At 39.8% G+C, this 72089-nt stretch overlaps 1 protein-coding gene and 1 non-coding gene across 4 annotated transcripts; both read left to right on the forward strand.

Moving 5' to 3' along the window:
* Positions 1-29861: 29861 nt before the first annotated feature.
* Positions 29862-29968, forward strand: LOC141635535 (small nucleolar RNA R71). Its single transcript, XR_012540216.1, has one exon. It is a non-coding gene; the product is annotated as a small nucleolar RNA R71 (small nucleolar RNA).
* A 6243-nt stretch (positions 29969-36211) lies between these two features.
* LOC141626385 (NAC domain-containing protein 14-like) lies at positions 36212-41260 on the forward strand. Of its 3 annotated transcripts, none has more exons than XM_074440233.1 (6): positions 36212-36581; positions 37430-37530; positions 37850-38000; positions 38694-39038; positions 39119-39517; positions 40177-41260. In XM_074440233.1, exons 1-6 carry the CDS (start codon positions 36510-36512, stop codon positions 41053-41055), a joined length of 1947 nt encoding a protein of 648 aa, XP_074296334.1. In that variant the 5' UTR covers positions 36212-36509; the 3' UTR covers positions 41056-41260. The 3 variants fall into 3 exon arrangements, with proteins under 3 accessions (XP_074296334.1, XP_074296336.1, XP_074296335.1); XM_074440235.1 differs by having other exon boundaries at positions 36214-36581; positions 37912-38000; XM_074440234.1 differs by lacking the exon at positions 36212-36581 and adding an exon at positions 36754-37224.
* The last annotated feature ends 30829 nt before the right edge of the window (positions 41261-72089 follow it).

A 72089-nucleotide genomic window follows, 5' to 3' on the forward strand; every position in this document is an offset into this window, starting at 1 on the left:
ATTTACGATTGGTAGGTCGTAAATACGCGTCGGATTGTGACTTAAGAAGTCTAGTCGAGAATTTTAAGGGAGAAAAGAGGGGACGGACACTCGCGTAACTTCTCAAATGGGGGCATTTGAGGGGTATTGATGTGACCATTATTTGAGCATATTTAGTCCCCTAATTGAGCCTATTTTGCATACTATTATAACTTTTCATAGCCATTTTATCCGTCAAAACCTTCCTATTTACTTCCCTAATGCATTTCGTATGTTTTGTAGGAAAGAAGACAATTAGGCGGAATGTCCCGTCCTTCGTGCATATTTGGAAGCTATTTGACGATGTTTGATGGACTAGTATGAAGGGGAAGCGAGAACTAAAGACCAGTCCTACAAGAATAAAAAGAAAGTGAAGAAAAAGGATTCTGTCACAAAATCGGAGCGGCCTCACTGGCAAGACGCCCGTCCAGAACGACAATCCGAGCGTCCAAGCAACAAAGACGCTCGGATTCCTCCACTACAATCCGAGTGGATTTACAGAAAGACGCCCATGCACCCCCTCAATAATCCGAGCGTCTTCCCTTCCTGGACGGACGGACCGCAACGTCTTCAGCCGAGATGCTCATCCCTCCAAAAAGACTAGCATTTCCCTGCTTAAAACTCAAAAATGTAATTACTAATTTAACCTTTGTTAACCTAATGAAGCTCTACTATATATACCCCACTTGTAAATAATCATGGTATGGAGTTTTAGATTAGGCTAAGCCTCTACATTAGAAATCCCTCTTAGATTCAATTAGGAGTAGATTAGAATAGATTGCTCTTTAATCTTTCCACAAATCTCACATTAATCTCTCCTTAATTATTGTTCAAGCTTGTTACTTTTGGGTAATTGAAGATTATTGGGTTTATTGGGATATTGACAACCTTCCATCAATCATCAAGTTCTTCTATTATTCTTTGCATTATTATTTTAGAATCTCCATAGGTATAATTCTCTTAATCCTGATTTTAACTATTGTTAATCTTTCTTACTTGTTCATCATGTTTGACTTTGTTAGTATGATTGACAACCTTATTAACATGTTAAATTTGATCATGAGTGAGTAGTTACTTAGCTAAGATTAATGGGTAATTAGGGGAAACCAACATGGGGGATGATTCATGCTTAATCTAATATGTTCACATAATTTATTTGCTTGCTTGTTGTGATGTCAACTTTATGCACATGTTATGTTTGATGAAATGCTAAGCCTATGAATCCTTGCATTTACAACCATCTCTTATATATTCAACTTGACTTGTAAGATATAAACCAACTCGAGTCTTGTTAGACCATGCATAGAAGTTGATTAAGAGGAAAGTAAGTCTACTTGTAGGTGTTGTACAATCTAATCGATTCGGCTCTGGGACCCAACTCTTCCTATGAACCGTAAGACATAAACCAACTCGGTTCCTTTACAACATTAATTGCTTGCAATTTTGTAAACATGTTTGTATGATCAACACCATGAATCCCCTATGACCCCATGACATCCTAGTGCTTTTAGTCATTTGTTTACATCTTTGCTTTATTGCTTGCTTTACTTTATTGCTTTTATTAGTCTAGAACACAACTACAAACCCCATCAATTGTGACACTAGCATAAATTGAGATAGATAGACTTAGAACCCAAAGCACACCGTCCCATGGATCGACCTCGACTTAACCACTAACTAGTTGTTTGTTGAGTATTATAAATGTTTTTGATTGGATGTGACCCGACGAAATCACGCTCACATCAGGTATTTATAGGAAAATGAGTGGTTGTGTGAGTTTTAAGCGACGTGGCCACCTGGGCTGCTCAAAGAGGCGCGAGCCACGTCGCGGGTCTTCGAGTTGTCCTGTCACTTTCACACAAATGCAATCACGATTTGTTCTATCCTAGGATTTGTAGTCACATGTTTGGTACTTGACCATTCATGAATCTGGGAAATCTTAGTATAGAAGGCTTTGAATGTTTTATTTTTGGTGGTTGACTCGGTTTGACTCGTTGTTGGAGTCGGGATTTGAATTTTTGAGTCGGTTTTTGGTCCGGTGTCGGTTTTGACTCTAGTTAGTGTCATTGCGACCCAGTCGTCGTGCATTAAACACTCCAAGTACTTTTGAAAAGTTTTGAAATGTTTTATTTTCGAAATCGTTTTAAGTTTTCCGACGTAAAGTTGTACACAAATTGTCGATCAAACGCCGCGATTCCAAAGCATGTTATAGTCCGATAATCATCGGGTGTTTGTTGGAGTCTTAGCAGATACTGGGTATCTACACCAGTGTTCCCCGTTGGTGCCACAACTCTTGGTGCCTCTCACTCCCCGTGAAAGTCGAGCAGGCGCTCCGCGGTCGATTTGGCCGAAGACATAGCTTTGGGATTCTGCCTCATGACCTCATGTTGTGCCCACCTCTTCAACCCGTCAATGAATTCAAATGTCCTATCCGTCTCGGACATTTCGGTAATCTCGAGCATGCACGCTGAAAATTCCCTCACATATTCTCGGATTGATTTGGTGTGCTTGATTTCCTTCAACTTCTTCCGAGCAACAAACTCCGTGTTCTCGGGGTAGAAGTGATCCTTCAAGATCCTCTTGAAATCGGCCCACGATGTCACCGTAATCGTGCCCGCCTCGATTTCCTTGTACCTAACCCTCCACCACATCTTGGCATCGTCAGCTAGATACATGCTTGTCGTGACAACTTCCGCGTCTTCGTCGAGCCCACTTACTCGGAAGTATTGCTCCATATCGAAGATAAAGTTATCGATCACTTTCGAATCCTTCGCCCCATCGTAGGTACGAGGTGGAGGTGCCTTCACCTTATGGCCCCCCAGAGATTTCCTGTCATTGGCCACCGCTTTCACGAGCGTGGCGCAAGTGTTCTCTAACATCTTGACCTTTCGGTGGAGATGATTGATCTCTTCCTCCCGATCATCGGGGATCACATCACTGATCGCTTGGATGCGGGTGTTCATCCCATCCACCTTTGTCTCGAGTTCACAAACCGTCTTTTGCAACTCCTCGAGGCTCGCGGCCATCCGCATAACGACGCCCTTGAGTTTGGGAAGCTTGACGTCGATTGATTCCTCTAAGGAATCCACTCGATCCTCAATTGTTTCGCCCATTTTCTCGATCTCGATAAACAAATACGGCGTGCAGAAACCTGTCCGAAGACCGGGCTCTGATACCAAATGTCACGGTCCGGTACTTTTGCCGGATCGTGGCGCGCATCCTTGCCCGTCTCAAGGCAATATGCAAGCGACAAGGATCTTCGTACTAGTGAAGGATCGCTCACTAGCACGATACTCGGGTCTCGGCAACACTCGACATGATTGCAACGAGAGCGTCAAGCACTAGGCATTCGTAATCGGTCTCGGGTCTGTGAGTCGGGATCCTAGTGTCGAACCCACAAGCACGGCTTGTTAGAAAAGTGAAGGCAAATAGTCGTTCACAACAAAGCAACAACAAGCAATAAGAAGGCACAAGATAGGAAGCAGATTTTCATTCACTAGTACTCCCTAAAGAGGGAAATTTGATATTTACATCCTGGTAGCAGGAAATATTGAAAGTGTAGAATAGCGATATACCTATTTATGGAACGAAAACCTATGCTAACTATGCTAAACTAGGAAAGTATTTACTAAAAATATACAAGGGAAATGAAATTACATAAGTGTGAATAAATCTAAGGGTTCGAAGTGTGTGGATCATCACACTAAGGTATCCCTCCTCTTCCGCCTCTAGGCCCAGGTAGCCGGCAAACTCGTCTAGGGTCAAGTCATGATCCTCATTCATAAGATGGAACGAAACAATCTTCTTTTTTCACGTCATACACAAGGGAGCTTAAGAACTCCAGGGTCAGATGAGTGTAGGACTTCTTGCGTAGGTGGTAGAGTCCCTCCATTCCCAAAATCTCAAAGATATGAACTATATCCTCTTTAACCCCCAAAGTGTAACACCCCCATACTCCAAGTGCCTTACCAGGACCACTCAGGTATAAGGATGCCACCATCTCGGTTACCCGAGGCATGATATTCATAAGACAATAACGAAACAACTTTAAATGATATAACTTTAGTGAAAAGTACAACTGAAGCCAAATCCCAAAATACGGGTACAAGTCCTCAAACCAACTGTATAATCAACTAAAAGTAAAGTTTATAAAACTACGAAGCTACAGCGGAAGAGTTCTATCGTCAGACGGTGGCACATCCCAGCTATCCCAGTACTCAACTCAAACCTGCTCAATTACTGCTCACCATCCCCGAATGGATCACCGCATGTTTTACAAAACAACAACCGGGGTCATTACTAATCACACAACTTATATATATATCAACAGTAAGACAAACAGACAGCTTACACCATCACACACACACACAATCACACCAGTCCCATCAATCTCAATCACCGACTGTCCACTGGACCAGCCCTGCCAGTGGGGGACCGCAGCCGTACCCACCTAATCCCCGCTCCTCATATTGAGCGATAACCCTGTCCATTAATGTGCACATCCCCTTCCATGGCGGGTTCCACGAAGGGCGAAACTAAGACGTGAAGTCACTCCCGCAAGTGACTCCACTCAGCCGAGAACGCATATCGAGAACCATAGACAAACAATCACAATCACAACCGTCATAATACAATTACGATATTAATTAAACAATAAATCTCAACACATCAACAATCATCTCATTATGGGACTAATACTGAGTAGGAAATCCTACCTGAAAAGCACAACAATCAGACGGTCTCTACAGCTGTATCAAAAAGCCTCTTCTACAAAACCTCCTCCTATCATACAAACATATAACACTACCAAATCACAATCTACACAAAACCCCCAAATCCCCATATTAGGGTTTAAACAACTTAAAGGAGATACTATACAAATGGTACATAGGTCTTACCCTCGACGCAAGGATTTCAACGGTATAACGAACGGTGAAATCCGACCTTCCAAACTCCGGGATTTGCTAACAATGCGATTAAAGTGAAGAACGTAATTTGCTTTCTCTCTTGATAGTAATTTAGGTTTTGAAAAGTGTTTAAGAACAATGACGGAAAAGCTTAAATACTTTAATCGCATAATTAACAAAACCCGAGAACTAACTCCCCGTATACCGGCTACTCGATCGAGTAGCTAAGGTACTCGATCGATTGCCCCCTTACTCGATCGAGTATCCTAGTTACTCGATCGAGTACCCAACAGGTCAGAAACTATTTTAAAACGCAACTCACCCTTACTCGACAGAGTAAGGCCTACTCGATAGAGTACCCAGAGACTCATAAATACGGGGTATTACAGTCTTTCCTCCTTAAAAAGAACTTCGTCCCCGAAGTTCAACCCATACTCAAAAACAAACATACTAACTCGATCAAGACACAACAACGTGACTAAGAACTCTAAACAAAACTCCAACCCAAACATGAACTCGTAACACCAACTCCGCTAACTATTCCTACCTCCACAACATGGCTCACGATATCGTATCAACTCCATTATATCTCTCTCAACACTAACTCCATACACTACCAACTAGCTCCGTAATATATCATCCAGAGCCAATCCAATATCAAAATACCCATAACATCAAACGGAATGTTACATTCTACCACCCTTAAAAGGAACTTCATCCTCGAAGTTTACTCAGACTCATAACATCATCCTCAAATTGTCAACACTATATAAAATATTCTCACACTCCGAAGCATCACACTACTACAAGCACGGCCATGGCCTTTTATAAGTATCATCCACAAAACAAATCCCTCCTTTACGCTACGCTAACACTCTACTTCCAATTATATTACAACATACACCACCATGAAACTCTCTTTTATCGCATCCTACTCCTCTTAACACAAATGTTATGTCCTCGTAACTCACTAATACTAAATCCTAGCTATATCGTCTCATTATCCTCATCACCACCGTATGTCAAAGATAACCACCTATAATCTAAACACTCACCATGCATATATCCAAGGCTCTCTTACTTAAACATTCCTCATACCTCAGCTCGTTCGGCACACCACCTAACCTATACCATAAAACTTGTAGCAAAAACATCATACTAATTCCCCATTATTACTGCAAAACAACATACCTCTCTATGTAAAGTACCTATCTCCCAAAAGCATAACTCACGATCCACACTCGTTACGTACACTCACACTAGATCCTCAAGTTCTTTCCTTCATTACCGCAAAACTCATACACAACTTAACATGACACTAATACCCAACACCCTACACTCACTGTCCCAAAAACTGATTATGAACCACGTGCAGCTTCTAGATTAGTATAACACATGTTCCACTAATCACTTACCATGACTATGTCTAACGCCTCATCTTAAAACAAGGTCCAAAAGTACCGTAACAACTTCTGACAACTGTGTCCCATCAACAGAATGTCACTATAACATGACAACAACGAAAACATATACAACTCTCTTTCATATCATACTCTACCCTCATTCCAAAACTTAACTGGTAAGAAACATCGATAACAAAATAACTGTCTATCTGTACAAACTGAAACTCACAGGAAGCAACATCAAACAAAACAACAATTTATGTATGACTGGTATGTACTTTCGAAACTCGAATCATAATCATCCCGCCTACTCCACCACAACCGGTGACGGCATCACAACACCGCCACCAACAGCCACACCGCAGTGCGAAAATACCCGCATCACAACACTAAATATCGTGCCCGGATCACCACCCGAGGCACCACAACCACATCGATAGTCATCACAATTTACACAATCCCATAAGTACTGACTCAACATAACTTCTCGAACAAGAAAAACTTACTCAAATCCACTTTACTAAATCACAAAGCAACATATTTTATGAATTAAACAGATAATAACCTCGTGAATATCATCCCCTTACCATATCACAGATTGACATGTATCATGAATAAATACAAGTATAGCCAGTCATGCCAGATCACTCAAATTATTACCTTTTTGAATATCATTCAATTAGATCAGCGTACTCAACATGCATTACAAAACATTCAAATAACAACTTTATGATAATCACACCATACCACGTCTTGTGAGGTCAAAACCTCACACAAACATTTATATATCACGGACGTAATCACATCCAAACGGTCAATCCCGATCACGTAAGTTACCACTCAACAAAGGTTACCTGTCGCCCGAGCTTAACTCGCATGCCCCTCATCACATTCTTCCATTCGCATAACCAAGACACCTTCGCCACAAATAACTATACAGCTAACACTCACTATGAGAAACCGCCTCCTAAGACTATATCTTATACTTCCTCACAACCATACCTATCAATTCAATCTCTACAAAATCAGCCTCTGTAGAATTGCCATCTTTCCTATTTATCATTAACCTTAACCACTAGCGACAACACCTCCACACAACTACCGTTCGTACATCAAACTTCTTACACTCATCTCTAAACATCACCGTTTCTTCCCTATCTTTGGTTATCATCCCCAATAACGAGCATCAAATCCATCAACAAAATTACCTCAACATTATTTCCAATACTATCCTTAATTGTATCATCATCTAACTCTCCACCAAAATCTCATATCCTGCAGATATTCTACCAACTTCTTACTTTCCTTAATTCTTCAAAACTCAAGACTAATCTTGTTGTTCCGAAGCTCCTGTATAATCATTAATTCAATTCCTCATGATATTATCATGCATCTTGACGATTCCTTACTTTTATATCACATAACTCCGGTGAATATTTTCTTAGTTTTACTCCCCTCATGCTTTTCTTTTTACACTCGACTAAAGCAATTGACCATTCAACTCCTTATTACTTCTTCCTAACTTTTTAGTGCTCCGATCACCTTCTCATTGCTCCAAAATTCCAATCCCATTATTTCTTATCGATATTATCTCACTCTTCCTTACCATGGGTCCCCTCTCATCACTCCACTCACTCACACTTGTCGTTAATTTGTCCATAAAAATCAACATTTAAAGTTCAAACAATTACATCTCTAGAAATCATTTTTTTTTACCGTTAATTGTCCAAGGAAATCACACATTAGTTTCGTCTCTCGATAACACAAATTTCCAAACTCAGTCACTATCTGCAAATCCACGTCGCGACATGTCTCCATTAAGTTCACTATATACCACTCTTCTCAATTCCTCTAAAACGACCTTTCATTACATATATTCTTACTCAACACTATTTCTAACCATCTCCTTCCATAATTCGTTATACATCTCAGGTTGCTACTATCCACATCCTTTCTTTCAATCTTTTCATTCTCACGTTCCTTAAACTTACATCACTCTTTGCCCACATTTACTTACTCTTACATTACTCAACACACAATCATATCACTCATCCCGTCTCACAAAACATGCTCTATGCCTCAATTAAGCCATACCAATCTCCCTTTTCTTTTTCCACTATCTATCACAACACATAGAACTCATGTCCTCCCACCGAACTCCTACTCACCACAGGTGCCACTCACTACACCATAAGATTGGGTAACTTACGCATCAGGATCAACATACATGTAAAACAATGCATAAAGAAGTAAAATAACATCTTTGAATTAAACATAATATGCAACGAAGTCAAATGATAAGCATATGACCCAAAACAGGGGTCACTAGATCGAGTATAGGCCACTCGATCGAGTAAGTGACTTACTCGATCGAGTAGGTGAAGATCAGAAGCACGAAAAACAAATTACCAGGGCCACTCGATCGAGTAACTGACGTACTCGATCGAGTTCCCCCCTACTCGATCGAGTACCAAGGCTACTCGATCGAGTACCTACGCATTTCTCAAGATCGCCTGAGTTTTTAGTAAACAGTCATAACTCACTCATTTCTTGGTCGTTTTGGGCGTGTGACCTATCGTTAGAATCGTAAAAGAAAAAGCTATCACCTCCAATTGGAATCACATCAAAATCATTTATGAATCTCAAGTTATAACAGTTTAAAGACAACTTTGCTGTAATCAGACGACATAACTATTTGATTTTTACTTCCAAACAGCTTAAACAACAACCAAGCAAACAAAACCAGTCCAAAACTCATAAAACCAGTATTCATAATCATATGTTACTATTTTCAAAAGTCAAGCAATAACATTCATCATGCACATAGATTATTTAACTTGTCAATCACGATTTACCCACATGCTTTTATTTTATAACTTTACGTACACAATAACATAATATACGACATAAAATCCCCTATTCACATGTTACTAACATTGCAACATTATACAATCCATTGCCCACATAAACATGCTCCACACACATGAATTTCATATTCTTATGCAATTACTTACTTAATCTCTTCCAACCAATTCATCCATTACAGCTACACACTTCTTACAACATATACACATGAACAATCGTGGACAAGTACATAAACTTATCATACAACTCTATGCAAACAAAATATACGTATACAACACAACATTCTATTCACATGTTATTATTATGTCACATTATGAATCATCCATCCTGCAACATCATAATTCATCACATATCATCACATATGAACTACTTCCTTTTTCTACCACATCATTCATCATTCTCATATACTTTTCCTACGATTCAAAACAACATTGTAAACCAACTATCATGCTTTCAATCAATAGCTTACGAAATCACATCATCACCATCTTTTCTACACATTCCCTATTCTCCACATACATACATCCACTGATTCATGCCACACATCACCGTATAAGTACACAATTCACAAGATAAACACATAGCGATCCCGACTCATATCCCATGGTGACCGGTTCAAAATTGTAGGGCGAGTTCGCGACTTTAGGACGTCTCCCAAGCCTTTGCATTAGCTCCTACAACCTTTACCCCGGGTTCATTTTAATTGACTCCCTATATTCATTAAATTCATTGGTTACAGGTTTCAGGATCGTCTCTCTGATACCATTAGTAACACCCCCATACTCCAAGTGCCTTACCAGGACCACTCAGGTATAAGGATGCCACCATCTCGGTTACCCGAGGCATGATATTCATAAGACAATAACGAAACAACTTTAAATGATATAACTTTAGTGAAAAGTACAACTGAAACCAAATCCCAAAATACGGGTACAAGTCCTCAAACAAACTGTATAATCAACTAAAAGTAAAGTTTATAAAACTACGAAGCTACAGCGGAAGATTTCTATCGTCAGACGGTGGCACATCCCAGCTATCCCAAAGACTCAACTCAAACTCGCTCAATTCATCGCTCACCATCCCCGAATGGATCACCGCAGGTTTTACAAAACAACAACCGGGGTCAGTACTAATCACACAACTTATATATATATATATATCAACAATAAGACAAACAGACAGCTTACACCGTCACACACACACACAATCACACCAGTCCCATCAATCTCAATCACCGACTGTCCACTAGACCAGCCCTGCCAGTGGGGGACCGCAGCCGTACCCACCTAATCCCCGCTCCTCATATTAAGCGATAACCCTGTACATTAATGTGCACATCCCCTTCCATGGTGGGTTCCACGAAGGGCGAAACTAGGGCGTGAAGTCACTCCCGCAAGTGACTCCACTCAGCCGAGAACGCATCTCGAGAACCATAGACAAACAATCATAATCACAACCGTCACAATACAATTACGATATTAATCAAACAATAAATCTCAACACATCAACAATCATCTCATTATGGGACTAATACTGAGTAGGAAATCCTACCTGGAAAGCACAACAATCAGACGGTCTCTACAGCTGTATCAAAAAGCCTCTTCTACAAAACCTCCTCCTATCATACAAACATATAACACTACCAAATCACAATCTACACAAAACCCCCAAATCCCCATATTAGGGTTTAAAAAACTTAAAGGAAATACTATACAAATGGTACATAGGTCTTACCCTCGACGCAAGGATTTCAACGGTATAACGAACGGTGAAATCCGACCTTCCAAACTCCGGGATTTGCTAACAATGCGATTAAAGTGAAGAACGTAATTTGCTTTCTCTCTTGACAGTAATTTAGGTTTTGAAATGTGTTTAAGAACAATGACGGAAAGGCTTAAATACTTTAATCGCATAATTAACAAAACCCGAGAACTAACTCCCCGTAAAACGGCTACTCGATCGAGTAGCTAAGGTACTCGGTCGAGTGCCCCCTTACTCGATCGAGTATCCTAGTTACTCGATCGAGTACCCAACAGGTCAGAAACTATTTTAAAACGCAACTCACCCTTACTCGACAGAATAAGGCCTACTCGATAGAGTACCCAGAGACTCATAAATACGGAGTATTACACAAAGTCTCTAAGATGTCGGGGTCCACACACCGTGTCGGTCTCATGGTCCGACTCATCAGAGCTACAAAGGCATTACGCTGCTTGAAGTCAGAGAAGATTACCGATGGATATTCTTCCACCGGAGGAATGACGGGTTCTTGGCTAGATTGACCTGTCTCCAATTGAACATTGGTACGAGTTCGCTTCTTAGCTGGAGCTTTTGCTTTCGGCATGCTGCAAAAAGATGAATTTTAACAAAGATATTTCCAAAAAATTTGCCATAGTACGGACTGTTTTTCAATCATACACTTTTAAGACAAAGTTTTAAGACGGATTTTTCTTGAAAACACAAATCATACTATCCAAGAAAAGCATTTTTATCATCAAATAATCCTTTAAGGAGCATCCTAATACAATCTAAGGGACCAAAAATCAAACTTAGAACAAACCCTAGAAACATTTTGCAACATAAGATGAGCAATTTCAAGCATAGAAATCTTTTGGGGGAAAGCATAGGCGATTCTTAAAACTAATTAGAACCCAAATATCAAAATAGAAACATCAAATTCGGATTATAAGGGCTAGGGATTCGAAGTTTTGAATAATTGCTATCATAAATTGATAATAAGTTGAAGAAATAGATTGGATGCTTTACCTTGATTGAGGTTTTTCAACAAGCAAGAATGAAATCCACAAGCAATTACCCAAAAGAATCACCCAACTGTTTTGAGAGAGAAAGAGTTTTGAAGATTTATGAGGAAAAGAGAGATTTATGAGGCAGAGATAAGAGAATAAGAGAAGTTATAGGGTATTCAAATTGAACCGAGTTGAGTCACGATAAATTGGTGCTCAGTCGAGTATCGGGTTTACTGGGCCGAGTATGGACTACTCGGTCCAGTATTTGGTCTGCTCGGTCGAGTATCCAGAGATCTGTAGCACGCATAATCTGTCATTCTGGGTACTCGATCGAGTGCCTCTTTACTCGGCCGAGTGTGGCCTACTCGGTCGAGTATGAACTCTACTCGGTCGAGTTCAACAGAACAGGAATGAAGTTTCAAATTATCAAACCTGCAAAACAAATAACGACGTTCGCAGTTCTACATAATCGAGCTCGTCACCGTTAGACCCTAATTCTATCACAACAAGGCACATCACAAATCATAAACGTTATTAAGTTATTTACGAGTAATTCCTGTTTCTTGCACAAAACCGTAGTAAACAATTCAAGTCATCACGAATGCATACTACTAATCTTAACTACACAATAGATACGTTTAAGCTATGAACTTACGTTGACACATTTTATCATGCAATTCTACACACATTCGGTACTTCATTACTCCTAGGGAGACCACCTACAAAAGCATTTCAGACACAAGGTCTACCTACGAAGTTTCCTGGTCACATATTACCTAGCTCAATTAATGTCACCCTTTTATCATTCATCCGACAACTCACAAACTTAACCATTCACAAGTACTACACCCATAGTATTAAGCACATATTATCGCACCATCTGCTGCAAACATGTACATGTGACACACACATTTAACACAGATTACTCATATCATCTACCCTTCCATGGTGGCTGGCTTAAGCATGACTGGGGCCGGGATTTTGAGATGAGGGCACATTTTCACCCAAAACCGACATAAGGGGCTCCCAACACACATACACCAGGTTCATTTTAATTTGACACCCTATGTTCATTTGCTTCATTGGTTCAGGTTCCCAAATCGTTGCTCTGATACCACTTTGTAACACCTCCGTACACCAGGGTGCCTTATCAAGGACCACCCAGTTTATGAAGGTGTTACCATCTCGGTTGCCCGAGGTAGTAGATCAAATAAAAAAATGAAAGAACATTTATTAAAATAGTTTAAGTCTTTACAACAGAAAACAACGTAGTAAGATACAACGTGATAACTATGATAACTACTAGGCATATATGGCAATGACATCTACTCCGGTAGCGTGGTGACTCGATTCCCTTCCAAGCACGCAAGCAACAAGACCAACTTTACCTACTAAACCAACTACTCACCATCCCCGAATGGATCACCACAGTTTTAAAAACACAGCACGGGGTCAGTTTACTGCAAAACAAAATAAGACAAGTACAATAAGGTAAACTGCTGATCATCACACCTCCAACTTCTGATCTCACATAGTAACTGACTACACACTAAAGTGTGTAGCCCTACCAGATTACCTATCATAACAGGTAATCCACACCGCTAGTGGGGGACCGCAGCCAATCCCCACCTAATCCCTGCTCATCAACGAGCGATAACCCCCCTCCTGTGGCGGGTTCCACAGAGGGCGAAATTAGGGCGTAAAGCCACTCCCGCAAGTGACTCCACTCAGACGAGGAAGCGCCTCGCGAACATCGTCAACAACCATCACATCACCAACATCAACTCCAACACACCAACAAAGATCAGCACATAAAAAATCGTACAACAATACAAACAAATACTTATAATGATTAAACAGTAAACCGAGTAGGGAAACCCTACCTTATCGCTAATCTATGAAAATGCATCCAACAAATAGCCATGCAAGACTCCAAGAACAATCCTACATACAGTAATCACGTCCTATTACAAAACTACCTCAAAGACCTACTGAAAGACAACAACGAAACGGCGACTTACCTTGAGACATGGACCGAAGTCGATAACGATGACATCCTTACTAGCACATTTCACATATAAACCAATCCCCATCCTTGGTTAGTGTCTAGGCTAGGTGGGAGTGTAAAGAGAAGTGGGTGATATATGAGAGAGATATATATTAGGGTTAGAGAGAAAGGGAACCGTCGAAAATGAAATTAGACTTACGAACTTGCGTTTTATAATAACGCGTCAACAGCGGCTATACTCGGTCAAGTACTCTCATACTCGGCCGAGTAAGCCCTACTCGGTCGAGTGTTAACACCACTCGGCCGAGTAGCCCCTGATAGGTCGAGTAAATAATCACACAGCTCATTTATCCTTTCGCCTATCCCCTCCCATGATCTTCTGTGGTCAAACGGTCGGTCAAAGGGTCCTTAAACAGGGCGGTTATTATACGTTGACTACCTTGTTGAATGACCTTAGATACATGTTAGACCCTTGGAACCTTTCACACAAGCGACCTTGCGTCATAGTAACCGTTGGGAAGTGGTAACTCGATCTAGTGTAGGCTACTCGATCGAGTAGTCTAGTGACTTGATCGCGTAGAGGTCACTCGATCGAATAACTCCCATACTTGATCGAGTATGGCGAGTTCAGCGTAAGTATATAAGTTGTGAGTCTTAAACCCAAATCAATTTTCTTTTCTTTTCTCCCTAAACCTAATTGACGATACACCTTCACCCTCACCAACCTTTAACCTTTTGAGATCCTTTACACTTGGAGATACCATGGGGATGGAGACTTGAGTCGGGTAGCAGTCTTGTCGCCGGAATGCCGAGCATAGGTACGTCATCATCATCATACTTAGGTTTCGTTGTGGGTATGGTTGTTAGTAATAGTGTTTTCTCTACTGGTTGTGGTAGGTAAGGATGGAGGTTGTCTTGTCTTCGTATGGATGTATGTGGTGTTGCTGCTGATTGCTAAAGGTAGGTTTTCCTACTCAGTACGGTTGATTAGTAGTCATGTAAGATGCGTGGTGTTTCTGTTTGTGATTGGTTGTGATTGTCAGTGGTTCGCGAGGTGCGCCCTTGGCTGAGTGGAGTCACTCGCGGGAGTGACTTCACGCCATTGATTCGCCCCTTGTTGTTACCGTCACAAAGGGGGATGTGCACATTAATGTACATGGGTTATTCGCTCTACGGTGTTGAGCGGGGCTTAGGTGGTAAGACTGCGGTCTCCACTGGCGGTGTGGAATATCTATTGCGATGAATATTTTGACAGAACTTTACCTTCGGGTAGTCAGATGATTGACGAATGACTGGAGTTGGAGATGGGTGTGTGTGTAGTACTTATGTTGTATGTTGTTCTTCAGTTACTGATCTTGTGTGGTGTTGTGTGTGTTTCTTTCTGTTATGTGTCTACCGTGATCCATTATGGTGAGCTGTCAGCCTTAACAGGTATTGATATATGGAGCTTGCCTGGGTGCGTTGGAGGGACAAGTCTTTCACCGAGTCTTGGCATGTAGTAGTCTCACTGTAGTTGTTAGTTGTTTGTCAATCAGTTGTATCTTTCTTTTGTTGGGTAAGTGTGTAATAAACTTTAAATAGTTCTGTTATTGATGTTATGATATACTATTCCTTGGGCAACCGAGATGGTAATGCCCGTATCTGCTAGGAAAGGTCTTGTTAAGGCTCCATGGTAGATGGGGGTGTGATGGTATAAGTCTTAACCTCGCAAGTACACATATCGTTGCACTATTAAGGGTCGAACACGAGGAGTAAAATGAGATTACTAATTGTTCTGTCCAATAGTTTAGCTAAGTCTAATAAGAACAAGTTAGGGGTATTATCTAACAACTAAGCTAAATAACATGTAGTAAATAAACTAAGTAATGCTAAGATCAAGAAACAAGCGATTGAATATGATTCTAATCGATAAATGAGAGGACTAGGGCGTGACTTCAACCAAAAACACTCGTGATTCACCATTCAATTTTGTTATTTAGTTGTCAAAGGGTATATGTCGGGAAGAATGCCTCTAGGTCACCTATTGTCTCCCTCTTGGATTCACAATAGGACACTAGTACTATTAATCCAACTCCCTCCCGGGCTCATGGATCAAAATCCCAACTCTAGGGTCAAGGCTACCGAAATTGGCCTATTTCTGCTCACCTCTCACCAAGACTCAAGTCATTAGGTCTGCAATAGTCCCCGGTCATCCCATTCCCCCCTCCCAAGGGTCGATTTCAAACCGATAACTAAAGGCACCCTTCTCAAGTTCTCCCTCCCGGGTTCAACTCAAGTAGGCAACTACTCTACATAAAGTGCATCAACTCCAAGCCTAGGCAACTCCTATTCACGGTGAAGGGTCTAAAGTCAACTACAAACTCCATGGAGCAATAACAAGTCAATCCCCTAAGAACCCAACAAATCCCCTTTTAAAAACTAATTTAGTAAAATCAAATAGGTGAACAACTTATATTGGGGTCTAATCACACCCTAGAAAATAGACTACTCACTATTCATGTTTGTTGTGGCAAGACAATTAATAAAGTTGGATGCTTTGGCAATAAACATGATGATAATTTGATTTCTACAATAAAACATGCAATTGGCAACAATTATATTGATAATATACTAATTAAACCTGAATTAAAATGGAGGTAAGCAAAAAGATGGTAACTGTAATTATAAGCAATGTAAACATTCAACAACAAGAGAAACACAAACTAAGGAAAGTAAAATTGATGGATAAAACAAGAAAATAAAGAATAGTAAAGGAAATATACCAATAAGGATGAAGGTAAATAAGCTTATTAAATTGATTGCTTGAATAAAATGAAGAACAAGAGATTGAACTTTCTCCCCCAATATTTTCTCCAACTACTCACTTTTGATCTAAAAACAATTATATGGAATTATGTTCTCTAAAATTAGTTCTAGCTATTTATACAAAGAGGTCCAACAACAAGATTACAAAGGTCGAATATGAAAATAAGCCTAACGGCCCTCTATCCGGCGTTCCCAACGCCGGACGGAGGGTGATGCGCCTTGCTAGAGGAGGATACGCCCACAAGGCTTATTCGATACACCCCATGAGGTCCATTTGCACCTTGGCTGAGGAATATACACCCACAAGGCTTGGGATAGCTTCAAGACGGCTTCAAATTTTCACTTCTTTTCTTGCAAATAGTTCCGTCTTCCATGCGACCTCTTACGTCACCTAGAAAAGCGTGAAATGTTATGATAATCTTGCAAGGCAATGTGTAAAGTGGGTAAATGCAAATTGATTATAGACTAAGGCTAAATTAGCTTAAGAGTGTAACGAATAGATAAAGTGAAGGATTTTTGGTTAAAATTGTAGGGTGATAACGTAGTTTCAAATCTCCCCACATTAAACCCTTACTTGTCCTCGAGTAAGTCCAAGATCAAAATGCAAGGCAATACTACAGTTAAATATCAAAAGTTCGTGCACTATATAAGCATCACTTAATTATTCTACTATATAACCCGATTGAGTATTAGCGCACTCTACGCCCCTTCAACTCACGTAGTTGTGCGTAAGAGGTAAAGCACGACTCGTAAGGCAAGTAGGGTCTTGCACGAAAAATGCAATGCATCCAACATGTAAGCATACAAATAAGTGATAGAATGCATCTAACAAAAATGGTCCACTTTCCTCATCCAAGTGGCTGAGTTTTCATCTCAAAAATATGGTCTTGGTTGGGAAATACCGTCTCAGAATTCCAATGGAGGTTCCAACCCCCTAAGGGTGGCCCAAGCAACCTTAATGTTACCACAAAAGCTCAAGAAACAAATTCAAAAGCGGGGAAAGGGGAAATGGAGCTAGTGCTCCGAGATTTACAAGACCGACACAAGATTCAACCGAAGACTCATGACTAAAAGGGCCTAGGTCAACGACATCCTCACGGTTTTCACTCGTCTCTCGTTTAAAGAACGGATGTTTTGTGTACAAAAAAAAATGACCGAAATACTCTCCTACTATGACTCGTGAGCGTGTCCGCAATCTAATGTGTAAGACCATCCTATAACCAAGTGAGATGCAAAAATGGGGCAATGCACACAATATGAAACAATGGTTGTAACGGGGCTAGGGAGAAGGACGAAACGGGATTGTTGTAAGCAACGTTTGGATATGTGAGTTTCAAATCAAGGATAGTCAACATACCAATTCTCCCACTTCTTATTACAACACATGAGACACGTCTATACAGTAACATAGATTTGATTACCAAAATCATGCAAAAATTGCAAAACCCAACTCAAATTGGAAAAACATGAAAATCCTTCCCTTATTTCAACAAATGAGTAACGTCTATACCCTAACAAGAGTTCGGTTTCCCAAAATCAAGCAAAAATTGTGTAAACCCGACTCACTTTGGAAAAACATCAAATTCCCTTTATTCTAGCAACGGCTTTTTCTACCCCTTAAATGATGAGTAGGGGTGTTTCTTGCTCTTTCTCTATTTCTAAAACAAGAATTTACAATCCCTACTTCTCTCTCTTTTTTTTTTGTATTTTTCAAAACTTTTCTAATTTTCTCTTTCATTTTTCATTTCTTTCTCAAAACCTCTTATTTATATGAAAATGCCAAATAGAAACCAAAATTCCGACCCAAGTGAATGCACATGTCATCCACTAACTAGGACCCAACACACCTCCTAGCTCACTACTACAAGCATGAATTATTCTTGATCAAGGAAGGTCATTTATGGAATGTAGCTTGTATTGTGGTTATGGCAAATGAAATAGGCTAAGGCTCAAAAGGGGTGCATCAAAAGGGAACTAATGTAAGGGTCAAAACAAGGCTTGTTTAGGCAATGTGAGGTTCAAGTATGTGCAAACAAGTTTGTTTCAAATGATATGCATAAAAAGAAAGCAACTCACGATCTAAGGACAGAATGACACACTTATGCGTCTAGACATAACACGTCTCGCGAGGAGACCTACTCACAATCCTAAGCGGGGGTCGGGTATGAATGTACCGGCCCTAGGAGACTCTAAACCTCACATATGAGTGCCCAAGTCGAGACCTAGGTCTAGCCTACAGTCTTTGGTCTCACAAGGTGGTCTAGACGCGTTGGACAAACTCCTCTTCCCATGAATAACCAAGTAGCCATGGGTGCAAGCCACGGGGAGGGGGAATACACAATTGGAACATACTCATCCTTGGGGTATTTACTTCCCTCCCTTGACCACATTTTTATGCAAAACATTTATCTACAAACTAAGTGCAAGACTATAAAAACCGACACATATATACATGGGACAAATGCATGCGAAAATTAAACAAACATAAATTGAAATGTGCAACAAGTTTGATTAATCCTAGCAACACATCAACACCAACAATCCAAAGTTCCCCAAGGGAACATCCAAGGCACAAAATCCCATCCTCCTCTATATTATACAACAATATAAAAAAAAAAAAAAAAGAACGGAAAAGGAGAAAGAGATAAGAACGTCTATACCAAGCGGTCTTCTAATCTCTTTTTTGCCCTGGATAGTCAATGTACCTATGCCACTTTGTTTGCCAAACACATGTATATACAATACAATATTTTTGAATTTTTGAATTTTTTCGATTTTTAGTCATTTTTGAAATTTTTTCAAATATATACAAGTGGATATATACAAATATTAACAATATGCACAAAGTGGATATTTTCCTCCCCACACTTAATAATTACATTGTCCTCAATGGAACAAAGGATAGGGAGTGAATAGGAAAAATAAATAACATATTTTTGGATTTTTCAATTTGTTTTTGAAATGAAGTAACATATTTTTGTTGTTTTTGAATTTTCGAAATAGTAAAGAACTTGTTTTTGTGTTTTTTTGGGCCTTCTCCCCACACTTATTATTTGCAATATCCAATAACGGATGAAGTGTGGTTAAGAGGCATTTTTTTATTCAAAATAAAAGGACGTATTATTGGGTTTTTCATTTTTCATTTTTTTTTTTTAATTATGAATGCAACTACATGTGACAATATATTACAAAATTTAAAGTCTAATGCAACCTACATGAATGCAAACTAAATGAAGATTAATGCTAATATATTACAAGTAATTTAGATGCAAAAACTAATTTGCTACATTTGGATATGAGGGAGAAGCAAATAAAATTTGGATTGAATTTAGGGAGCATGCCGACGGTTTTGGATTTTTCAATTAGGGAGCAATAAAAATGACACCGACTCCATCAAGGGTGTAAACACGTGTCCTAGTCAATTTCTCAAATTTTCTTTCAGAACAAAAACCTTCTTTCAAGTACTCTTTCATCAAATTCTTCTTCAAAACATTCAAGCAAGAGTGGAATGACGATAAAGCAACCAACCGAAAATGGTAACCAACCAAAACATGACACAAGAGAACCCGACAAAGAACATAAAAAGCATGCAAGTTAACTACCCTCAAACTACCTTCCCTATACTAGACCAAACTACCTAAGACACCAAGTGAAATCTCCCCACACTTGAATTGTCAATAAGGTGGGTTTTGGGGTGGTTGTTGAGTGGGGTCAACTGGGTAGTTATAGTAGGGCCCCATGGGTGGTGGTGGGTAGTGGACCGGGTTGTAAGGATCCCAATCCGCCGGGGGAATAAAGGTAGGTTGGTAGGGGTCGTAGTTTGGAGCTGGATACTCCATTGTGTTTGTGAACACGGGGTTGAGGTAGTTTAATTGCATGTTTATCATTTGAACCTCAAGTTGTTCTTGTCTTAAGGCTCCTTACCTTATCAAATCTTGGTTGGTCAACGCGATGTTTTTGCCTTCTAGAGCGGCCCATAAGCTTGGCGGGAAAGGTTTTCAGTTGTGATGGATCGTTGGTACATGTCATTCCATTCGGTTTGGAAGTTAGGATCATCAAAGAAAAAGTGATGGGCTTGGGAGGAGCTCCCAGCCTCGGGTTGGGGACGTGAATGGGGTTGAGGTTGAGGTTCCTCTTCCTCATCTGAGCCGGACTCATATTGTAATTTTTCCTCAACAAGGTCGTAGTGTGCAACATCCCAATACCCTTCAAGATCATCATCATTCCTCATAAGCCTTTTATATTCCTCGGGACCTAAGGGCACACTCCAATTGTTCCGGTTTGATAGGGTGGTCCTTGGTGTGTTAGGTACCAAAAGTGTCCTTTTGTGAGTTATGGTGAAAAGGAAAAAGTGGGGTTCCTTTATAATCATTTTAAGATAAGGACCATTAATCTTAGTTGCATCATCATATGCCATAAGGTCTGAAACGTCATGTTGTAAACCCCTAGCAAGAATGGAAACTATCCCTCCACAAGCAATGTTAGTAGGAGGTTGAGCTACAATCTTGTCAAAATGGTTTGCAAGGGCGAGGGGAATATCAAAGGTTTGGGGGGATTCCATAAGAGCCTCATGTAAAAGTTGGAGTGCACAAGTACTCACATTGTAGTGGGTCTCCTTTGAGGGGAAAAAGGAGTTTGAAATAATCCGGGCGAAGTACCGAATTGCGGGGTTACGAAGGTATTTGTTGTACTCCTTCCCGGCCCGAAATTTTTGTTTTCGTCGGGTAAGCAATTTCCAAAGTTCCCCCTCACATCCCTTTGTGCCCCCTTTATAGAGGGTTTATAAGCCCCCCCCCCCCCCCCGAAATCGATTTAAGGCCCAAATGTTGGCCAAATTGCGCAATTGTCATTCTATGTCGAGTTCTCCGGAGTTGGAACTCGCAAGTGGGAGGGGTGACTTGATAATCGGTTCGCCAAGTAACGAGGAACTCGCTAGTTAAGGCAACATAAGTCTTGTCCTCGACATCATAAAAAGTTCTAATTCCTATTCGGTCACAAAGCATTCGAACATCATCTTCTACTCCTAATATTTGCAGTGTTGGCTTATCGGCCCATCGGATCGATTCCCACCCCTTAATAACCTAAAGTTAGAAATCTTTAAGGTCTTACTTCCTAGCAAAACCCATTTTCCATGTTTTATCGACATGCCTAAATGAATTAGAGGGGATGGTGGGAATAGAAGATGAAGAGGAAGAAAAACATACCAAAGCTAGTGCATCCGGGTTGGGTCTTGCTCTTTTTGACATTATTGAAGAAAATAAATACCAATATTCCCCAAATAAGCCTTCCCAAGTGCTCCTTGTTGCTGAAAAATGGCTTTCCAAGCTTGAAAAATCAACAATGGAGGAGAAAGCTTGAAATGGTGACACAAAAATGGAAGAGGACAATTACCTACCAATTTCTTCAATTTAACACCAACAAAGAATAGATCTGGGCATAAGGAATAAGAATATGTGATTATATTGAAGAGAAAATGCAAATTAGTGAGGCAAATTTGAGTAGGAAGTGTCGAAAATTTGGGGTTTATGGTGAATGTTTATGTTTTGAAATGTATACAAATGAAAGATTGAGGAAAAATGGAGGCTTTTCAAGTGTAATATGCATTTTTCTTTTTTCTTTTTTTACAAAATACCCCTCTATCCGGCGTAGCGAACGCCAGCCGCCTCCAAGAATGCTGGACGGAGGGTGATGCGTCGGACAGTCCTCTGAACGCCCACAAGAGTAAATGTGAGTACCGGATAATGTCAAGTTACACCGGCCTGAGGTCCTTACACCGGACAGACGCATGGGGGGGGGGGCATTCTCGATTTTCGTGGGTGTATTGCTACACGGGACGATCCCGAGTTACGCCTTGACTGAAGTTTTTACACGGGACGACCCTATTCTTCCTCAAAGCTACATAAAATGGTGAAATTCATTCCCAAAACCAAATATTACTCCAAATTTTATTTGAATTTGCCGTGACATCTCACTAAATGCACTTTCAATCCTCCGAAAATCCGCATCCAACCGTCCATTTATTCCCAAAAATCTTTCTTCATTTGGGCTGCCTCCCAAAAAGAGCCCTTATTTAACGTTGTAACACCCCGATTATCCAACCAAGATAATTGGAGCTTTACCATCTCGGTTTCCCGAGGTAGTGTTTGAAAACTTCAATAAAAGAACATTTTATTGATAAATATAATGTTTAGTGAATTACATAAACGTAAACAAATGAATAAAGTACAACTCGTGACATCTATACTCTTCTAATCAACTATACTCGTCTCGTGACTCATCAAGCTCGTCCCGTCTTCCACGTGCTATCCAAACAACCTGTACTGAACCTTCTCCCCATATGACCAAAGGACATCATATGGATCAACACAGGCCACCCCAAAAGAGATAGGTGACAATTACACAGACATACAAACGTCAATAACGATAAACATAGTGTGACACGACTCAAGTGTGTGAGTCAACAACATGACCATGATATGAATGACACACGATTATCCAACCGTCACGCCGGTACCAGGACACGCCCAGACGTACCCACAACCACTGGTGCCAGGAACACGTCCACGACACCACACTCACACAAGGTACTCCGAACACGTCGGTGGTACCGAGTCCAAGAGCGACTCAGGTCCCCTGCCAGACGTCGTGTCTCACCACATGCGTCCCTCCAAGACTCAAGTCATTAATGTGCACATTACTATTGGGGTGGGAGACCCCAATAGACGACTCAAGCGGAAGACGGTCTCCCAACTACCTTCCGTCTCCACAACAACAAATAACCAATCATGCCCTCTATCATATGAAATAACACAAATATGCAAGATGCCGTATACCATGTCAATTACCGACTCATTCAATGAAATTAATGACAAACGACTCATTTAACAAATAGATACATTATCGAACTGAGTAGGATAAACCTACCTTTTAGCAAATCTCCATAAGCAATCCGAATAAAATAATCTTCCTCAAAAACCGTCACCTAAATATAATTAATTAAATATAATTAATCACTAACTAATCTAATTAAATTAAATACGAATTCAATTAATTAAATAAAAGCCTGTCTCAAAGCTATTTAAATCCCGTCTCAATTACTAGTCAACCACATGGATCAAAACCCGACTCATGCCCATTATACACTAAGTAAAACACGTCTTATAACTCGACTCAAAACCCGCTAACTCCCACTCAAACACGCCCACAAAAACAGCCCCGAAACCGCCTTAAAACACACGACAAGCCACCGCCATGGACCCCACCTCTCCATGCTCAGCCACGGTGGGGCAGCAGCCCAAATCAGCCACCAAGCACCACCCAAAACAGTGGTAACAACAACAATGGCGGCGGCTCAACAACAACAACATACACCCTTGACTTACACCTTTAACCACCGCCAAAACCACTCCTAGGACGCACCATTTGTGCCCCCCACTGGCCATAGTGGTCACGACCACCGCCCAGCCACCAGCAACACCACCAAACACCAGAAACAACAGCCACAACAACAACAACAAATGATAAAAACAACAACCAACACCAACTCGCGCCCCCCTTTTTAGCACCTAAAACTGCCACCTACAGCCACCCTACCTACCACCGTTGACCACCACACGACTCTCCTCACAAACCCTAACAACCTCCACCCAATACCACCCCAAGTCAGTCATGAATAGAGGGTTAAAAATCCGTCTTAAGACCGTCGCACAAAATAGCTATAATCCTAGATCTAGTTCGGTCAAACCCGTTTTTAGGTGGTCAAACGACGGTTAAAGGGGGTCCTAAGGTGAGTCGGGGTCAAGGTGGTTCTATGGTATAATTAAATTAAGGCATAACTAGTGTAAGATGGTCTTACCTCACGTCTCAAGGCGAAGTGGGAATCCTTCTCTTTTCTTCTAATATCTTTTCTCCCTTATCTCTCTTCCTCTCATGTTTGGTAGATATTATAAGATTTTGTGAGTGGATAAGGGTGGGTAGGGATATATATGATGGTAGGAGGAAGTATATACATGTATACATACAATGTATTATTATCATTATTATTTATTATTCCGTCTCCTAACATGCTCGTATAATACAATATAATATTATTTATATAATATAAAAACGGAGTATTACAAACGTCGTAGGCTCGACCAAGTCATGCGATAGCTTAATTAAGGGGAACATTCATCAAGTGCGAAAATTAAAAGTCAATCTTAACAATCAAAGAAGATTTAAATCAAGAGATGATGATGTGGGTTTTAGAGAGCACACTTCCTTCATCACCGGTGATCCGGCTATGTAATGCTTCAATATTTGTCCATTGACCTTGAAAGTGTGACCCTCACTAGTAATTTCCACCGTGACATAGGGAAAAACATGTGTCACGGTGAATGGTCCCGACCATCTTGATCTCAACTTTCCCGAAAAGAGTTTCAAACGTGGATTGAATAGGAGGACCGTCTCTCCTTCTTTAAACTCTCTTCTTTGAATCTTCTTGTCATGATAAGCCTTTGTCTTTTCCTTGTAAAGCTTTGCATTCTCATAGGCTTCTAGCCTAAATTCATCCAACAATTTGAGGTCTAGCAAACGCTTCTCTTGGGAGCTCTTCAAATCAAAGTTGAGATATTTAATTGCCCAATAGGCTCGGTGTTCTATATGCCCATAAGGCATTATCAAGCTTTATCACCCAATCCTTCCTCGAGCTATTCACCGTCTTTTCCAATATTGCTTTAATCTCTCTATTGGATATCTCGACTTGACCACTTGTTTGTGGATGGTAGCCAATTCCACAACGGTGTTGAACTCCATACTTCTTCAAGAGAGCTTCAAACTTTGTTTCAAGAAAGTGTGACCCTTTATCACTTATCAAGACACGGGGCACTCCGAACCTTGGAAAAATCACCTTCCTCATAAACTTGCTAACAACTCTAGCATCATCCGTTGGGGAGGTAATTGCTTCAACCCACTTTGATACGTAATCCACCGCTATAAGGATGTACTTGTTGCCATAAGAGGAGGGATAAGGTCCTTGGAAGTCAATTCCACATACATCAAACACTTCAATTTCTAAGATGAAATTTTGTGGCATTTCATTCCTCCTTGAGATATTACCGGTCCTTTGACACCGGTCACAACCCTTGACATAAGAAGCAACGTCCATGAACAAGGATGGCCAATAAAAGCCACACTGCAATATTTTTGCACTGGACTTAGTAGTACTTGCATGTCCTCCACAAGGAAGATCCTGAAAATGAGAAATGATTGATTGGAACTCATCCTCCGGTACACATCTCCTAATCATGCCATTGACACAAGTCTTGTACAAACAAGGATCCTCCCAATAATATTGCCTTATGTAATGGAAGAACTTCTTCGTCTTGTGTGAGTCATATCCATAAGGAATCACACCGGACGCCAAGTAGTTGACATAGTCGGCATACCATGGTGCTTCCACTAAACTCAAGGCTAATAAATGGTCATCGGGTAAATAGTAATTTATTGGGAGCCCATCCTTGACGTTCTCATTCAACAATCTAGAGAGGTGGTCGGCTACAACGTTCTCAACCCCTTTCTTGTCTCTAATTTTCATATCAAATTCTTGAAGCAAGGGTATCCACCAGATCAATCGTGGCTTTGATTCCTTCTTAATAAGCAAGTGTTTTAAAGCCGAATGATCGGTGTATACTATCACCCACCTTGGCTCCAACCAAATAAGTCCGAAACTTTTTCATTGAAAATACCACCGCTAAGAGCTCTTTCTCCGTTGTCGAATAGTTGATTTGAGCTTCATCAAGTGTCTTGCTTGCATAGTGAATGACATGTAGCCTGCCATCTTTCCTTTGGCCTAAAACCGCACCCAAGGCTTGATCACTTGTATCACATATAAGCTCAAAAGGTAGGTTCCAATCCGGTGGTTGTATAATTGAAGCACTTATCAAATCTTGTTTCAACCTATTAAAATCATCATGACAACGGTTAGTGAATTCAAAAGGAGTATCCTTAGCTAGCAATTCGGTTAAGGGTCCTGCAATTTTAGAGAAATCCTTGATGAAGCGGCGGTAAAACCCCGCATGTCCAAGGAAACTCCTCACCCCCTTAACATTTGTGGGAGGTGTTAGACTCTCAATGACCTCTACCTTAGCCTTGTCTACTTCAATTCCTCTATTAGACACTATGTGCCCCAAGACAACTCCTTCTTGTACCATGAAATGGCACTTTTCCCAATTCAAGACTAAATGACTCTCTTGACATTTTTTCAACACTTTCTCCAAGTTTATTAAGAAATTTCCAAAGTACTTTCCCACAACCGAAAAATCATCCATAAAAACTTCCATTTATTGCTCAATAAAATCGGAGAAAATGGACATCATACAACGTTGAAATGTAGAAGGTGCATTACATAGCCCAAATGGCATCCTCCTATATGCATAAGTGCCAAAAGGGCATGTGAAGGTAGTGTTCTCCTGGTCACCTGGATGGATAGGGATTTGAAATAATCTCAAGTACCCATCCAAGAAGCAAAAGTAATCATGTTGAGCCAACCGCTCCAACATTTGGTCCATGAACAGCAAAGGAAAGTGGCCCTTCCGGGTAGATTTGTTCAACTTTCTATAATACACAGACATTCTTCACCCGGTTACCGTTCTTGTGGGAATCAATTCATTCTTATCATTTCTCACAACCATCATTCCTCCCTTTTTTGGAACTACATGAACCAGGCTCACCCACCTACTATCGGAAATAGGGTAAATGATGCCGACATCAAGTAGCTTGAGGACCTCCTTTCTTACAACTTCCTTCATTATGGGGTTAAGCCTTCTTTGTGCCTCAATTTGAGGAAGCATCCTCATTTTCAAGTAAGATTCTATGAGTTCACAAAGAGGGATTAATCCCTTTAAGGTCACCAATGGTGTACCAAGAACACTCTTAAACCTTTTCAACAAATCAAGTAATTTTGAAGTTTGAGTGTTGTCAAGTTCACTATTGATGATGATGGGGAATGTAGAATTATCACCAAGAAATCCATATCTCAAGGAAGGGGGGAGAGGTTTAAGATCACCCGTAGGAGGTGGTGTGGAACTCTCCTCCTTCTTACCAACTTCCAACATTTCAAACTTTGGATCTTTCTCATGAATTGGAGCAAAGTCCAACATCCACACATATGCTAGAGCTTCAACATCTTTATCATCAACTTCATACCCATTGACAAGACAAGTTTTCAATCGATCCATGGAGGAAGCTTTTGGGTCATGCTCCTCCATGGGATTCTCTAGAATATCAACAATAAAACAAGTGTCACCTAAAAATGGAGCTTCTATAGACTTGGTGAGTTCAAACTCCACTTTATCTTCACCCACTTGCAAAGATAGCTTGCCACTCTTCACATCAATCAATGCTCCTCCGGTTGCTAGACAAGGACGCCCCAAGATAATAAGCACGTGGTTATCCTCGGGCATATCCATGACAAAGAAATCACATGGTATAATTAGCTTCCCAACAATCAAGGGCACATCTTCAATAACACCAATGGGGAATTTAACCGATCGATCGGCTAGTTGAAGTGAAACTCTTGTTGGCTTCAAATCCCCCAAATCAAGCTTTTTGAAAATTGAAAGTGGCATGAGGCTCAAACTAGCCCCCAAGTCACACAATGCCCTTTTTATGGCCACTCCTTGAATAGAACATGGAATTGAGAAGCTACCCGGATCTTCTAGCTTATTTGTAAGCTTGTTTGTGTGAGTAATAATAGCACTACATTCTTTGGAGAGGTTAATGGTTTGCACCTGCCCACTCTTCTTCATCAAAGTGACAAGATCCTTAAGGAACTTTTTATATGATGGAATTTCGATAATCATATCAAGGAAAGGAATTGTGACATTCATTCCTTTCAAGATCTCAACAAACTTCTCATACTTTTTCTCTAGTTTAGGCCTTGCAACCCTTTGTGGAAAGGGTACCGGTGGAGCATACTCCTTGGTTTGAGGAATGGGATCTTTCTCTTTGGTTGGTATATGATCATTCTCCTTGGGTATATCCTCCATCTACACCTCTTGAGGCTTCTCAATCTCCACCGATTGCTTCTTCAAGTCATTATTAGCAACTCTCTTTCTCTTCCACTTTGGTGCACTCTCAACCTATTCCAATTGCCTTCCGCTTCTTAAGAACACCGCATTAATTTCCCTAGGATTCACCGTGTTGCCCGGTAATTTCCCCGGATTTTGAGCCAATTGACTCAATTGTTTTGAAATTTGGGCTACATGGGTTTCCGTTGCTTTTTTAAGATGCTCTTATTTCATCATTAACCCGGTCTTCTGAAGTAATGTGGTTGTCAAGCTTTGAGTTGGATTTTTGGTTGGCAATCACCAATTGCTCAAAGGTTTGTTCCCAAGATGGTTTTTGATTTTTTTTGACTTGGAAGTTTTGGTTAAAACCTTGGTTTTGAGGTTGGAAATTTTGGTTTTGAGGTTGGTTGAAAGTTTGTCCCTTGAAACCCCCAAATGGTAGTTGGTTTTGAGTGACAAATTGTTTTCCTTGAAAACCAGGTGGGATTTGTCTTTGCAATTGTGGGTTTTGATTGAACCTTTGTTCTTGTGGTGAGAAAGTAGTTGGGTTTTGGATGTTTTGTGAGGCATTGGACAAGAGAGGGTGACTTCTTTTTCCATTGACAAATTGGTTGTTGTTGTTGTTGTTGTTGAACCCTTGCCTTGCATTTGTAGATTCCCAAACCCTATTGACTTGCTTATAACACTCTTCTTGAATGGGTGCAATCAAAGGGAACCCGATTGCAGTATGGCCTTGTTCCCCGCATAATTCACATGACAAGATTTGTCTCATGTTGGAGCTTGAAGGCTTGGAATTCAACAAAGCCACTTGTTGAGTTAATTCATCTAGCATTCCCTTAACCTCAACATTCAACACCGCACTAGGATCCTTCTTCTTGCCCTTTCTCACTTGCCTATCACTTCCCCAATCCATGGTTCGTGATGCCATCTCCTCAATTAATTCCTTGGCCGCTTTATGTCCCAAAATGTCCAAAGCACCTTTTCCCGACCCCGCATCAAGTGATAGTCTAAGGTCTTGAGTCAATCCCTTATAGAAGTTGTTCACCAATTCGACTTCGGATATGCCATGATGGGGGCAGAGCCTTTGTAGCCACTTATACCTTTCCCATGCTTCATATAAGGTTTTATGCTCTTCTTGAGTGAAGCTTTGTAATTCACTTTTAACTTTTGCCGTTCTTGACGGTGGGAAGTACTTGTTAAAAAATGCCAAGGCTAGCTCGTCCCATGTCTTGAAGGAATCCGCATCACAATACCTTTGGCAGATCCCCTAGGTGAACGGGGGAACAACCTAAGGCGTACCACATCATCGGAGACCCCATTCATCTTGTACATATCGCAATTCTCAAGGAACTCATTAAGGTGGTCATTAGGGTTCTCCAAAGGACCTCCTCCAAATTGATTGTCTTGGATTAGGTTGAGCAAGGCATTTTTTATCTCAAAATTATTGGCTTGAATTCTTGGCCGTTTGATAGTAGTATTTTAGTCGTATTTTACCCCGCATTTATATTTTATTCTGACTTGATTTTGCGTGCTTAAATGATTAAAAAGTTCATTTTATTACTAATTTGTAGTAATTAGTCGTATTAGTTATATTTAATAATTGGTCGGATTTTATATAATAATTAGTATTAATATTATTTTATTATAATAACGTGTAGGCAAGGAGGAATAATAACACGGAAACCGAGGAGCAAATTGGGTCGAGACGGAAATAAGACGGGTGAGGGAGGAGTTAATTGAAGAAAATGAAATAACTTGTATAAGGCAAAGTCAAGCTTGGCAGTTGACTTTACCAAAATCACAAGTTTGTTCACTCGTCCCTGTCAATGAACATCAAAGTTGATCCCCTGCATTTCCAAGTCCCATAATTTCCATATCTATTCGCCATTAATCAGCCCAACTCCCATCGTCAGCACCACCAAGACAGTCGCCTGCTCCTCTACCCTCCTCTGCCTCGCACACCTGCAGCAACAATCCAGCAGCAACCCACACATCCACGGCATGCACCAACTCCTCCATTGTTCACCACGGTTTCAAAACCCGAGCCCAAACTCACAGCTACTCACCTCTGCTACCAAACCCGCTCCATACTGCGCACCATTCATCACTCACACCTCAACATTAAATCATTCACCAGTTTCCCTCATCAAATCCCTCGACCACCACTTCGACCCCTGACCTGCCTCTCACACCGACACCTGCTACTCCCCTTTCACCACCACCATTTCACGATTATCCCCGTCCTTCATTCGTCCCCTGCATCATCAAACCAACTCGCCACATCGCATCCCCTTCCCCCAAACAAACTCGCATCACCATTCATCCCCATGCCGGTTTGCCGGCAACCGACCCTATACCAGTATACACCCATGCAATTCTCCTTCTCTTTTCTCGAAATCTCGCTACCAGTGCCTTCACCGGTAGCCGCCTCACTGGCACACAATACCACAACCTTCATGTCGCAATGATTCTGCTCCTCTCTACTGGTATCCCTTGTACCGGTCAACCGGCATACAACAACCAACATATATTCCCCTCCTTTTGTCAAAGATCTTGTCGCCGATGGACCGGCAGGGCCCCCTGCTTCCGTCTTTTGTCTTTCTTCTTATTCCTTTTTGTTTTGTTTTGTAAAACATAAATAATCCCCTTCCTTCCTTTGTTGAACATGTATCGTGTCTTTTAGTTAGTTTTAGATTATTATTATTATTATTATTATTATTATTATTATTATTATTATTATTATTATTATTATTATTATTATTATTATTATTATTATTACTATTACTATTATTATTACTATTACTATTACTATTACTATTACTATTACTATTACTATTACTATTACTATTACTATTACTATTACTATTACTATTACTATTACTATTACTATTATTAGTATTATTAGATTAGTAATTAGAACACTCTCCATATATATACACCACATGAAACATTAGACTATCAATTAGACTAGTTAGCTTATATTTTCTCTTAACATTTTAGAACCCTAGATAATTTACGGATAATTCACGCGGTACCCCTGAAGTTGGCCACTTTGCACAAAATACCCAAATTTTTTATTCGAAGAAATTAAAAAGGTCATAACTCATGTTTACGAACTCAGAAAGTGAAGATTTTTTTTCAAATTGATCATCTTTCCAAGTACTACGATTTGAAAAAAAAAATTGACGAGTTTGGATTTCGTAACCAGGAGATATGCTCACTCAAAGTTTGTTCGGTCGAAAAAACTTTGACGCACAATAACTCCTAGTAGCGGAATCCAAATGCGACAATTTTTTTTTTTCAAATTGTAGTTCTCGGAAAGATGAGCGATTTGGAAAAAAATTCGTCATTTTCGGAACTCGTAAACACGAGTTATGACCTCTTTAAGATTTTCGGATAAAAAATTTGGGTATTTCGTGCAAAGTGGCAAACCTTAGGGGTACCGCGTGAATTATCCGGATAAATTATTTTCTTCTTTTTAATTTTTCACTACTCAAGTTGTAATCTTTACTCAATATTAGTGTAATTGCTCTCTAGTTTATCCAAGCTCTTCATTTCTCAATAGTATACATTTAGGGGGCATTTGGTTGGAGGTCTATAAGAAAGGAAAAGAGAAAAAAAGTTATTGATTTCCTTTGTTGGTGTTTGTTTGACACAAACAAAGAGAATGCAATTCTCTTCTTTACCTCTCAATCCATCTAATTCCTTACCCCCCATCCCCCAATGTATGAGATTTCATTACCCTTGTTACCCTTCACCCACCTTATTTACCTATCACTACACTTACGACTCCCACCACACCCAACACCATCAAGACGCCATCGCCACCACCACCATCACCAAAACCACCACCACAGCCACTCCACATAAACCATCACCACAACATCACTGCCACAACCACCACGCTGCCACCACCACTACCACAGCCACCCCACTACCACCAGCACCACCACGATGCCACCGCCACCACCACCATCACCACTACCACAACCACCCCTCCTAAACCAACACCATTGCCACCCCACATAAACCACCACCGCAACACCACCTTCATAACCACCATGACGCCACCAGCACCATCACCACCACCACAGCCACCCCACTGCCACCATCACCACCACGCCACCGCCATCACCACCACCACGACCACCAATACCACTACCCCACCTAAACCACCACCCGTAACCAAAATAAACCACAACCCACCACACTTCATTTTATTGATATAACCAAACAACTAGTTAAGTTTTAGGTAATCCCTTACCTTTCCCCCGCTTACCCTTTCTAATTTCCTTTCCCTTTCCCTTTCTCTAACCAAACGCCCCCTTAATCTTTGGGTTGTAATTTGAAAATTAGAAGAAGTTTATCTTCTTTTATCATCCAAGTTTGTTCCTTTCTTCTTTATTGGTACAATTTCTCCCTTATTTACATCTTATTTTCATTTGTTTACATTTCTCATCTTATTTAATTACTCTTTGTTCAAGTCACCATGTTGTTTGTCATTGTTTGCATATTGTTTCCTCTTATTGTTGAATTCTCACCCATGAACATGTGTGAGTAGTCTTATATAGGGTCTAGAGGGAACTTGGGTAATTAAAGGGGATGAATTTGGGTTGTTAACTCTTTAGTGTGGGTGATTATGTGGGTTCTACTCTCATGCATATGAAGTGTTTGTAGAAATGTTTGAATGAAAGTTGAAACATTTCCTTGACATGTTTGGCTTATCTTGGTGCATTATGCTACTGGATGGTCTTAGAAGTGTTATTGAGATGTTTAAATGAAAGTTGAAACCTTTCTTTGACATATTTGGTCCATCTTGGTGCCTATGCTATTGGATAGTCTTTATGCCTTGTTTGTATCAAGTTCACCTTAATCAAGTGACAACTTATTGAGGAACTTAAGGTGACTAAGAAATTAGTCTTAAACCCTTGACCACTATCATCACCCATCTCTTGTTGGACCTTGTTTCCCCCTCTATTTACCCTTGTGAACCTAAAGACCCTAACTTTCCTTATTATTTGTTCCACGTCTTGTTTTAGCATTCGCCTAGTTTATCATTTGCTTTAGTTTTCATCTAGTAGTTAGTATAAACCCAACTATTTGCATTGTTTGACTAAACTAAAGACTTAAACAAACCAAGTATCTAACCCCCGCCATCCTTGTGGATTCGACCCCGATTATACTACTTTAATCGGGTAATTTATAAATAGTTTTTGAGCCAGAAATGACGACTAGAACCGGTCATCACCGTTGGATGCTTGGGTTTACTATGTGCTTAGGAGTCATAGTCTCTCTTATCAGAACCGGTTCACCCATGGTGTTAGATTCTTCAAATTCTTCAAATGGATTTTCAAACACTTCAAAAGTTTTTTGTTGATCACTTACTTCTACCGATGGTGTATCTAATAAACCTCTTCTCCTTAGAGAATTTAGTCTCATTGACGTAGCTTCAATTTCAAGATCAATTGGGTAAGTTGGTTGACCTCGTCTTTGCCGCCTACTCATACAAAATACCTACATGCTCGAAAGAAAAGATTAGTAACAAAAGGACTTACTCTAAACATGAACTAAAGCAATTAATATCTTGCCTTTGCTCCTCGGCAACGGCGCCAAAAACTTGATTGTATGAGTCTTAACCTCGCAAGTGCACGTATCGTTGCACTAGTAAGGGTCGAACACGGGGAGCGAAATGAGACTACTAATCGTTCCGTCTAATAGTTTAGCTAAGTCTAATAAGAGCAAGTTAGGGGTATTATCTAACAACTAAGCTAAATAACATGTAGTAAATAAACTAAGTAATGCTAAGATCAAGAAACAAGCGATTGAATATGGCTCTAATCGATAAATGAGAGGATTAGGGTGTGACTTCAACCACCAACGCTCGTGATTCACCATTCAATTTCGTTATTTAGTTGTCAAAGGGTAGATGTCGGGAAGAACGCCTCTAGGTCGCCTATTCTCTCCCTCTCGGGTTCACAATAGGACACTAGTACTATTAATCCAACTCCCTTCTGGGCTCATGGATCAAAATCCCAATTCTAGGGTCAAGGCTCACCGAAATTGGCCTATTTCCGCTCACCTCTCACAAGGACTCAAGTCATTAGGTCTGCGATAGTCCTCGGTCATCCCACTCCCTCTCCCAAGGGTCGATTTCAAACCGATAACTAAAGACACCCTTCTCAATTTCTCCCTCCCGGGTTCAACTCAAGTAGGCAACTACTTTACATGAAGTGCATCAACTCCAAGCCTAGCCAACTTTCATTGACAGTCAAGCGTCTAAAGTCAACTACAAACTTCATGGAGCAATAACAAGTCAATCCCCTTAGTTAACCCAACAAATCCCTTTTTAACAATTAATTTAGTGAAATCAAATAGGTGAACAATTCATATTGGGGGTCTAATCACACCCTAGTAAATAGACTACTCACTATTCATGTTTGTTGTGGCAAGACAATTAATAAAGTTGGATGCTTTGGCAATAAACATGATGATAATATGATTTCTACAATAAAACATGCAATTGGCAACAATTATGATGACAATATACTAATTAAACCTCAATTAAAATGGAGTTAAGCAAAAAGATGGTAACTTTAATTATAAGCAATGTAAACATTCAACAACAAGAGAAACACAAACTAAGGAAAATAAAATTGATGAATAAAAAGAAAATAAAGAATAGTAAAGGAAATAAACCAATAATGAATAAAATGAAGAACAAGAGATTGAACTTTCTCCCCCCCAAATATTTCTCCAACTACTCACTTTTGATCTAAAAACAAGTATATGGAATTATGTTCTCTACACTTAGGTTTAACTATTTATACAAAGAGGTTCAACAACAAGATTACAAATGTCGAATTTGAAAATAAGCCCAACGGCCCTCTATCCGGCGTTCCCAACGCTGGCCGCACAAATGAACGTCAGACGGTGGGTGATGCGACTTGCTAGAGGAGGATACGCCCACAAGGCTTAATTATTCGATACACCCCGTCCATTTGTACATTGGCTGAGGAAGATACACCCACCACAAGGCTTGGGATAGCTTTAAGACGGCTTCAAATTTTCGCCTTCTCTTCTCACAAATAGTTCCGTCCTCCATGCGACCTCTTAGTTCACCTAGAAAAGCGTGAAATGTTATGATAATCTTGCAAGGCAATGTGTAAAGTGGGTAAATGCAAATTGATTATAGACTAAGGCTAAATTAGCTTAAGAGTGCAACAAGTTGAGATAAAGTGAATGGTTTTTGGTCAAAATTGTAGGGATAACGTATTTATCAAGGTGTTACACCCATAATTCACAAACTCGAAATTGAGCCGAAATAACCGAACTCGTAACCTGCTCGCATGACCCGTTTGAGAGGTCTACCCAACCGTCTACTTCTCTCCTCTTCCTTACTCAGCCCTTCGTATTCAAAGACCCGAATGTCGTCAAACTGAGTCACTTTAGTCACTTTAAAAAGTGCACACAAACCCAAATGACTAAATGAGCAAAAAGAAAACAAAACCCAGATAATAATTTTTGCCTTAATTGACCTTATTTCAATGTTATAGGCTTATAGCATCATAAATTGAGAAAAAGGTTGAAACTTTGAGTAAAAAAAATAGAAAAAATGGGAGGTTTAAGCATGTTGGAGAATTTACCACTTGGGTTCAGGTTTAGGCCTACTGATGTTGAGCTTATTGATCATTATCTTAGATTGAAGATTAATGGCAAACATGATCAAGTTGCTTGTATTAATGAGGTTGATATTTGCAGGGTTGAGCCTTGGGATCTTCCTGGTAATTACACTCCTTTACTTTTTTATTATTTTTGTAATTTCTCTCCCTCTTTTCTTGGTTAATTATATATTCATGGTATTCTTGTGATCTTTTTAGGTTTGATTTGTTACTAGTATTGTAAGGGGTTGGTTCATGATTGATTGTTCAGCAAGGGTTTGAAATGTACGCCCTTCGTCGCAATCATTTGTTTACCTTTAATCAAAATACCCAAATAAAAATGTAGCCAGTTGATTGGGCCGGAGGTAGTATTTTTCAGTTAGTCATATCATCTCTGAATACATAGTCAATTCACGACAAACGACAACATTGCCCCTTGCCTCAATGGTTCCCATAAATTGCTTGTAAGGGGGTCGAATGTCCACAGCCTTACCCTTGTACTAGCAACACGAAAAGACCTTTCTGAATGACCTTAGATGAAAATTGTGTTGAGAACTGCCTCGAATGATGGTTGCACATTAAAAAGAAGCGCAACCAGTTTTGTAAGGCACTGTTCTTTGTTCCATAATAATCGGAAACCAAAGAATAATGATTCTTTGTTTCAGTTACTCGTCTATATTTCATAAACGTATCTGTTTCTCATGAATTGAAGGGATGACATATGAAATGTGTTTTTAATTGCTGGTTGTCGCTAGTTATTTGCATGGTAATTTACTAATTTGATGCTCATAAACTCTCATTTAGAGGGTCAAAACCTTAAGCATGTATATGAGCAAACTTGAGCTAGGAATGGCATCTTTTTTTATCATTCATAATGTATTGTGATAGTTAATAATGTGATAAGTAGCAAATTCTGTAAGCAGTTTTTTTCGGCTGATAAAGGGTAATTTTGTATATTTGATTTGCTTCAGATTTGTCAGCTATCAAGACATGATAATGAATGGTTTTCCTTCTGTCCTCGTGACCGGAAGTATTCAAATGGTCAGAGGTCAAACCGAGCAACTGGAGCGGGGTATTTTTTTTTTTTTTTTTTTTTTTTGATAAGGTAAAGAAACTAGGTTAACCGAAATTAACCTATAACATCCTCTCGGATGCAAAATGGTAAACGAAAGTAAAAACTTTCAAAATACCACAGAAAAAACATAAAAGACCAAGAACAAAAGACTCTCACAAAGTGAGTCTAACTCTTCAAAAGAAAAAACCCCAAAAAACAAATCAACATTGTAGACGGAAAAGACAAGAATGCATATCCCAAAAATGAATCTGATAAGAACTAGCAATACCTTGAAAATACTGACTTACTGATAAGTAAGTTCGACTGGCAAGGACAGGACTATTAAATCAAGGAAAATGGGTTTGATTGGGATGAAGAAGACCCTTGTGTTTTATACAGGGAGAGCGCCGAAAGGGGAGCGCACCAGTTGGGTCATCCACGAGTACCGGCCACTTCTGCAGGAGCTTGATGGTACAAATCCAGGGCAGGTATATCTCTAATCTAACTTTCTTATGAGTTACATCACTTACATGTAGTTAAGCACTCAATTCTCACTCTTTATTATACTGTATGTTTTTGTCTGCTTCAGACTGCTTGATAATGCTATATTGCTCTGAACTTCTGAAGTACGGTTGGTAGTCTCTGTCTATCAGGTTATAACTCGTATGGAAACTGGATTTTGTACTCGGGGTAATGTTGTTGTATCAAGGTGCTTTTCTGGACACTGGTCTGACAACCACTACGATTGTTACTATGGAAACTCTCTGATTTTACGTAATTTCACCTCACTCAAGACTTAGGAGGAAAATGATATCCCACAGAGAAGAGTGATGGAAGATACAAGGGGCGGCAAAAAAATCTTCTAATAATACATTGTTATCTGTCCTGTTATCCATGCCAAATGTGGCTGGCATTAGCTATATGGTGTTATGTGTTACAATTTTAAGAATTCAGCTACTTATCTAATTGTAGCTGGACATATTTTTAAAGTTGCTTAGTAAGAATTCAGTTGTAATTACTGATTGGCGATGATGGGAAATACATATGGAAAAATGCTGCTCTAGTTTGAGTGCATATTTATGCTAAATGCCAATTATAATAAATTTATGGGTATGTTCTTCAAAGTTTATTAGCTGAACTCCTGGTGCTGTAGTTTTTCTAATCATCTTTTTTTTTTTCAGGGGGATTTTATCCTCTGTCGCTTGTTCAAAAAAAGTGATGAGCTGAAAGAAGATGAAAATGATGATGGTTGCAACATCGATGAAATGGAAACGGGTGTTTTATCTCCATATCCAACTAATATCTCACAAGAGGATGCACGCTCTGGACCAGCTTTTGTACAGGCCTCTCCAGGGTCTGTTGAACAACCTTTAGAGCAACATAAGACATCAAAGAATCTGATGGTAAAAACTTCTGATAGTTTAACATCTGAGGCTACAAAGCCTACAATACCTGATTATTCTCATAGCCATATCCATGGCAATATTCGTGACAAATCTTATGGCAATGAAGAAATAGCTCACGAGGTGATTATTTCAGAAATTTGTTTTATGTACTTTTGGATTGTCGCCATTTAATTTTACCGACTTAAATTTATCCTTTTCAGGTGAATTCACGTATTGCTGCGACTATCCCTCCCGATGCTCCTTGTGAGACAAGTTTTCCTGCGACTGAAGTTGTGGAATATAATCATGATGATTTCCTGAAGTTGCAGATGCACTCGAACCAGGGTATGGCTGGCATGGAAGCTCTTTTCACTACAGATATAGGTGATGGTCAAATTGGGTTCCACTTTCAGGACATTGATGGAAGAGATCCTATATCCAACTTCCTTAATTCTGTAGTTAATCAAGACGACCCTCTCCACTTGAAAGTAGATAGTCATGGCGCTCCTTTGAATGAAAAGGAAATGCGAGAGGATGCTGATCTAATGCGCTGGAAGAAACCACCTATCTATAAAAGTGGATCATGCAGTGGGTCTGATGTTCAAGTACCTCATTTGCAGGTAAGCTATACATTCCATGCTGCTGTTGATTCTTGTTCTAAATCTCAGAGATGTCCTGTTGTGTTAGGAAACTCGTCACTATGTCTCTGACTTGGCTACTGGTCATGACCTAATTGGGGAAAAAAAGGATAACTACATAGTTCATACCTCGTACATAACTACCAAAATTTGTCTACAATTACATTCTCCAAAGTCGGATTCAAGAAAAAGTGATGAAATAACTAAACTACCCTTTGGCTAAGAGAAAATATAGGCACTGCAATTGGTATGAAAAGTGGTGCTTCCTTAACTAGGGGGAATATGAGATCTTCACTTTTTTCAGTTACCACAGTTACGGGATAATTAATTTGGAATAGACTAGCTAAGAAATGAGGACAATGTAACCGGGATGGAGTAAAAATTGTCAGATGCTATAATTGTTCTGCTGACTATTTTGGAATTCTGTATTCTGAATGGAAGGAAGACTGTATCGAAATCACCTTAAATTTGGCAGTGATTTTCAAATGAGTTACCCTGAAGAGCTTAACCATTGTCAGAGACAGTCTTTTTTTTTTTTTTTTTTTTTTTTTTTTTTTTTTTTTTTTTTTTTTTTTATAGCAATTTCTCATATTAGATAAAGAGAAGCAGAAGCATGTGATGATCTTGTTTCTTTCATACAGCATGACGTTGGTCGCATTGGGTGCAAAACCTCTCACTGTAACGAACTGGAGTTGAGTGCGAAACCTGTAAAGAATAGCGCTTACACGGATAATGAAGATCTCTTCTCTGATGCTGCTCTGGAACGTTTCTGCAACCTATCTAATGTAGACAATGAATTCTTTGATCAAAACAGCCTAGTAAAGGCTGAAGATGATAATTACATTGTTGGATCCAAAATCCAGCTAAGATCCAATGGGCGGCGTACAGAGCCACAGCCTACAAACCGTGTGCATCAGGGAACTGCATCGCGGAGAATACATTTAGCAACAGATGCTGAGGGCAAAGTCCCCAAGGCTGTAGAGAAAGAGACCGATTTAACAGCTTCCGAGGGAAGTTGTTTGTCCATAGAATCTGAGGAGAGAGGCGGCTTAGATCAGAGCTATTTTACTAGCGCTTCTCATGAGGATCTCACATCCATCGATGAACTCAATGACAATCCTGCTCCCACTCACGAGAGAAGCCCTTCCATAAATGATGGTCAAGCTGAAGCTGATGAAACTGGAATCAAGATCAGACCCCGTTTCTGCAATATTCATCTTGTCCCCACAAACTGTGATAAGCAAGGTGCCGCCTCGAAGAGACTTCGTTGGCAAATGCTATCTTCTGAAAGCTCTGATGCTGAAGATGATAACAGTAAACCATTGGTTGCTGATATTAGCAATTTGTTTGAGGAGATTGGTCAGAACTGGTGTGCTGATATTTCTGATATACAGCCAAAGTTGATGTCGAGATCGATGGGATTCAGATGGCGCTCAGCTCTGTATATTTGTATGATACTCTTATTCATGGTTGCTTTCTCGTTCATGATCTTCAAACTCGAAATGCAATTTATTTTGTGAATATGCCGCTAGTGTAGCTGTAGATAGGTCTGTGGTTAGGCTGTCAGGTTTCCTCTTATGATAATATGTGATGCAGAATACTTGAATCTTCTTTTGGTAGACAGTATTGTCTCAATCTACGATGTTACTCATTTTATACCGTATAAGAGATTGTTGTAGACATCAACTTAATGTTAAAAAGCTCTAGCTCACTTCTGTGATTTTATTTTGTTGCCTCCAATCAAGTAACTAACAAAACCATCTCATACAATACTCATGCCTCATTTATTTGCAGCAAACATAGTAGAAATAGGGCAATCATGCTAATTTATTTTTACTGCGTGTTACAGATTTCCAGTAACAAACTCATTTTATTCGACTACTTGACCAGCGACTATAAAAGAGGAGACTAAATGTTACTGCTTATGATTTTTTTTGAAGGAAAAGGATAGTAATATTACTAAGATGAAAGAACAGAGTCCAAATCAACAAGAGGAACAATATGCTCCGGAATCGCACCCACCCAAAACCGTGTCGAGTAATCAACCGGCATTAGATGAGCCATCCCATGAGCCACACTATTACCATCCCTACGAACAAAATTAAAACGAATACAAACAAAGGAAGTAGCAATCTCGAAGATAGTATCACCGACCCTACCAAAGTAGTTAGCCGGGGTACTCTTCGACTTCAACATAGTAATCAAAGTTGACACAAACACACACAACTAGATGTCTAGTTGAAACTATGAATTGGGTTCCCTGATCATCAAAGAAATAAACAGTAGCAGCGCGCTTATCTTCAGCATCGTTATGTGATCTTATTCAAGATTGCATGGTTCAAGGAGAAACCTCTGATAGTCGGTTGTCCTGGTGCCCTGACTGAAACTACAGCCGGAGGAATTTTGTCACCCCCTTCAATTTGCGTTGTGCCAGAGGAAAATGTGTATGGTGGATTGGTGGCCCATTTCTACCAAATACTGGGACCATGAGCTTTATACAGGTCCGTCATAGCTCCATTTCATATCAGACATTTATTCCACCTTGTATTCCTATTTCTAGACAGTACTTCCTCCATTCAACTCCACTCTATCACTTTACTTTTTCACGTTTGGCAACGCGTGTTTTATGCGGCAAATATCGTTAGCTACGTATTTACAAAAATTATAAAAGTTAGATATTTTTAATGTACTCATAAAGACGAATTAAATAAGATCTCACATAAATATATTTTCACTTATGTACTGAGAGAAATTGAAGTTGAATGTTTAATTGTAGATAGTGTAGAAAATTGAAAGTGGTAGAATGGAGTTGAATGGAGGAAGTATATTACTAGTATCGATAAACTCATAGTGCATGCCAGAGGCAGTTTTAGGATTTGATGGAAGAGGGTGCGTAAAATTTTTTAACAATGAAAATATCGAATTATATGAAAAAAAAAAAAATTGTTTAGTTGGACAAAATGTATGATATATAACATTAAATAAAAATGGTTCAATACAAGGATAGAAGTCTAGACCTGGCAAAACGGGTCAACGGGACGGGTTCAGGTCGGGTCAATTCGGGTCTCTCGTTGAGTTCGAGTTAATTCGGGTCGGCACGGGTCTTTTCGGGTTTCGGATCTGTTTTGGGTTTGTTGTCGGGTCTGTTTCGGGTCAAACGGGTCGGGTTGTTTCGGGTCGGATCATTTTCGGGTCAATGAATAATAGAGAAATAGTCATTTCAAGTCTTTTCGGTTCAATTAGAGTTATATTTTGTCGAGTCATTTTCGGGTTTGGTGGTTTCGGATCGGGTCATTTTCGGATCGGGCCAGTATGGGTTAAGAAAGCTCGGGTCAAGTTCGGGTCGGGTCAATTTGGGTTTCCGGGTCATATTCGGGTGATGTAGTTCGGGTCACTTCGGGTCTCGGACCAGCTTTTTCGGATCGGGTCAATCGGGTCGGGTTGCTTCTGCCAGGTCTAGATAGAACCCATGACCTCTAACTAAGAAATAGTTTTAATAACCACTAAACCCACATAACTAATGTGCTCATTTACTAAAGAATACTTCCTCCATTCAACTTCATTCTACCTATTTCAATTTTCTACACTATTCAGAATTAAACATTCAATTTCAATTTTCTCTCAATCCATAAGTGGAAATATATTCATGTGGGATCTTGTTTGATTCGTCTTTACGAGTACATTACAGATATCTAACTTTCATAATTTTTGCAAATACGTAGCTAACGATATTTACCGCGTAAAACACGCGTTGACAAACGTGAAAAAGTAAAGTGGTAGAGTGGAGTTGAATGGAGGAAGTACATAATTATTTTTCGGAAAAGGGCCTGCACCCCCGCCAAAAACGCCACTGGTGCATGCATACGATATAAACACGTAATGTGAGTGTACGGCGTACACTACTTGTACATGAGTATATTTTAATCAAACGACATGATGCGAATACCTACTGAATACATGACAGACGCGAGTCAATTCATGGTTCTCTGGGGTCGAGCAAATTCCACCATAACCCAATTCTAGTTGATACCTTGATACCTTTACCAGTCTCCATGTGACTTGCTGGTTGAGACATTGGTGCATCAACCTCAAATCACCGGTTCAAGGCTTGGCATGCACATTATTGTGCGGATGATGATTATAACAAGATACCTTGATATAAACCTGGCAAAAGCACCCGATCCGATTAACCCGACCCAAAAAGGCTGACTCGAGACCTGAAAATCCAAAATGACCCGTCCTGACCCGAACATGACCCGAGCTTTCTTGACCCGACCTGAAAATGACCTGATCGGAAACCACCAAACCCGAAAATGACCCGACCAAATATAACTCTAACTGAACCGAAAAGACTTGAAATAGCTAATTCTCTATTATTCATTGACTCGAAAATGACCCGACTCGAAACGACCCGACCAACAAACCCGAAACCCAAACTGACCCGACCCGAATTGGCCCGACCCGAACCCGACCCGCTGACCCATTTTCCCAGGTAGTGGCTTAATATCTTTGGATATTTCGGACAGTCGTCCTTTTTTTTTTTTTTTTTTTTTTCTCTTTCTCAAGAGACTATTAATTTACTCGTTTACATCGAATAATGAAGTCAATGATGCAAAATGTGGCGGGAATATCTCCATGATTACAAACAAAGCATGCTCTACTTCGTAATACCATCCCCAAGCAAGGATCGCGCTAACTAAATCGCAACCCAGTTTAACTTTTAATTTCACCTTATTTATCTTGACCCACTTTTATACTTCCAAATAGAAGGTCACGACTTAGATCACCAACCAAATCATTTTCCACTTTTTAACCTTTCCAATCATTTTTCACATTCTCTGCCCTACCAAAACCTCTCTTTTACTTTTTTTTTTATTATTTACTACAAATATATAAATATGCTAAGTGTGAAGTCAAGTCCTACTAGCCGTCTTTTCTTTTTCTCATTTTGTGTGTCTAGCAAATGATATGGTGTCATGTGTCAAGTCATAACATTTGTGTAGGAAGTCATGAAGTGACCTGATTTTGGAGGAAGTCACTCTAATTTTTTTATTAATTGTAGATTAAGGAGACCCATTCCTTCATGACTTAATTGACAACCTTACTCGGGAATAGTCTAAGAGTTTAAGAATCATGATATGAAAACAAGTTGAGAATCTTATGCAATAGAAAGCAGAAAGTATTGGGGTCACCCTGTCTTTCTAGACTAAAGCTTTTGATATGGAGGGTTTTAAAATGTGTTGTTAATTTGGTCAATACCAAATTAATTTGGTCAATACGGATGGTATGCTTGAGAAAGAACACACAGTCCACTGAGAGAAAAACAAAACATTAACTTAAAAACACCCAAATCGATTTCCCAAAACCCTAACCACCTAAACCCGAACACCACCGCCATATTTTCTTCGTTTCTCGCCGGCGGCCTCACCAGCACCCTTCAGGTCGCCGGCGAGAAGCTCCAAGCTTCCATATTTCGAAAAAGTTTCGGTGGTTGTCTGTCCAGATTCCGTCTTTGTGGTGGTCGGATGTTACCTCGCTTCCCGTCCTCCTTTTGTCACTTCTGAATCGGTCATACGGTTTCTTTGTGTTCATTTTAATTTCTCTGAGTTGTGGTTTGTTATCTTGCTTTTATAATTTGTTTGATTTTAGTAATATTGCTTTGGTGCGTGTTTGTTAGGTGTACTCTGTTGGTGTTGTTTAATTGCTGCTTTTTCTAAACCTTTTCTATCAGCTAGATCGACTACCTCATGAATCATACATCTTGTGTCGATTTTCTTGAGTTCTTTGGTTATTTCCATGGTTGTGTTGTGTCAGAGGATGATGATTGCTTGAATCTTGTTTGTTCCCTTTTAGATGCTTCCCTCATTTTTAAAATTCATGCCTTTAAAGACTTAGGTAATGACCTTTTTAGACAAAATCAGTTTGTCGAGGCGAGTGCCTGCTATGACAAAGCATGTCGTCTCTTGAGTGATGTTCTGAAGGATGTGTCCGATCTTGATTTAAACTCTCTTTCAAGCCTAGCAATTTCTTTGTCTTTAAATTTAGCTGCTTCTACTATTAAATTACGTGCTTTCGATGAGGCATTAATTCTATGTTCGATGGTTTTGAATTTTTATCCTCGCCATGCCAAGGCCCTCTTTCGTAAAGCTGTCGCTCTTAGAAGTTTGAAGAAGATATCTGAGGCTCGCTGCACTTTGGAGGAGGCAGTCTCGGTGGAGCCTCGAAATAAGGATATTCTTCGTGAATTGGATGAAGTTAGAAAGCTTCATGTTTTTAACCTAAATGGTAAGCGTGTGGTGGACGATTCTTTTGAAGCTAATGATATTCGAAAAGGGAAATGGCCTATTTCTTCGCTGGTATGTCAAGAAGCCAGTGGCTTAAATAATGTTACTATGGCTGAAAACCGTGATCAACAGAATTGGTGTGCTAGCCAATCTACTTCATCTATAATAGATAAAAAGGATTTGGGTTGTACTAGTTCTTATCATTTTGACCCCCTTAGCAAGAACAAGAAAGGTAAGAATTCGATCCATCATGCCGAGCCTGCTGTGGATACTATGTCCGTGCCTTTTGAGATAGGGAATCAAGTTGCTCGTAGTAGCACGGAGTTGTTGCCTGCTGATATAAATGCTCCTTAGAATGAAAGTAACAAGATTTCTGACATGAATACGGATTCCGCCACAATCTCTGCAACTCAACCATCTTTGTCAGTTAAGAGTGATTGTAACCGCTTTGGTACCTCTACCCTTGGCTCTACCAAATACTCCTTCTCCAACAAAAAACAGGCCCATAAAAATTTGTTTCTATCGTCCAACGATTACGAGAACTTATTGCTAGGAAGGAAGCTGCAATTTTTTCATCCAAAATATGGGGCCTCTTTAATAGTTCGCCCCCTATTCTCTAAAACTTCTACCTCGACGGGAACTCCCCATGAAAGTTCTTCATGTGAAGCCGCGGTTCCCTTTTCGTCTCCTCTGCCCGTGAATCTTTGTACAGCCATGGACATTTCACTAGGACAGCCGAAGAACTTCACTGATGAAGAGGATGAGCCTCTTGAAGTCAAGAGACCATGCTTATCGACTGAGAGGATTTTCGATCCCATCATTGAGGTTAGAGAGGTTTAAATGGTCAAAAATACACGTTTGGAGCAGTTTGGAATGGACAGTTCTGACCATTTGTCAAGTCAAAGTTCGTTTACCTTTTCAGCCGTGAAGACACACTTAAGCAAGATTTGTAGCCGACATTTAATGGGTCGTGATCGCGCTAAATTCAAGAATAAATCAATGGTAATGGTTGGAGGTTCTACTGTCTACTCCAGATTTACGACTCCGAAAATGGTTGTCAGCTCTAAAAGAAAAGAAGATTGTCCAATCCAGTTCGATGCCTTCTACCATTCACCGCGTAAGAGGCGTCGTCTTTGTATTTCTACCGAGTTTGTTTGTATTACTAGTTATGTTAGTTGGGTTTCTTTTAGTTTAGGGGCATCTAATGCCCCTCGGTTTGCGCTTTAGTTGGTGTGTATGTAATAGAACCTTATCTTTCTATAAAATAGTACACGTTTGTCTAAAAAAATAAAAAAAAGATATGGAGGGTTTTAGCATATTCTCATTTTACAAAGCGACTTGTTTGTGACAGACATTATCCGTCACAAGCTGAAGACGGATAGTTTCCCTCTCACAATAATGCAAGTGGGAGGGCAAAGGGGGGAAAATGGAGCATCCCATGGATAGGGACACTTGCATATTGTGAGAGAGGTACTATCCGTCTTCAGCTTGTAACGGATAGTGTCTGTCTTCAATGAGAATTTGTGCTCATTTTATGGATGTGAAACTTTACCTTTTTCGAAAAACAAAGAGACTATTTCGGAAGGAAAATGAGTTGACACCACCGGTGACACCCAATCTCGACGCCACTCTCTCACATGCAATAAGTGGGGACCCTTTCAATAAATAATGCATATGAGAGGGTGGCGCCAATGTTGTTAAAATCGCGATCCGGATCGTAGAATCGTACAATTCTACGATCCAAAAATAGATAAACGATCCAAATCGCTCATAGGATCGTTATGGGGTAGAATCGGTCAAAATCGGTCAAAATCGTAGAATCGTTGTACACTCGTACGATTATATGTTTTTCCTATAATAAATGCCTTTTTATGTAATAGGCCAATGGTTCACATGTTCTTACAACTTTTTAAGGCCTATTACACTCTTAATTCCCTTTCTTTCATTGACTTATGTGACCACTTAGTTATGTTAAATCGTTTGACTAACAAAAATAAGAAAAATAAAGTAAAAATGACATAAAAATAAGCCCGAAGTAAACTGGTAAACCCAACTTCCTAATTTTATTTCTTTTGTCAAATACCCACGAACCCTAACTCCCAATTTAACATTCAACAATCTGCTATAATTACCCATCACCAATGAACCCTAAATAAGTTTTGATGACTAGTGTTGAAGTAGTATGTTGTCCGAGACTTCAATTGTCCTTGTCACTATTTTTTCAACAATAAGCTTTGATAACTAGTGTAACACCCCCATATTCAGAGGAGCCTTAACTAGGCCTTCCTTAGGATATAAGGGCGTTACCATCTCGGTTGCCCGAGGACAGTAATAATCAGACGTCAATAAAAGAACTTTAATATTGTATTACAAGTGATTTAAACCAACAAACTATATAAAATACACAACTCGAGACTATCGGCTATGACTATCAAATCTTGTGAAGACTCATCCCCTTTGGACTCGGCTATCAACAACATCAACACCGCTAAGACCAACTGCTCACCATAAGGGATCACGGCAGACACATAACAAACAAACAACCATACAAGGTCAGTACTGAGATAAGATAAGACAATGGCAACTGAAATCAACAATACAAATAATACCAGTTGTCCCAACCACATTCACAACAATCCAACCAACTCTGTCACTGACTGTCCACTGGACCAGCCCTGCCAGTGGGGGACCGCAGCCGTACCCACCAAATCCCCGCTCATCAAATCGAGCGATAACCCTGTCCATTAATGTGCACATCCCCTTCCGTGGCGGGTTCCACGAAGGGCGAAACTAGGGCGTGAAGCCACTCCCGCAAGTGACCCCACTCAGCCGAGAACGCATCTCGAGAACCAATCAACAACAATCACAACCACAATCACAATACAATTATTATAGCAAACAACCAAACACAACACAAACCCACAATATCCGACACACTAGACCATCTACGTAAACCGAGTAGGCGAACCTACCTAAGCAACCGCAACCAATCCACGCCGACAGATAACATATCCAGCGACCAAGCAAAGCCTATAACCAGCATACAAATATCTATTACTAACAAGCAAACCCTAACTATAGAGACAAAGGCACGGATGATGACTATGACATACCTATTAGGGAGAAACTCAGCAAAAGACCGCTACCCGACTCAAGAGGCGCTCTCCTAAGGCACAAGAATCTTCACAAAGGTTTCCATGGAGGTTTTGAGGTGAAGGGAAGGGAAAGAGGCGACTGAAAGATAGGAGGAAAGTGGCGAAAGTGATTTGCGGATTTAACAAAACGCGATATAAAACCCTCGCTGAAAACCCGGCACTCGATCGAGTACCCAACATACTCGATCGAGTAGCCCCCTACTCGATCGAGTAACCTAGCTACTCGATCGAGTAGCCTCTGCTCTATCGAGTACCACCCTTAACACGCACCCCAAGATGGTTTTGGCATACTTTCCTAAGATTACTCCCGCTCCCAAGGACAGTCAATGATGGTCATGAAGGAAATGTAGATTCATATACATATTAACATACTCATATATGTCATAATTAATTTGTCATAAAATTAAAACGGATTTTATGCATGCAAACAATAATATAAGAGAAGAGAAATCAAGTCCTTACATTGTAGATTTCGGTTATATTGGGCACAAGAGAGATCACCTTTCTCTCTTGTTCTTGAGCTTTTCCTTATGGATGAACCAAGATGCAAGTGTAGGATCTCTCCCTAAGCTTTATACCCAAGGCTTTCTCTTAATTTAATTAATATTACAAAACTAGTATAATATTAATTAGGTAGAAAATTGAACCAAAATATTTATATAACTCTTGAATATTTTCGGTTTTTGGGGAGGAAGAAGATGGGAGTTTTTATCTCTCTAAAACTCATATTTTAGATGGTGGAAAGAATGAATAAATAATAATCTTTCATTATTGTATATTAGGTAAAATTGAGAGGAAAAACAATTAGTTTTTCCACTCTCAAAACCGCCCAAAGGAGAGAGGTAGGAGAGCCAATGCATGCCCTCATTTGTCTTCACAATGTATTATAGGGTTGCATGGCTACACTTGCTTTTAATCATTATGTTCACCACTAAAAATGTAAACACAATTTTAGCTTAATTCTCCTCCAATTTTTCGGCCCAATCTATAATATGGATTCCATATTATTTTTGTCAATTGTCAATATGTCACATGTCATATGTGACATAAATTTGTTATGTATTTTTAACATATTAAAAATCAACGTATTATCAAAAATACGTCACATACAAAAATCGACTTAGTAATTTTATAATTACTTGTGCCAAAATATTTTACCATTTATAAATTACAACTGATTGTATTTATAACAATTCATTCAATTTAATTGTTACATTAAACAATTATTTCATCCGAGTAATGATACAATTCAATTACTCGGACCGTATCTTATTTAATCACATTTCAATATGATACGTAAATTTTACTTCCAAAATCGTCAGTCAATTTTCAAGTAATTTAATTAACTCGCAACATTATACGATTAATTAAATAATCAATTAAGAGTGTTGCCCTTTAGGTATGACCTAGGGGTCAACTGATCACCACCGTCACACGACAGTAATGTCAAACTCTAGTCAGCCAATCATTACCGATATATGTTGACCGGTTGTGAAGAACAATATTACTTCCCAATTGTATTCTTTAAAATGAGATTTAATAATGATATTAAAATCACATGATCGCACTATTGTTGAGGACACATTTCCCAACAATCTCCCACTTGTCCTCGACAAGTGTGCGTCACCAATTCTCTTGTCCTATTACTATCTCCCACTCAATGCAAGGTGTCTTTCAGGTCGTACTTGCAAGTGATCATATCGAGAGTGGTTTCCTCGATCTGGAGAATAACTGATTGACCGGATTTATCCACTCTGGATACCTTCCGAGCGTGGCCACGCATTTCCAGTTCATTACTCCTCGAGTGGCCCTGAGATATTGTTTTAACCCTGACAAGGGGATGGACAATTCCTATCGCACTCATTCCCTTCGACTAGCCACAACCATCATAACCCAAAATATGCCCATTTGACCCCATTTACGAAGGTCGTAGTAACACAAATCAAAGTTAATCGAAATCGTGCCATCTTAGGTGAATAGTCTTTAGTCAAAAGAATCGACTCATTAGAATACTATAGCAGCTCTCGCCACGACCAGGCTATATAAATTTGCCAGAACTCTATAAGCGGTCATAAGGCCCGACAAGGTGTTCCTAACATCTGCCTATGTGATCGACTAGTCATCTCACATGACTGTATGGCACTTGAACTTGCCATCAATCGCATCACACTCTAGTCACTTCGAGACGTCACCTCATACAAGTGACTATGGGCGAATACTATGCTAATCCGCGTTCACTTTAACGGGGTTCAATTGTCTCTACAACCCGTTTGGATGTAACAAAGTATAATAAAAGAGTTTTAAAATAAAACTCGAACGACAAATGCGATTATCACACATGAATAGTCAATGCCTGATTACTATTTCATATTCTATAATCTAATTTGATCTTGTAGTTGTTCATTTCAATTCAATTGAAATGACATGACTCATCATGTTTAGCCTTTGAGAAGGCTTTGGTTAGTAGGTTTTATCAACTTCTTGTACCTTACTCAACCTTACTACATACTCGTTTTCCTTTGTAATGTATACATTTGCATCACAAAATTTTCTGAGTACGTGTCGAGATCCAATCAAGACATAGGTCCTCTAGCCTAAGAATAGCTCCCACTGTTTTCACAGTGTGTGGGACTCATCCTCTTGCACATCTCATGATTGCAAGTATACTCAATTTCCGTTATAAATATCTCTTATTGTTCTTTATTGTCCAGAACGATTCTAGAAAATCTACTTCTTAATTAACTTAGCCACAATGGTATCTTAACCATCCTAATGTGTTTTGATTATGGTTTTGTCGGAAACCATGCGCAACCTCAATTGTCAATTGTCACTTGTGTAACACCCTTACACAAAATTGCATCATAAACACTTTGCTTTACTTCCTTAATGCTTCTGCATGCACTTAAGGGTAATCTTTATGGCTTACTTGGCAAGGATTACTCAAATTCGATTTTGAAAACAATTCATCATACTCAAAGCATATGAAGTGTTATACATCATTACTCATTTAATTGATCCGGCAGCGGAAGCAAATGGAATCAATCAAATATGTTCAATTTAATTGAACTAGTCATGAATCTTATCAACATAAGACTTCTTACTGATGCTAATATCATGTGGATTTATCTTCATAAATCCGGATATTCAAGATGTATTATAATACTTCAAAAGTCTTAAATCATTCTCAATGATCAATATGTCATCCACATATCAGACTAATTAAAATTTCCGTAACTCCCACTAAACTCCATGTATAAACACAACTTCTCGACTTATCGAGAAATGTTTTATCACATGATCAAAATGTTGATTCTAACTCATTGATGTCCTACTTAAGACCCTCTCTTAAGTTTCACATTATCTTAGGATTGCAAGAATCTACTAAACTCAAGACATGTATTGAATACATTCCTTCTATTGAAGAAGTGGGTTTTAGATTCACTCGCTATGTATTTCATAACCTCATAATGAAACACAATCCCTAAGAAGATCCAAATAGACTTAAGCATTTCAATTAGTGCAAAACCCTTTGTCACTAATCAACCAATCTTGCTTTGAAATATCTCTTTATTAGTGCAAAACCCTTTGTCACTAATCAAGCCTTTTTATTTCGGATTTTCATGGCTCTAAGCCTTGTATTGAGTTGTGACTTGAACACTCTTATGTAAGTCATATGTTCATTACTTTCTAGAAGTAATCAACTTGAATCAACCAATTTCTTTTGTAAGTTATAAGCTCTTTACTTTCTTAAAAGTAGCATGAATTCATCATTTTTAACAAGTGACGAATTTAACCTCCTAGGTTTTGAAGAAACAACGTCTTGCACAAAACGTCTCATGTAGCCAAGACATAACATTCTTTGTGGCTCTTGAATAATTTCTCCCACTCTGTCTTCAAAAATAAACTTGTATTTTAGAAAGACAGCTTCACGAGCCACAAACCCGTCGTACTCGTGATAATTGAAAAGGAAAAATGAGCATTTGTTTCTTGTGAAAACTTACAAATATGGTACCCTTACCATTTCATATCTCATATGATTCGATTTAGTGGAAAAATAATTTAGACAAAAATGATAAAATCCCCAAAATGATCAAGTAACTCAAAGTAACTTGATTGAAATCCAAATCATATCGAATAGCGTTTGATTTCTTATCTAATCACACATTATCCCATAATGCGTGTTAAGAGAGATTAATTTGTGATACTATATCACAATTCATTTGGCTTATATCAAAGTCTTCACTTTGATAATCCCATCACGACTAAATCGTGATTCCTTGAACTCTTTGAAATTCTTCAAAGATTTCTCCTTTTACCTTATTAAGTGAACATATTAGCGTCAACTTATATCGTTGGTAAAAGAAAATGATCAACCTATTTTGGATCGTTGATTTACAACCTCGATCTCCTTTTCAACCAAAAGGCACGAGACATCTTGCTTTGAATACAAGATACGCATAAACCATTAACAATCTAATGGCTTCAAGAGTACTCGATAACTCTTTGCGTTCATCATTCCAGAATTTAAGGTTTAATCTTGGGTTACCAATTTGAGTCTTACATCATCTACATGATATATCATTCTAGTTTGGTTTAGAATATATTCACCTTGATAATGGGCCAGCCATACATCAAATCGTGGTGTATAGGGTCACAAAAGTGAAACCTCTTTTGTATCTTAACAAGTTTATATTCTTATTTAGAGTTTATGCACTTAATAGTCATAATTAAGTACAACTTTAAATCCAAAAACTAGATTGAGTACACAATTTACTCTATCTCTCGACATTATTGTTGCTAGTCGTCATATTCTAATCATCCTATGTATCAAGTACAATGATGAAAACCTCCACTGGTTTCTAATATTGACGAAGTGGTACTAGCAAAAATTATGTTTAATCAAATAAACATTTAAAGAAGAAGGTCCCATTAGATGTCCCACAACTAACTTGTTGATTCTTCAATAATTTGGGGTAGTTTCCTTTCTCGTGTCCATCATTTGAGACAATGGAAACTTTATCGGTCGGGATTGATAGGTTTAGTATCGTCATTCTCAACAACTTTACTTTTAACATTACCTTGTATCAATTCCATTATAATCTTTTACTTCTTGAACCTCGTCCTCATCTTAACGGTTTAAGAGAATGCTCCCACTCATTTCAATGAGTCTTTGCTTTGAGAAGCAAAAATTGAATTCATGAAGATTACTCTCCATTTGTTCGTTTTAGTCTTAAAACTTTCATTGAAGTGGTTGCGTTATTTTGGTCAATTACGAATTCTGAAAATCTAATCACCAAAACAATTTATCACTTCAAGGTACTTAATTCAATTAAGCACATGAAAAATAATCCATTGTAAGTAGATGTGTTAGTCAAAAATCAAAAACCTGTTTGATAATGAATAACTTTATTCTATACTCTTTACAAGAGATCCTTAGCAATGGTTCATTTGAGGTTTTTAGAAGCAAAATTCAAATTTGTCTCTAGTTACGATGTTTTAATGGAGATTTTGGAAAAATCGAAATGATATCGTATATGAATTGTGGTAAAGAAATAGAACAATATAATAACGGAATAGTGGAAAACTTAACATTTATCGTTATATTAATACTTGGAAAAAACAAGTATAGCATTTACATAGTGACCTCTACCCAACTATGATAAATGATTCCAAGATCCAAATTCATATTAACTTGGGCACGGTGGGGCCAATACATCCCTTATCAATATAACTCGGTGGATTAACTCTTTAATCGATTCTACTTTTAGAACTCTTGGTCGATAACATTACATTAACAATTATCTATAGCCCAAAACACATCGACAAGGGCACGGTGGGGCCGATACATCCCTTATCAAATACTTTTGTTGAGTTCAATCCAAATTTCGAATAAATGTGTCCATGATCCAAACCCACATTAACTTGGGCACGGTGGGGCCGATACATCCCTCATCAACATGAATTCGGTGGATTAACATTCATCACCCACTTCCCCTACGTAACAAGGTTTGTACCCCGGTGGGGCCGAGCGCACTCCCTCGCGAAATAGGTTTTCATGGTTTCTACTATTTGGTAAGACTATGTCTCAATTGATTGTTTTAGCGAGAGGTCATGTCAATTTATTATCTATCACGTTTTAAGTGAACTAAAGCGGTGAACTACGATAATTTTAATTGACACGGTCGATAAACTCGATAAAAGACAATGCATGTTTAGTTATGGCGATTTAGCGATGCATGTGACATAAAATAAAATGCAAGCATAAAAGATAAATAAATCCTAGTATGGCCTTTCCTAAAATAGAAAAACTATTAATCTATTACATATTCGGAAACCAACTCCATTGGTCCCTTGAACTTCGGTTGTGGCACGCATCTCGAGGTAACACCGTCTTTATGTATCGCCATTCTTGAAGTAATCCGTCTTTGGGAACTCCGGAATGAATAAAATTACATAATAAATTACATAATTTCCTATTATACATTTGTAACTAAAATAAAATAAATCTATTAAATTACAAAACGGTGATACGAGATCACAATAAAAATTACAACCGAATCGATATTCCCATACATTTCGGGAAATACCAAATAAAAAACTAAGGCCATACTAAGTAAAATTACATAATTGAAAATTATGACAATCATAAAGAAAATGCAGCATTATAATATGTATGAACATGCTCAATTTTTATGCTAAATCGCCTTTAAATAGCCAATATCATATATTACTCGGTTTTTACGGATTTGCGTGATTTCAACATTTTATAATCACAAAAATACATAAACTCATATTTATGCATAAGTTAATTACCCTAACCTCTTAGGACTCAAAATATAGTCTTCACTAATAATTTTGACCATAACTAACTTTTATTTACAAAATTGTTCATAAATGGACCAAAAATACAAAAATAAGCCATTAAACTTCAAATAAATCACAAAAATTCCAAATAAATTCAAAATTTGAAATTTAAATTCATGAACATTCTGGAAAAATCCATGACACTCATAATGTTCAAAATCTTTAGGTTAAAAAATTTCGAAATTTTTCCGGAAAAACAATGTTGCGGTTTATCGATTTATAATAAAATAATCATAAAAACATGGAAAAATTATTTTCATTAACTTTTCAATTTTAGATCTGAAAAATATAATAAAATGCAACATTAGACGTTTTTCCTAAGTCATAGATTATGTTTTATTAATTTTCCACTAATAATGTCACTATTTATGATATTTTTCTTCAAAAATTCATAAATCATGCAAAAAGACTTCTTTATAGCCAATTATTTTACACACATCTTGTAAAATTGCATGTGACAACATATTAGTTTTCTATGACCAGATTCGAAATTTAACTCATATTAACCTATTTTTCACCTAAATCCGAATTTAATAATGAAAAATTCATTTTTCGAGCATAACAAGTCCAAAAATTATGAAAATTTGCAGGTTATCTCAAAATAATATATGTGACAACATATCCAAAAACCAAGTGAAAATTCGAAGTATAGCTATTTTTAGACCAAAAATGACATTTTTACTCATAAAATCACATTTAAATGCCATTATTGTAAATTATGAACAATAAAAATCCGAAAAATTAACCAAAATATCCTAAAACATTTTAGGACCAGAAATATTAACATGCATGTAATAATTTCGTGATATATCATAATAACACAAATTTTACAAGTTTTATTTGTTATTCATATAACTCGGAAAAACTTTTAACCAATTTGCATGCAAACAACCGTGGCTCTTGATACCGATTGAAGGAAATGTAGATTCATATACATATTAACATACTCATATATGTCATAATTAATTTGTCATAAAATTAAAACGGATTTTATGCATGCAAACAATAATATAAGAGAAGAGAAATCAAGTCCTTACATTGTAGATTTCGGTTATATTGGGCACAAGAGAGATCACCTTTCTCTCTTGTTCTTGAGCTTTTCCTTATGGATGAACCAAGATCCAAGTGTAGGATCTCTCCCTAAGCTTTATACCCAAGGCTTTCTCTTAATTTAATTAATATTACAAAACTAGTATAATATTAATTAGGTAGAAAATTGAACCAAAATATTTATATAACTCTTGAATATTTTCGGTTTTTGGGGAGGAAGAAGATGGGAGTTTTTATCTCTCTAAAACTCATATTTTAGATGGTGGAAAGAATGAATAAATAATAATCTTTCATTATTGTATATTAGGTAAAATTGAGAGGAAAAACAATTAGTTTTTCCACTCTCAAAAACCGGCCCAAAGGAGAGAGGTAGGAGAGCCAATGCATGCCCTCATTTGTCTTCACAATGTATTATAGGGTTGCATGGCTACACTTGCTTTTAATCATTATGTTCACCACTAAAAATGTAAACACAATTTTAGCTTAATTCTCCTCCAATTTTTCGGCCCAATCTATAATATGGATTCCATATTATTTTTGTCAATTGTCAATATGTCACATGTCATATGTGACATAAATTTGTTATGTATTTTTAACATATTAAAAATCAACGTATTATCAAAAATACGTCACATACAAAAATCGACTTAGTAATTTTATAATTACTTGTGCCAAAATATTTTACCATTTATAAATTACAACTGATTGTATTTATAACAATTCATTCAATTTAATTGTTACATTAAACAATTATTTCATCCGAGTAATGATACAATTCAATTACTCAGACCGTATCTTATTTAATCACATTTCAATATGATACGTAAATTTTACTTCCAAAATCGTCCGTCAATTTTCAAGTAATTTAATTAACTCGCAACATTATACGATTAATTAAATAATCAATTAAGAGTGTTGCCCTTTAGGTATGACCTAGGGGTCAATCGATCACCACCGTCACACGACAGTAATGTCAAACTCTAGTCAGCCAATCATTACCGATATATGTTGACCAGTTGACAGTAACAATATTACTTCCCAATTGTATTCTTTAAAATGAGATTTAATAATGATATTAAAATTTTAAAATCACATGATCGCACTATTGTTGAGGACACATTTCCCAACAGGTCAAAGGGTCCCTAAAAGGGCGGGTATTACAGTCTTCCCCCCTTAAAAAGAACTTCGTCCCCGAAGTTCAACTCACCTCTCCCGCTCACGACACGGAACCAACACAATCTCACCAACCTTCCCGGTCAAACCATTATCTCTTGGAAACACCATTCCCCCCCATGCCATCATCATCCCCGTCTATACCTTATACCTAATGACTCTTACCACTATCACGCAAGCATTATCACCGTTAACTGTCACTCTACATGTATGCATCAATTCTTACTAATGATTAAGTATCAAACATCGACTTTGCCATATGAGCCAACGCAAACAACCATCGGTCATCGTGTGACAACAATTTATCAACCCGAAACGTATCTCATATTGACCTCATCGCATAATTAACACCGTCGTGTTACTCAACTTATTCTTTTACGGCGCAGCGTGCCGGAATAAAACTCTTTATGACATACATTCTATTACTTCTACTACAACGCACTACTCACTCCACAAACCGAGGTAACCAATTACGCTTCATACAAGTAAATTTCGAAAATTTTGCAATTAAACAACAAAACCTTCTAAGCAAACAAAGCATAATTTCGAAATCACCCTTTTATTTCGCGATAATTTTCGCGACATTACTCTTCCCCTCTAAAAAGGAACTTCGTCCCCGAAGTTCACCACTAAAATTATAGCACATACTACCTATTATATGCATCAAAACATTAAAGAAACCATATTAGTTGTTATGGACATTACTCACTAACTATACACTTGTTACATTAAAAATCATACACTCGCCACCGAAATGACTAGTCACCATTGATAACACATATTAATATGGTATGCACAAATGTACGAGAAGTTACAACTCCGATAAATAGATCGTAATGGGGCGGATGCAATATTAAAGTAACAAGAAATTATTACCGCCTTACTAATTGTGACAAACACGCTTATAAAACTTCAAACACGACTTCCAACACATGAAATTAACGGTTCAAAGGTGTTACTACACACTAATAACCACATTAAACATTAAACTTGCCCTTATAAAACAATTGAACATTTTTTAATTTTTGAAAACCCCCTCAGAAAAGTGCTACTCGATCGAGTAGGTAGCGGTACTCGATCGAGTGCCATGCTACTCGATCGAGTGTCCCGGCTACTCGATCGAGTAGCCTACAGTCGAATGCTTTTTACCCCATCTTCCTGCGGCTACTCGATAGAGTAGGGGTACTGTCGAGTATCTGCAGCCAAGTTCCCTTATACAACCTGTCACAAGCCACATACATGCACATATTTGTCATCTAGAATCGAGTCGGAATGACTCCCCGATGTCTAATAACCTGCAACAAGTCAATAATAGGAAATCCGACCTTATGGCCAACAATACAAGTTCCAAAATAAAGTTTCAACTAAAACAACCGAAAATCTAACCATGCTACCAACAACAACTACTACTAACAATTATGAACGAAGATAGAAACAAGGAGTATCACTCCTCCTCCTGCTGCTGCTGCTGCTGCTCGAACATCACCTCATCATCACCACCACCCGAAGTACCTGCTCCCGATGTCCCAATCCCCGCGTCCACTCCTGCTCCTGCTCCTGGGCCCACATACCATGGAGTCAAGCCCCGTAAGGGAAGGACCGAGGTGCCCCCACGTCGACCGATCCACCCCGTAGGAATGGAAAACCCCTGTGTAGTCCCCAACTCCACTCCACCAAACCGGATGCGGTCCCTCGGTCCCTATCCCCTGAGCGTACGCCATCTCGTGCATGTTCCGGAGTGTCAAGGTAGATGACACTCTCTCCGCAGGTAATCGGATCGCGTCTCCGGGGTGTCGAGGTAAGGGTAGCATGGAAAAGACCGGCTGCTCTTTCTTTGTGGTGCTACCGGGTCGTGGCCTAGTCTCCGAGCCCTCTCTCTCACTCGACGGGGTCCCCTCACCACTCGGGGTCTCTCTACCACCGAACTCCCGCATTCTCGCCCTTCGTCGGCTCCGGCATCTCCTCAAGGATGGTGCCGTCGATGAGGTAGGTCTCAGTAGCGCGGGGTCTGTCATCATCCTTCTCCTCCTCGTCATCGGAGTCCACCGTCACTACTGTCGGCTCCAAGGGCTCCGTGGGTGGGAGGTGCTCAGGAGCTGGAATCTTCATCCAACTCATCCCATACACCCTCCATGCTAGGCTACCATCAGCCAAGGTCCTCAACCATTTCAGGTCGAGATAGTATTCACGATCCATGGTAGGCACTGGGGTAGCTAGAGGCACGTACGCCGAAGAAGCCTCAAAGGAGGTTAGCTTTTCAGCTAACCGAGTGGCAATAGCCCCACAACTCAGGTACCGGGAAGGGGAAGAAGCCATCAAGGCAAGGGCAAAGACAAACTATGGAAGGAGCATTAAAGACCACTTTCCCCGGCCCGCTCCGGTTGAGGTAAGACATCGAAGTAAGACCTCATGATTATTCAATTTTCGATATCCTTTCGGTCATAGAGGAGGTTCGAGAGAGAACGGAGAAAGACCCTCAAGGTAATATCTTTGAACATCATTAATCAGCATGTTGCTCGAGGTGGGAGCTTGCTTCCCAGTCAAGCAAGGCATTAGGCGGCAGACGCCGCACTCAGCTGGAATGTCGGTGATGGAGTCCTTGGGAGGCTTGGCCAACCCAAGGTGAGAGGCAAACAGATCCATAGTCAACAGAAAACTGGTATTCATCAATCTAAACTCAACAGTCGACCGCCTGGGTCATAGTTAAAAGAGCTCATGAACTCCAAGGTAAGAAAAGGGTAAGTATGCTTCCTCAGCCTATACAAACCCGTAAAACCCAAGGTCTCGAATATGTGACGGACATCCGTCTCTATCTCCAACTCCTCTAACACACTGGTGTCTATACACTTTGTAGGTCTCATCTTGCGTTTTTGTAAGGCTACAAAACGCTCCCTTTGCTTGAAGTCAACAAAAACAACTGTAGGGTATTCGGGGACTGCGGGTACCACAGGTCCACTCCCCTCTCCCGACTCAGGTGGGTTACCCTCCCGCTTACTTTGGCGGAGTCCAAGGTTCAGTCTCGGCATCTACTTAAGGCATATGTTCAAGCAACTTATATAAACATGCAAGTATTGATTTCATGTAATTTGAATTCAACTTATCAGCCAGGCACACCAATTTATCAACAACTTTCAGCATGTGGAGCACATAATTCACACCGTTACTTTGAGTATTAAGTTAAGTACACATGTTCACCAGCAGTTTCTAAGGTTTTAACATACAAGTTCAAATTATTATTACTCATAAGCCATAGTGGTGAAAGGATTTATCATGACGTTTACATATGCTCAACAAATTTGAATATCCTAGCATGATTCTAAGGTTATTCCAAACACACTTCTAATCACATGTTACTAATTCAAGAGGAAGAATAATTTATCACCCTTCACTATTATGTACGACAACTCAATTAAAATTTTCAGACGGTCTTTACAGCTGTGAAAATTTCGGCATATATTCATCAATCATCGTTTCTATTAGCATATTGAAGTTCAACTCATGCTTATACTGTCAATTACAACATCAATTTTTCAATTATAAATCACGAATTTCCATTTAAGGTACTTTTAAGACGGAGTTTTTAAGGTAACCTTCTAAGGGTAAAATCATCAAAATCTATCTTCCAACATGATATAAAAAATACTTAAGGCTCAATTCTACCATCTAATCATTGTAAAACAACCAAAAATCGATTTCAATTTTGGAAACCCTAGAAATTTCGGGTTCAACCCTTGCAATTCCTAATCTAATCTACAGCAATTAGTCACCAACAAACATGGAAAGGAGGCATGTGAATCATATTTCAACCATCAAAAGCAACTACCTACTCATGTAAATCGAAAATTTCAGATTATTTCACTATTTTAACACATTTAAAGCAACAAACCATGTACATTAGGAAGAATAGCATACCTTGATTGATGAACAAAGTAGAGAAACAAAATTAAACTAAGAAATCAACCCCAAGATTCACTACTAACCCAAGAGAATGAGAGTATTTGAGAGGGAATAAGGAATTGAGAGTAGATTAGGTGGAGGTGTGTCGAAATATAGAGGAATAAGAAGAAGAAATAGAAAGATTAGGGGTTTTAAGAAAACCCGTAGGATTCGCTGTACAGTAACCTACTCGATCGAGTGCCTGGGGTACTCGATCGAGTACCACCCTACTCGATCGAGTAGGAGCTAAATCGTCGAGTATCTGCAGGAATTTTCCCACATCCCGACGTTATAGCCTCCTAACTAGATCGAGTGAGGTCTACTCGGTCTAGTAAGCACTCGCACTCGGTCGAGTAGAGTTAAGTACTCGGTCCGAACACCAAGTAACTCGAAGATACCTGCAAAACAACGCCGCGTGTCGATTCCAAACTAAGTTCGGGGTTCGACACTAATTATCACATTCAATCACGTTTTATAACCATTGTCGCGCAAAATCCAACCCTTCAACAACTAAGAGACATATCACGTTACGTTATACAAATTACCCAACTCGGTCTACCTGTCACCGAGTTATTTATAAGCCTAGTCGTGTCATTTTATTATACTTAAACTTGTTTTACATGTTACTACTAAACTCATGCTTACTCCAAGTTGAAGCGGATGAGTAACATTAGTTCTTTCTTTCACGTATTACATAAATGCATACTTTTCAAAACAAATTAATCTACCATGTTTCACATTCTATCATAAGCAATTTATTTTAGTACGAATCACACATTACGCAATGGAAAAATTTCAACCAACAAATAGCCATGAACGCATTCATCACGCTATGTCTCGAATTATAATTCTACTATGCTATAACTATCATCATAGTGATTATTAGGGATTTATAAACTCGTATATGACTTCCGTCATCAATAACTTATAGCAAATATCTACATGCTCGCTCTTCATGTCACAACGTTCAGTTCCACATTTTCACGCATTCCTATCACGTAAACTTTCGTCACATATCTCATAGCCATTACATAAGCTCACTAATCATCCAAAGAACCTCACTAATCTCATTGACAATTACCATACACGGTCTAATATATCACTAATACACCCCTATCAATTCTAACAAAGACTTAACCGGAGGTAGCTCCGGCACAATTAACATACATAGCACACATAGACACACGGACTCCACATTCCCATCCCATGTGACTGGCTTAAGTGTCATGGGGCCAAGATTTTGAAATGAGGGCGCCTACTCACACAAAATCTAGCATCAGCCGGGTCTCCCATTACACATACACCAGGTTCATTTTATTAGACTCCCTACGTTCATTATGTTCATTTGTTACAGGTTCCAAAATCGTCGCTCTGATACCACTTTGTAACACCCCCATATTCAGAGGAGCCTTAACTAGGCCTTCCTTAGGATATAAGGGCGTTACCATCTCGGTTGCCCGAGGACAGTAATAATCAGACGTCAATAAAAGAACTTTAATATTGTATTACAAGTGATTTAAACCAACAAACTATATAAAATACACAACTCAGAGACTACTGGCTATGACTATCAAATCTTGTGAAGACTCATCCCCGCCTGGACTCCGGCTATCAACAACATCAACACCTGCTAAGACCAACTGCTCACCATAAGGGATCACGGCAGACACATAACAAACAAACAACCATACAAGGTCAGTACTGAGATAAGATAAGACAATGGCAACTGAAATCAACAATACAAATAATACCAGTTGTCCCAACCACATTCACAACAATCCAACCAACTCTGTCACTGACTGTCCACTGGACCAGCCCTGCCAGTGGGGGACCGCAGCCGTACCCACCAAATCCCCGCTCATCAAATCGAGCGATAACCCTGTCCATTAATGTGCACATCCCCTTCCGTGGCGGGTTCCACGAAGGGCGAAACTAGGGCGTGAAGCCACTCCCGCAAGTGACCCCACTCAGCCGAGAACGCATCTCGAGAACCAATCAACAACAATCACATCCACAATCACAATACAATTATTATAGCAAACAACCAAACACAACACAGCCACAATATCCGACACACTAGACCATCTACAGAAACTGAGTAGGCGAACCTACCTTTAAGCAACCGCAACCAATCCACACCGACAGATAACATATCCAGCGACCAAGCAAAGCCTATAACCAGCATACAAATATCTATTACTAACAAGCAAACCCTAACTATGGAGACAAAGGCACGGATGATGACTATGACATACCTATTAGGGAGAAACTCAGCAAAAGACCGCTACCCGACTCAAGAGGCGCTCTCCTAAGGCACAAGAATCTTCACAAAGGTTTCCATGGAGGTTTTGAGGTGAAGGGAAGGGAAAGAGGCGACTGAAAGATAGGAGGAAAGTGGCGAAAGTGATTTGCGGATTTAACAAAACGCGATATAAAACCCTCGCTGAAAACCCGGCACTCGATCGAGTACCCAATATACTCGATCGAGTAGCCCCCTACTCGATCGAGTAACCTAGCTACTCGATCGAGTAGCCTCTGCTCTATCGAGTACCACCCTTAACACGCACCCCAAGATGGTTTTGGCATACTTTCCTAAGATTACTCCCGCTCCCAAGGACAGTCAATGATGGTCAAAGGGTCCCTAAAAGGGCGGGTATTACAACTAGTGTTGATATTAATATCTTGTCCGAGACTATAATTGTCCCGTTCACTATTTTTTCAACATTTTGGTCCTTAGTTCCCGTAACACTAGCAATGGTGACATTACCGGTTGAATTATCAATTCTTTTGTTCAAAAACACTATTGTGGCTTTTATAATTTTATAATTAATACTTCATTTATGTTATTTTATAGTTAATTTACATATTTGTGAGATCCCTTCCATCAATCATGCCTAAACTAGCGAGAATCGTAGAATCGTCCGATCCCACGATCCGATCTCACGGAACCCAAACGATTCAAAATAGAATCCGATCCTAACAATATTGGGTGGCGCTCTATCATTATTTTGGAATGTATTAGGAATATAAGATTTATATGATTCCGTAATCTTATTGTTACTATCATTATGTTATTTAGTTACGATATCCTAGCCTAATTTGTGGGATATGGTTATTCTTGTAACTATATAAAGCTATTCAAGCCAATGCTAATATCATCAGTTATTCCTCTCATATCTCCTTAACATGGTATCAGGAATCTCTTTCCTCACAAAATTTTTAACCTAAAATTTTTCCACCACGAAGATCCTTCGTTCCGTCACCATGACTAGTGATGCTGACACCTCCACACCAAAAATCGATCCTCTTAGTCCCTATTACCTCGGTTCACATGATGTTCTGAGTGCAAAAATTTCCAATATTGTTCTTCGTCTTGACAATTACAACGCTTGGCAACGTTCCATGACCTTCTCTCTAAAAGATCATCGCAAGTTTGGATTCGTCGATGGTACCATAAAAAAACCCATCGATGCATTCGAACTCGACAACTGGGTTGTGGTTAATTGTACTCAAATCCAATGGATTTGAAATACGATAGATCTCGCTTTCTTTGAGAACATCTCCTATCCCGACAAAGCCTATGTATTGTGGTCCGAAATTAAGTCACAATACGCCATTGTTGATGGCACGATGATACATAATCTCAAAACTCAATTGCATAACTGTGTTCAAACGAAGGGAATGGATGTCACTACATACTTTGGGAAGATGAAGACGCTCTGGGACTCGATTGCCGAACACGAACCATCGTTCGCTTGTCGCTGTGGTAAGTGTGAGTGCAACATCAGCACGGCTGCTCTTCAACGCCAGGATAATGAACGCTTGCATCAGTTCTTTATGGGTCTCGATCGAACTCTCTACGGTAATATCTGATCCTCTCAATTTCAATTGGACCACTTGCCTGCTCTTAGTCGCGCATATAATCTTGTTCTCCAAGAAGAGCGACTACGACTTGAGACACAACCCGATGTGTCTGAAGTCGCCATCTTTGCTACTCCTCCCGCTAACAATGATTGGCGTGCTATTCGAGACAAAGAGCGTGCTGAACGCCGTACTCTGTCCTGCTCCTCCTGTGAAACCCGCGGGCACGATGCTTCGAAGTGCTTCTTCAAGTCTATGCGTTTCCCCGACTGGTGGGGCGATAGGCCTTGCACTCTTGATGATTACAAGCGTTATCGCATTCGGCAGGCTTGTGGCTCGAATTCCACTTATGATGGAGGATCGGGTTCGTCTGCTACAACGAGCACCAATACCCTTGCTGCCTCGACTGTTCATGCGAATGCAGTCGTGACCACTTGTGGACAGCGGGCCGCCCACGGGGGCGCTTGGTGAGAAACGGGGAACAAGCGTTTGCATTTTGTATGGAGTCGCCACCAATTTTTATGGGAAATTGGAACCGTTCGAATACCTCGTGTCATGTCAAGACACAAAGTAGTGACATGAACACTAAGCAATCGTTACCCTTAGCATTCTATGTCTAGAATGACTCTCGTGGATGCCAATGAACACGGGTGCTCACGGAGATCTGGAGTAAGGGGTGAGGGTACGTATTAGGAAGCTCTTTTGATCGAACACCTAATCCCGCCCGCCTCGATAGCGGCCTCTACTAATGATTAGGGAAGTTATTCGTACTCGATATATCGTCGGTTATATGCATGCAATGCAACATCCATAAATTAATCCTAGCATGTGAGAATTAACACTAAGTCGGTGAAACACGTAGTTAGCATACAATTGGGTCGAAGTAGGAATTAATATTGATTTACATGTGAAAGCATACAAATGATACAAGAAATAATGATAAATACAATAAAGAAAATTACAATAATGAAAATTACAATAATTACATTGGAATAGGCGATTTATGTCGAAAATACCACTAAAACGGATGATTTGAGAAAAAGGAATAAAAGAATAAATTAAAAGAAATAACAAACAGGAATTAGCGATAATACGAATATTAGTTAGTTAATACGTAGGCTAATTAAACTAGGTCAAGGCAGAAAAGGAGTTCAGAGGCAGAACTCACCCTGGAACAGGCGCAGCAGGACTGCGCCCTCTGGAAGAGGCGCAGCAGACGCTGCGTCTTTTCCAAGGGTGAATTCTGGCTGTGAAGCCGGAACTGCGTGTTGTTAATATTCATTGGTGATTTTAATGATGGATTAAAATTATTCACTCGGATGGAAGTGTTTAACAGATTAATTACATGTGAATGATGGTCATGAAAGCGATAAAACATGAATGATACGGAATTAGGATGAATTAATTACATGATGGAGCGATTAATTAGTGACATCGGTGAATGAAACAAACTAAACATGATGAATTAATGACAAATTAATGACGAACATGTGAATGAACAAATGAAAACTATATCAATGACGAATTCCAGAAACTCAATATGAACAAATTGAATCTCTGAAATCCGGGTTTGAATTTAATGACGAAAACCCGTAAATATTGGATTATTAGGGATTTAAGTCGGATTTAAAGACGGATTAAACATGTTAATGATGATAAATAATATACATGAATTAATTATGCTATCATGTGAACGAATTAAAGAACAAACAAACGAAATCGAATAAGAACAACGAATTACAGAGGACGAAGAAGAAGAAAAGAAGCGAGGCTGCGGCGGCCCTCACGAAGAGGCGCAGCAGAAACTGCGCTCCTTCGAAGAGGCGCAGCAGTTGCTGCGTCTTTTCTCGACTGTCAGTCTTCTGGAAAATCCGTAAAAGAGGTTTGAAAGACGGTTTTAGAAATCGGTTTTAAAGGTACTTTCGACGTAAATCTTACAATGATGATACGATAAATAAAATACAATAAATAAAAGAGGATTATACACCCTCAGACTTACATGTTGACGGAACGAGATGAACTAAGATATCGACTAGTGAATGCTCGACGCGAATGCAAAGAGAGTGCCCTCGTAAGAGGAAAACGATTGATTGATTAAGACTGATTGAGTGTAGTTGGTCAAATTGGTCGGTCATGCAACGGAGAGGCTGGTACCCGGAAAGATCCGAGCTTACGTGATCGGAAGTCCAAGCACGTAGGCGCCAATTAGTAAGAACGAAGTCTAGAATGCAAAGGGAGAAAAGAAGGGCGGACACTCGCGTGAGAAATATGAGGAACGAAAGCTCCTATTTATACTAATCACGTGAAGGAATAGGGTTTCGGAGACTCTTTGGAAGTGAATCTCGGAAAGATATAAAAAAGATACGTAAATCATGCAAAGAAGGGCCTGGGAAGAGGCGCAGCAGCCACTGCGTCTCTTGGAAGAGGCGCAGCACTGCGTTGCGTCTATTCCCGTGAGGTTTCCTCCGTGAAGAAAGATTTCGCGTTTGAGTTATGGTAGGACGGAAATAATTCGATTATCTTATGAATATTACGGGATATTATTTGCCAAAAGATAAAATTTGTAAAATATGGAATAGAAATATCCGGAACATTCCAGAACATTCTGACTCGGGATTTAACAGTTATCAGAAAATGGAGACGGTTTTTGACCGGACTCGAATGTACTCTAATTATCGCCAAAACGACCGTATCGGGACGTAGATGACAACTAAGAGGTCGACATTAATATTTGAGCAAACACTTGACGATAATCTTACGAATTTTCACAAATCGTTCCGCGAATCAAACATGCGGCCCAATCATCACCGGGTGGTTTGCGGGAGGTGCAGAAACGAGGTGTCTACAGAGCCCCCACTTTGACTGAGGCTTGGACAAGGCGAAAGTCAAAGTATAGCCATCAGGTCAATCGAAGATTACAACCGACGACTATGGCGACGCGAGGCGCTCAAGGGGTCTCGAACCAAGGACCTATCGTCGGGAACATTTTAGAGTCCGTCGACTATCGGGAGGGTCGTTTAAAGTCCATTAGACTACGTAAGGAAGCTCGCCAGCCATAAGAAGAGACCATACCCGAGACTTAATCGAACTTCGCGGGGAAACAAGAAATATTGAAAGCAGCAGGACGTCGGTAGAAAGCTGGCCGGGAATCCTTGCGTCGGTCTCAAGCGAACTCGGCGAAACTTGAGATTGAATCGCTTGCGTCGGTCTCAAACAAATTCTTCTTTGGTGAATATTTATCGACAACTAGGAACATCCGGATCGTCGCGAGAGAAATCTTGAATGAGCAAGATCTGCGAAAATACTATCTCACGGATAAAATGATTTGAGCAATATCGAAAAAAATATCGCGCACGGATAAAATGATTTGAGCAATCTTGCAAAAATCTTGCTTTGCGCGGGAAAAAATGATTTTGGACAATACTGCAAAATACTGTCGCGCTGGATAAAATGCGGGCCGGAACGAAAGAAAATCGTCTAAACGGACCAAAAGAATATAATAGTATTGAAGAAGAGGCGCACCAAAGATGGGCCCACAAATAACGAACTCATAACGAATTTTTGAAAATTCGTATGGAGGGAACACAAGGAAGAGGCGCAGCAAGAGCTGCGTCTCTTGGAAGAGGCGCAGCGCCTGCTGCGTCTTTTCCCCAATTTGGCTATTTCCGCGTAAAAACGCGAAATCAGACGGGTTATACTTCATTATTTCGAAACACAATTCTTTCAATTTCTCTCTCAAATCTTCACCATTTCCGTCGAGGTTTGATTCAAAAGCTTGCTTTAAACATGACTAATCGAGGTATGTGTCCTAATCTTGCATTAATCATTTACATTTGTCGAATTTTGAGCCGCGAGAATTAGGGTTTTCGACCCTTTTGATCGAAAATTTGGGGCTTTTCCCTCAAATGGATTTGCTTTGCCAAATTGATGCTAGAAATGGATAGTAGGCAATGTTAGGAACATAACCATTTGTTTGCTTTGGATTTTCATCGAGTTTTGAGCCCTTGAGCGAATTTTGAGACGGTTTTACAGCTGAACCGTAAATTGCTTCGAAAATAGCCTTAGGATTGCCCATTGGCGATGAAATTTGATATTTGGGATCCTTGGATGATGGGCAAACTTCCTACCATCTCGAAATTTTGGTTTGTGACAACTTTTTCGGGGCACCTTTCTAGGGCATAATCGCCGTTATAACGAAATGCTGCCGAATTTTCGGCTTGAACCCGGAACTAGGCTTTGACTTGGGTTTAACTTGACTTGATTTGTCACATGAGTGATTGGGTTGGTGGGAATATGGCCAAAGATGGCCTGGAAAGGGCAGTTTTCAGGGCTCTGGAGGCTCGAAAACTCCTTAACAAAGGCTTGTCGTCATGTGACGCGGCCTAAATTTACTTTAATGTTGCAGGTGATGAGGCTTCTACTTCTGGGAGGACTCCCATGGAGGTAGACGCTGCTGTTGAGGAGTCTTTGGAGCAGGTCTTCACCGACGCGGTGATGGCTACTGGAGACGAGGCTCACGAGGAGGAGGCCGTCGAGGAGGAGGAGGAGGCCCCGAGACGGGCCAACGTCAGGCGAGGAGGTCGTCAGCTGAGGGGAGCCCCTGCGTGGGCTGAGACTTGGGAGAGTAGGCACCTCGTGTGGGCTGCAGAGGGTCACCTGTCCTACAGGACGGTGAAGAGCTTGGTAAATAAGAATTCACCACTCATTACCTATTCTCTTTCATTCTTTTTGTCCAATCTTCTTGCAAATTTCATTCAAAACTAAAGATAGCTTTGTTTCAAATCATAATAGGAGGCTGGGAACATCAGGTCGTTCTCGGGTTACACGACAGCGATGGAGCACTACGAGCGGCTGTCGGCGGAGGAGAGGGCCATGATCGAGCGTGGAGCGTTTGGTCCTCTGGTTCAGGTTTGGAGGGATATCGTGAAGAGGAAGTTGCGGGCTAACCTTAGTCTGGTCCGCGCTTTCTTGGACCGATTCTGGGATACGACTTCCACGTTTCACCTGCCTTTTGGTGAGGCGGGAGTTACTCTGGAGGATTACGGCATGATTTGAGTCCGCCGTGTGGGGACCGAGGAGATGGTGTGGCGGAGACTGCTATGAGGGCGGATTCGGCCGAGGCGAGGAGGTTGATCGGCTGGAACTTATCGCCGAAGGCTGTTGCGATCTTGGCTTGGTACCCAGACCTATGTCCGAGACTACTTTAAGGGGAAGACCCCGGAGCCGGGTGACGATCGATGGGAGGGAGATCGTCCTCCTCCTCCTCGCACACCTGAGAGCAGAGCTCGTCGTGGCTTTGGTGGTTCTTGTCTTCAATTTACCTTGGAGACAAGGGCGAGAGGCTATCGACGAAGCTTCTTCCTTTCTTTTCGACCCGAGTTCCCTAGGGCGTTGGGACTGGGTCACTCCTGGTTTTGCGGTCCTCATCCGCTTCATGAGGGCCATGGTTCGTCCGGAGTTGATGGAGAAGGGGACTTATCCTGGCGTTGTCGGACCTAGACTACTGTTGGAGGTATGAACCTTCCTTAGACCAAAGTAAATTCTTTTCTTTATCGAATTACGAAAGATCGTCATTGATTATTCTGTTTTATAGGCCTGGGTGTATTCTTACTTCCCGAGTCTCGCGCCCAAGAGGACAGAGCCGTTGGAGAAGGCCTATCCCGTGGTGAGGGATTGGGTGATGTGCCGGACGAAGAGCAAGCGTTCTTCTCACAATGTCTACCGGCGGGATGTGAACGCCCTTCAACTGAGCAGCGTGAGTATCCCACTCGTATTCATTTATATTTCTTGTCCTTTGCTTTTAATTGATCATAGGAATGATCTTTACCTTATCTTGTCGCAGTGGGTGCCGGACCTTGGGCGGAGTACGCCTGGAGCGCCTCCTTTTGTCGCCGAGGTCCTTCGACCTAGGAGCCCGAGTCTTCTTTGTTGTGGACGTCGATGGGTCTGTGTGGTATCCGGGCGAGCGTTTGGCTCGTCGGTGCTCTCGGGCGCGTTGACGGTTCCCATTGACCCTCCGAGGACGATGTTCGGGGAGCCCACCGAGGCCGAGAGGAGGCGGACTGGCCGGTGTCGTGGCGACGACCTTCTTCTCGCCCGGCGAGGACTACTCGGCGTTCCTTTACGGGGAGGTCGCGTGCGGCGTAGTGGTGAGTATCTTTTATTTTCTTGATTTGATCTCGGGAATTACGATGAAAGATCATCGATTAATGAGAGCTATTTGTCTTTGCA

Source organism: Silene latifolia, chromosome Y (assembly GCF_048544455.1).
Source record: "Silene latifolia isolate original U9 population chromosome Y, ASM4854445v1, whole genome shotgun sequence".
In the NCBI taxonomy this organism is placed as follows: domain Eukaryota; kingdom Viridiplantae; phylum Streptophyta; class Magnoliopsida; order Caryophyllales; family Caryophyllaceae; genus Silene; species Silene latifolia.

What these genes read in the sequence shown, in the direction of transcription:
- LOC141626385 (XM_074440233.1), top strand. Translation starts at nt 36,510, where the DNA reads ATGGCAAACATGATCAAGTTGCTTGTATTAATGAGGTTGATATTTGCA. An exon ending in AACCGAGCAACTGGAGCGGG is followed by an intron (nt 37,531 to 37,849) that starts GTATTTTTTTTT and finishes TGGCAAGGACAG; the next exon opens with GACTATTAAATCAAGGAAAA. An exon ending in ATGGTACAAATCCAGGGCAG is followed by an intron (nt 38,001 to 38,693) that starts GTATATCTCTAA and finishes TTTTTTTTTCAG; the next exon opens with GGGGATTTTATCCTCTGTCG.